Raw genomic sequence first — 72,089 nt, forward strand, 5'->3', positions numbered from 1 at the left:
CTTGTTTTCAAACTTGGTAACTGTGTCATTTATCACTGATGTACTGTTTGGGACCAGGGTAGATGTACGCTATTATTGTGCCACACTTCTCCCTCCCATTCTCCCATTTAAGGGAAACAACAAGCTAGATGTCATACAAAGTGTATCACAAAGATTGTAGAAATTAAATATTTTATTAATTCCCAATGCAAAGAAATTTAAATCAAGCTCCCATTTGTAGTAGATTGGCTAAACCATTATGAGTATGTTTGACCATTTTCTTCCATAAAGAGTATAAAAAAAGTACATAAGTTGAAGGGTGTCTACCCTCCCATTTCGTGACGAAACCACTTGTGATCACAGTAAAGACAGATCCGGGAAATGAACAATGTGCACACTGACTGGAAAGCCTGGCGAGAGCTTTTAGTCTTCATATAGTGGCATTCTATGGATTACACATTCTTGTATTTATACATTGCCTGTTAGAGTTTCTTTTTCCCCTATAAAATTTTAATATTTTATTTACTATAGGTATACAGCAGGCTTGAGTTCAAATAGTATTTTAAATCTTTCAATGCTTTAAGCGTTTGCTTTAGCATGTACGGAGTACCAAATGGATGGGGTTTGCAATTTTAGGAGCGTTCTATTGGTCCATTAAGCCAGACTTGCTCAATCAAGCACAGATAAAGTATTTGAAATTATTTCAAATGATTTTTGAACCCAGGTCTGGTATACAGTAAAGTAAACAGAATTGCCATGTGTCATTCCAACACAACACCTGAACGTTTAGAAATATGCTTAGTCGATGTTGTCATGGGTTATGCAATATGAAGACACTAGGTCGAGGACGATGCATTGTTTATGCATCGTGAAACATAGCTTGCTTGGAATATTTGGTGCCAGTTTGATCCCTGTCACAGACTATTGTAGAGCTCCTCTCCTCCAACCATTAGGGCGAGATTGATGCCAGGAAAGTGCTTCTTGGGAGTTGGTGGAAATTGATCTTGTCATATACAGTAGGAGGGACACGAAAAGCATGCAGATGAACGAGATAACAATCGTAAAGCATTCTCATATAGATGAGAACCAGTAAGCAGTGGGGTTTAGGCTATCTACAGCTACTGCCTGTGGCTTACTACTGACCTAAATGATAATGAAGGACGCTGTGCATTCACGTTGTAGCCCATTTCACTAAAATAATGTAACCCTACCTGATTTAGCTGACATAACTTCCTATAAAGTAGAGTGCCGTGTGTCAAATAGTGTGTCAGAAATGATTCCATTAATGAAAGGGATAATAACATGTTTCAGAAGTATTACTTTGTTGTGGATAATAACCTGTGTTTGAAGGGAGGACACACACACACACACGTGGTGAAATCAGGAGATTGGCCATACATTATACACACCTGTCCATTGCAGATTCATGCTTAGTTTAGTTTATTAGTATAGTAATTCACAGCTCATTATATTGAAAGAGGAAATTCCCCTGGGTTAAAGGGTAAAGTCCACTTCTGCTCACCGAGGTGTGCACAGTACTAACTTTAACATGCATACGTCCTCACAAGGTACAAATGCACCAGCAGCCTTCTTGGAACTGCTAAACACACAGATAGGGAGTGTAAGAACGAAAGTCTTGGCAGTGAAAGAAAGGAAAGATAAAAGGTTAAGAGTAAAGAGGTAATGAAGGACAAAATTGGAGATTGAGAGGTTGGGGGATTCAACCTGACAGAATGGTTCAAGCGGTACGACTAAGCCACCATTCTCTTTAACAGTGGTATTTGACTGGGTAGAGGTGAACTGGGTAGTTGACCTACAGATCGAACCAACCATCAAAAGAAATATTGAGGACAAGGTCAGAGTGTATATACATACAGCTTGATTCTGATTGGGCAAGAGATTGCGCCTCGGAAAGTATGTATGTCGGCATTACCTGTGGGACTTAGCTTAGGCCTATGTTTGGAGATATCTTTATTCACTATGCAAAGCACAGAACAATGGATATTGGTAAATACATTTAAAATGTAAGGTATATACCGGATAGGTGTAAAAACGAGAATAGAGAGAGAACCAAAAAAAACTGGTTTTTATGCAACCCTTGGATAATTTTTGCAATAGCAGATTTCTTCAGCATCGTCTCAATTTGTGTAAGAGGCACATTTCAAATACTTTTGCATCTCACAATTTCCTGTTAATAAACATCATATGAAAGGAAGGGAGGGGAAATGTTTGATCTACAATCCAGTAGAAGTTAACACCAACATTGGGAGTTATTTTACACCACTGAGTGTTCATTTCACTCTTAAATTCACTCTGACTCCTGAAATCAATCAACATTGGTCAATTTGCTGTGTACAAGCTTCATATTGATTGGTTCGACTGAGGTACACTCCTTTGAATTGTTCAGTACAAAATGCTATTACAACTGGAAAAACCCTCATTAACTTAATATGCTTCAATTCGAATACTTAAATCCATTCCAAAAACAAATTGCATTGGAATTGACTTAACCTGATCACTGCACCTGTACATAGCCCATCTGTAAACAGCCCATCTATCTACCTACCTCATCCCCATACTGTATTTATTTATTTATTCATCTTGCTCCTTTACACCCCAGTATCTCTACTTGCACATTCACCTTCTGCACATCTACCATTCCAGTGTTTAATTGCTATATTGTAATTACTTCGCCACCATGGCCTATTTATTGCCTTAACTTACCTCATTTGCACTCACTCAAAAAAACTTTTGTTTTTTTGTTCTACTGTATTATTGACTGTATGTTTTGTTTATTCCATGTGTAACGTTGTGTTGTTGTATGTGTCGAATTGCTATGCTTTATCTTGGCCAGGTCGCAGTTGCAAATAAGAATTTCTTTATTTTTTTATTATTCTCTGGTGGACAGATTCTCATGGACAGGTGAAACGAGAATCTGTCAAGACTCACATAAAATGATGTGATTACGAGCAGCAGTTTGGGGTTTGTCGTTGTTGATTATTTGGACAAATCAGGAGTAGGTGGTGCTATAACTGGTGAGGTGATTTTCAAGCCTGTGTGAGGATGATAAACGGTTTCCACTAGATTCCACAGCCACAATGTAAAATTGATATTGAGTAGTAGTGACACAAGACTGAATTTGGTGCTTGAGGTCGAGAGGTGAAGCTGTTAGGACATTTAGGGCCGATTTCCGGGACTAAGATTAAGTTAAATCCTGGCACTTTCAAGTTAACTTTAAAACTCTGCTTGGTATCATATCCTGTAAACTACACAGATGTCTGCTTTGGATTTCTGTTTCTTATGACGCATGACTCCAAGCACATCATATTGTTAGGCAAACCAAAAGGGTGTGCCCACAGTTTAAATATAGAGTTTCAAAGTCTACATTAGAGCAAACAACAACTGATAGCTTGAAGGAGAGACAATACATTGTGAGGGAGTCTGAAATATGAGTCTCACCACTGGGTTATGAGATTCAAACCACACTACTGAACAAGATGGACCCTACGCTCACAGGTAATGAAAATATCTTAACAGAAGTGATCAGTAAATAATCTTAAAAAGTAGTTGAAGGTCAGAGGTGGACACGTCACTGCTTCCAATTAATTGTATTTCTTTAAAAAAAAAAATCTCAAAACTACTTATCCACATCTCTTCCAGACAAATAGAGCTGGGATGGCGGGAGAAGCAGAAAAACTGGAGCTTTTCCTCTTTTCGATCCCAGCGTGAGCATCCCCGTCATCCCTTATTATTTGGGATTAACAAATGAATGAGGTCATTTATTTGGAATTGACTCAGAAGAAATCCATCGGTCTTGACCTAGTGCCATAGACACCAAAATTGTTATTCACCTAGCCAAATTGATACATATGGTCATTATTGCTGTCCATTTTTTTAACATTTTAATTAAACCTTCCTTCAGTTCACATACAATACATCACAGAAGTAAGGTGTAATCTTGATGCTTTATCTCAAGCAAAGGCAAACAGATGGTGAGGAGGCTGGATTTAGGCGGGGGGGGGGGGGGGGGGGGGGGTGCAGTCCTACTCTTCGGTGCGTGAGGCCTCAAGAAAGAGTGAGTGGCTCTCATCTAAACATCTACGATCTCTCTCTCTCACCGGTTAAAGGGTAAACAAACCAAACTATTCATCGCTCAACCTCATGGATGCAGCGATGCATCACTTTACAGTGCAGTCAGAAAGTATTCAGACCCCTTGACTTTCCACATTGTACCAGCCTTATTCTAAAATTGATAAAAGATTTGTTTTGTTTCTCATCTACACACAATACCCCATAATGACAAAGAGAAAACAGGTTTATAAAATGTGTGCAAAAAAAAAAGGGGTACGACAGTAGTCAATAGTATTCAGACCCTTCGCTCTGAGACTCGAAATTGAGCTCAGCTGTATCCTGTTTCCATTTATCCTCCTTGAGATGTTTCTACAACTTGATTGGAGTCCACCTGTGGTAAATTCCATTGATTGGACATGATTTGGAAAGGCACACACCTGTCTATATAAGGTCCCACAGTTGGCAGTGCATGTCGGAGCAAATACCAAGCCATGATGTCGAAGAAATTGTCCATAGAGCTCCAAGACAGGATTGTGTCGAGGCACCGCTCTGGGAAAGGGTACCAAACAATGTCTGCAGCGTTGAAGGCCCCCAAGAACACAGTTGCCTCTAGTGATGCAACAATGACATTTTTGGGCCGATACCCGATATTTTCCATTCCAAAAAAAACGATCCCGATACCCGGTATTTCAAATTTTGGCGGACTTAAGCATTTTAGTACAGTTAATTTGTTAACACACACACGGACGCAGCGGTCTAAGGCACTGCATCTCGGTGCAAGAGGCGTCACTACAGTCCCTGGTTCGAATCCATGCTGTTTCACATCCGGCCATGATCGGGAGTCCCATAGGGCGGCACACAATTGGCCCTGCGTCGTCCGAGTTTGACAGGGTAGGCCGTCATTGTAAATAAGAATTGGTTTTTAAATCTGACTTGCCTAGTTAAATAAAGGTTACACACACCACACTAACCAAAAAGTTATTTTGTTGGCATTTACGCATGTCCCCATTACCAGCAAAACAATCAAAACTTATTTCTTTCAATTACTTTGTGCTGTTTTGTTGTTCATTTGTTCAGTCGTTTTATTCTCAACCAGGATTTCTATGGAACGCTGTTTGGGTCTTTGTGTGTCAAAATACACGTGTCAAATAGTGTTATTTGATGTGTGTATTTTTTGACACGCAAAGACCCAAATAAGCTTGACCAATCAGGACCTAAATATGACTGCACAATAATTTTATGCACTGAAACATTTTTTACGTAGTTATTACACATTGATTACACTATCACTCATATGTCACAATGATTCATCGATACGTATGCTAGGATGCTGGTAAAGTTGTCTCGCGCACCTACAGTGCTGGTCATAAAAAAGATAGCTAGCTCATGGATGCAAACAATGTTCTTCTCCAAAAACATAGCAAAATGACATAATCTGTTTCAGTTAGCTAGCTAACTATATAACTAGGTGTCATCATATAAAATAACTGTAATTTATAAGACATATCTTATTTGATTAATGGTGGTCGGACCCATCTATGTGAAGCTAGCCACAATAAGGATTATCCACAGTAGTGGATAGTATGTAATTGACAGTGATGCAAATAGTAAAATTGTCATAATTTAATAGATCACGCTAAACGAGGTTGGAATGTTGTTACATAAAATCAACAAAGGACAATGATTTGTTAATTTGACAAAAATCTGTTGAAATCACACTGGATGTATTATACTTTAGAATTGCATTGGGGGCATACTTATTTCACTGTACAGCCTTACCTATGGATTGTGGATCAATGACACAGGGTATCAGTCTACTCAGTGACACCTAGAGAACATTAGCATCGTAGCTCTTAATGCGGGACTCTGAAACTGTGAATTGAACACTATTCCTGAGGAAAAAAAATACTGCGTGGATGTTTGAGGCTGATAACTGAGGAGAACGTTAGGAAAACATTTACATTTATGTCATTTAGCAGACGCTCTTATCCAGAGCGACTTACAAATTGGTGCATTCACCTTATGATATCCAGTGGAACAACCACTTTACAATAGTAAATCTATATATTTTTTGGGGGGGGGAGGGTGGGGGGGGGAGGTTAGAAGGATTACTTAATCCTATCCCAGGTATTCCTTAAAGAGGTGGGGTTTCAGGTGTCTCCGGAAGGTGGTGATTGACTCCGCTGTCCTGGCATCGTGAGGGAGCTTGTTCCACCATTGGGGTGCCAGAGCAGCGAACAGTTTTGACTGGGCTGAGCAGGAACGTGCTTCCGCAGAGGTAGGGAGGCGAGCAGGCCAGAGGTGGATGAACGCAGTGCCCTTGTTTGGGTGATCAGAGCCTGAAGGTACGGAGGTGCCGTTCCCCTCACAGCTCCGTAGGAAAGCACCATGGTCTTGTAGCAGATGCGAGCTTCAACTGGAAGCCAGTGGAGTGTGCGGAGGAGCGGGGTGACGTGAGAAAACTTGGGAAGGTTGAACACCAGACGGGCTGCGGCGTTCTGGATGAGTTGTAGGGGTTTGATGGCACAGGCAGGGAGCCCCGCCAACAGCAAGTTGCAGTAATCCAGACGGGAGATGACAAGTGCCTGGATTAGGACCTGCGCCGCTTCCTGTGTGAGGCAGGGTCATACCCTGCGAATGTTGTAGAGCATGAACCTACAGGATCGGGTCACCTCCTTGATGTTAGCGGAGAACGACAGGGTGTTGTCCAGGGTCACGCCAAGGCTCTTAGCACTCTGGGAGGAGGACACAATGGAGTTGTCAACCGTGATGGCGAGATCATGGAACGGGCAGTCCTTCCCCGGGAGGAAGAGCAGCTCCGTCTTGCCGAGGTTCAGCTTGAGGTGGTGATCCGTTATCCACACTGATATGTCTGCCAGACATGCAGAGATGCGATTCGCCACCTGGTTATCAGAAGGGGGAAAGGAGAAGATTAATTGTGTGTCGTCTGCGTAGCAATGATAGGAGAGACCATGTGAGGATATGACAGAGCCAAGTGACTTGGTGTATAGCGAGAATAGGAAAGGGCCTAGAACTGAGCCCTGGGGGACACCAGTGGTGAGAGCACGTGGTGCGGAGACGGATTCTCGCCATGCCACCTGGTAGGAGCGACCTGTCAGGTAGGACGCAATCCAAGAGTGAGCCGCGCCGGAGATGCCCAACTCGGAGAGGGTGGAGAGGAGGATCTGATGGTTCACAGTATCAAAGGCAGCAGATAGGTCTAGAAGGATGAGAGCAGAGGAGAGAGAGTTAGCTTTAGCAGTGCGGAGAGCCTCCGTGACACAGAGAAGAGCAGTCTGAGTTGAATGACCAGTCTTGAAACCTGACTGATTTGGATCAAGAACGTCATTCTGAGAGAGATAGCAAGAGAGCTGGCCAAGGACGGCACGCTCAAGAGTTTTGGAGAGGAAAGAAAGAAGGGATACTGGTCTGTAGTTGTTGACATTGGAGGGATCGAGTGTAAGTTTTTTGAGAAGGGGTGCAACTCTCGCTCTCTTGAAGACGGAAGGGACGTAGCCAGCGGTCAAGGATGAGTTGATGAGCGAGGTGAGGTAAGGGAGAAGGTCTCCGGAAATGGTCTGGTTTACAATCTGGTTTCCGAGCTGGTCATGGATGAACCTCAGCCATGCTCAAGGTCCTAAACAATATCATAACCGCCATCGATAAAAGACAGTACTGTGCAGCCGTATTCATCGAACTGGCCAAGGCTTTCGACTCTGTCAATCACCGCATTCTTATCGGCAGACTCAACAACCTTAGTTTCTCAAATGACTGCCTCGCCTGGTTCACCAACTACTTCTCAGACAGAGTTCAGTGTGTCTAATCAGATGGCCTGTTGTCCGGACCTCTGGCAGTCTCTATGGGGGTGCCACAGGGTTCAATTCTCAGGCCGACTCTTTTTTTCTGTATATCAATGATGTCGCTCTAGCTGCTGCTCTGATCTACTTCTACACAGACCACACCATTCTGTATACTTCTGGCCCTTCTTTGGATAAACCTCCAGACGAGCTTCAATGCCACACAACACTCCTTCCGTGGCTTCCAACTGCTCTTAAATGCTAGTAAAACTAAATGCATGCTTTTCAACCGATCGCTGCCCGCACCTGCCCGACTAGCATCACTACTCTGGACGGTTCTGACTTAGAATATGTGGACAACTATAAATACCTAGGTGTCTGGCTAGACTGTAAACTCTCCTTCCAGACTCACATTAAGCATCTCCAATCCAAAATTACATCTAGAATCGGCTTTTTATTTCACAACAAAGCCTCCTTCACCCATGCTGCTAAACATACCCTCGTAAAATTGACTATACTACCGATCCTTGACTTCAGCGACGTCATTTACAAAATCATCTCCAGAGATGTTAGATCAGGTTCAAGTCGGGTTCTGGCTGGACCACTCCAGGACATTCAGAGACTTGTCCGGAAGCCACTCCTGCCTTTTCTTGGTTCTGTGCTAAAGGTCGTTGTCCTGTTGGAAGGTGAACCTTCATCCCAGTCTGAGGTCCTGAGCACTCTGGAGCTGGTTTTCATCAAGGATCTCTCTGTACTTTGCTCTGTTCGTCTTTTTCCTTGATCCTGACTAGTCTCCCAGTCCCTGCCGCTGAAAAACATCCCCACAGGATGATGCTGCCACCACCATGCTTCAATGGTCAGAAAGGCAGAGCAAGATGGATATAGGTCTATAACAGTTTGGGTCTAGAGTGTCTGCCCCTTTGAAGAGGGGGATGACTGTGGCAGCTTTCCAATCTTCATGGATGTCAGACGATACGAAAGAGGTTGAACAGGCTAGTAATAGGGGTTGCAACAATTGCGGAGGATAATTTTAGAAAGAGAGGGTCCAGATTGTCTAGCCCAGCTGATTTGTAGGGGTCCAGATTTTGCAGCTCTTTCAGAACATCAGCTATCTGTATTTTAGTGAAGGAGAAGTGGGGGGGCTTGCGCAAGTTGCTGTGGGGGGTGCAGAGCTGTTGGCCAGGGAAGGGGTAGCCAGGTGGAAAGCAAGGCCAGCCATAGAAAAATGCTTATTGACATTCTCGATTATCGTGGATTTATCGGTGGTGACGGTGTTTCCTAGCTTCAGGCAATGGGCAGCTGGGAGGAGGTGCACTTACTCTCCATGGACTTTACAGTGTCCCAGAACTTTTTGGAGTTTGTGCTACAGGATGCACATTTCTGTTTGAAAAAGCTAGTCTTTGCTTTCCTAACTGCCTGTGTATATTGGTTCCTAACTTCCCTGAAAAGTTGCATATCATGGGAGCTATTCGATGCTAATGCAAAACGCCACAGGATGTTTTGTGCTGGTCAAGGGCAGTCAAGTGTGGAGTGAACCAAGGGCTATATATGTTCTACGTTCTACATTTTTTGAATGGGGCATGCTTATTTAAGATGGTGAGGAAATCACTTTTAAAGAGTAACCAGGCATCCTCTACTGACGGGATGAGGTCAATATCCTTCCAGGATACCTGGGCCAGGTCGATTAGAAAGGCCTGCTCGCTGAAGTGTTTTAGGGAGCGTTTGACAGTGATGAGGGGTAGTTGTTTCACAGCGGACCCATTATGGACGCAGGCAATGAGGCAGTGACCGCTGAAATCCTGGTTGAAGACAGCAGAGGTGTATTTAGAGGGTAGGTTGGTCAGGATAAAATCTATGAGGGTGCCCGTGTTTATGGATTTGGAGTTGTACCTGGCAGTTTCCTTGATAATTTGTGTGAGATTGAGGGCATCTAGCTTAGATTGTAGGACGGCTGGGGTGTTAAGCATATCCCAGTTTAGGTAACCTAACAGTACGAACTCTGAAGATAAATGGGGGGCATCAATTTGTGTATGGAGTCCAGGGCACAACTGGGGGCTGAGGGGGGTCTATAGCAAGCGGCAACAGTGAGAGACTTATTTCTGGAAAGGTGGATTTTTAGAAGTAGAACAAAGAGGGCGGGGTTGCCACCTTGGCAGAAAATGTTGTAGTTGGGGATGGAAATTTCAGAATTTTGTGGCCTTCCTAAGCCAGGATTCAGACACGGCTAGGACATCAGGGTTGGTGGAGTGTGTTAAAGCAGTGAATACAACAAACCTAGGGAGGAGGCTTCTGATGTTAACATGCATGAAACCAATGCTTTTACGGTTACAGAAGTCAACAAATGATAGCGCCTGGGGAATAGGTGTGGTACTGGGGTCTACAGGGCCTGGATTAACCTCTACATCACCAGAGGAACAGAGGAGTAGGATAAGGATATGGCTGGTGGTCGTCTCTGGTGGGACCAGTTAAGCAAGGTGAGGTCTCCGCATGTGTGGGGGGTGGGACAAAAGAGCTATCTAAGGCAAGGTGGGCAGGACTGAGGACTCTACAGGGAAATAAAACAATAAGGACTAGCCGAGACAGCAGTAGACAAGGCATATTGACATTAGAGTGAGGCATATTGACATCAGAGAGAGGCATAAAGCAGTCACAGGTGTTGTTGATCAGGAGAGCTAAGACGTCAACGGGTAAATGGCGATGAATGGGCAGAGCGGGTCAGTTAGGTACACACAGGACCTGAGTTTGAGGCTGGGGCCGACAGATAAACAAAATGAGGTACAGTGTTATTGAAACAGTCCAGGGGCCATTAGCTGTGTAGCCGAGTGATCATAGGGTCCAAAGAACAGCAATAGGTGAGTCAGGGAGCCGTTCAGTAGTCAGTACTATGCTAGGTGAGTGGGAGACACGGCGCTTAGAAAGCTAGCGGGCCAGGGCAAGAAGATGGGTCTTCGGCGTCATCGCAACGGAAAAGCCCGTTTTTTTTGCTGAGTTTATAACCCCACCGTCACCATGGGCCACTCTGTTCACAACATTGACAATAGCAAACCGCTCTCCAATACAACGCTTGGTCTGCAGTTGTGAGGCTGGTTGGATGTACTGCCAAATTCTCTAAAACGACGTTGGTCTCCAAGGGCAGAGAAAGGAACATTAAATTCTCTGCCAACAGCTCTGGTGGACATTCCTGCAGTCAGCATGCCAATTGCATGCTCCTCAACTTGAGACATGGCATTGTATTGTGTGACAAACTGCACATTTGAGTGGCCTTGTGTAATGCTCATGTTGTTTAAATCAGCTTCTTGACATGCCACACCTGTCAGGTGGATGGATAATATTGGCAAAGTGGAAATGCTCACCAACAGGGATGTTAACAAATTTGTGCACCGAATCTGAAATACAGTTTTTGTGCATATGGAATATTTCTGGGATCTTTATGTCGCGTTTATTTTGTCAGTACTGTAAAGGCTAATTAATAGTTATGAGCTGTCCTACATAACTGCACTGAAAACAAAAACGGATATCCAAGAAAAGTTTTAAAGACCGATTTATTAGGGATGAAATATGTTTGTCTGCTTACAATTTCCTTCAAAAACCTTCAGCATAATTACTTGAGTCCTGAATAATTTGCATTTCAGGTCATGTGCTTGATGATTAGTAGTTGATTACCTCATTGGGAGGAGCTTTAGTGTCACAGAAAGCATCTGTAAAAGCTTTATAAAAAGCATGTGCAAGACAAACAGCTTACATAATGAAATCCTGGAGAACATCACAATCTCGCCTATCCTATGGCAATTATATTTTATTGTCATCTTGACTCACCAGATGAAATTAGCTGTAATTCTAGTTATCAAATGAATAGTTATGCATTGGTAGCGTAATTGTATCAGATGAAGCACATCCACGTGAGAAACTGACAATTGATCGAACCATTGGCTCCGCGCACTGTACAGTTTGGTGCGTTCATCTCCAATTTCCAGAGAAACCAACCCGTGAACATTGAGCAACAGCATGCGTTACTTGTGCGACTAGTCTCCTTGTGCTACCAGGATGAATGGGGTTGATAAATAATAATTTGAGAAACGACAAGCAGTCCAGGGAGATAAGACGCTCAACCTTGATACCTGTGAGAGCTATGAGTGGAGAGGTGACGAGGACTCGAAAAAGACATGGATTAAAAAACTTCAAGCAAAGATGGAGTGAGTAGATTACATGAATGTATAGGCTAAGAAGTTTTAAACATGTCATACAGTCAATGCGAACAAGGTTTGTAAAAATGTAAGTACCTTTACTGAAAAAGTGGCTTCAATCAAGCCACTACTCGCGTTCCGACGGTGCCAACAGCAGGCAGGTTTCCATTGACCAGGTTAATTCGACAAAAGCAACGTCGCAAAAAAAAATATTTGCGCCTTGTGTAATGGAAACCGCAGATGAGACATTTTCTTAAGATCGACAACAATTGTATATCCGTTAGACGGGTCGATTTTCCTTGTCGAATTTGTCTTTGCGACGACAATGGAAACGGTTTATTTTATTGAACCTTTATTTAACTAATAATTTAAGGTACACGGGGATGGTGATGTCAAAACATAACTATGAAGCGCCACTCCACCCACATGTAGAACTATTTCGAAATGTCTGCCTGCTAAATGTATTTTTCAACTATAAAAATGATTATTTGCAGAATCCTTGTCCTGATATTTAACAATTGCGGAATTACTTTGGTTGTGTGATTGGTTGGAAGCAAGTTTCACCATCCAATTATTTAATGTCTACATGAGTGCAAGTTTCATAATGGCACAGACCGTGGCGGCATGTTGGCACATGGGAATTAGAATATGTCAAATGTTAGTAAATTCTTACATTTTATCCATGAAGGCTTTTGAGGGCTACCTAAGACATAGGTGGGAGGGCATGCAGGCCTGTCTTCAATGTATTAATGCGCAATTTACCTAAATGGGTAATGGAAACGCTTCAACCACATTTTTATTTTGACACTAGGTTCCTACAACCACGCAGTGTTGCCAACTAATTTTCAGGGTAAGTTGCTAGAGGCAGGTTGATTTGTTGCTAAAAGCTGCTAAATGACGTTGTGATGTCATTGCGTGATAACTTAACTGCGTGATAACGTAAAACTGCGTCATTACGTAGAATACACAATAACGTTACTCAAATTGACTGGACATCTCAGCGAAAAATAGGATTTGACATTTGTTCAGGTACAGACTCCCACTCTTTTCTGTTCTTCTGGCTGTACAATTTTGATTGAGACATGTTGATTGATGTTGTAAGTTCTGTTCAAGATCAAACATTCGTGACCAACTATATTCATTGGGTTTGGCTCGTTGAACCCGTACTGCTGCTGCAGTCAGCCAACAATGATTTGCAATTTTCTGAAATTGCTGGTGCCTGTTCACGAGCTGAGCGCCTTCTGCTGACGTCACTCACAATGCACTTTTGCAGCCAGGCATGTGTTGTGACAGACAAAATCGTTTTTGTGTAATTTAGAGGGAAAATGCATTCATTTTAGCATTTTAATCACTTTTTAAAAGTTCCAAATACATTTTTAAAAGTAGCTAAATTTGATGCTAGATGCTGTTTGAAAAGAAAGTTGCCAGGGTAGTCTGAAAAGTTGCTAAATCTAGCAACAAATTGCTAAATATGCATCACTGCAACCACGTTCCATCCACCGTTTTTTACATGAGTAAAGTCATACCAGGAAACGGGACGTTTCGCTACAATTTTACAAATGCAGACAATTTCTTCAACATGGTGGAGTCTTTGTTGGTTAAATTGCTAGAAATGGCAGTGAAAACGACTTTATGTGCAAATATTGATATAATAACTATCATATTGAAGTAAACGTGGAGTCACGCTGTTGGTCCTTTTGATGGTAGAAAGTGGAGATAAAATACGACCAAAAGTATGTAGACACCTGCTTGTTGAACATCATACACTGATGTTGGGCGATTAGGCCTGTCTCAGTCGGTGTTCCAATTCATCCCAAAGGGGTTCGATGGGGTTGAAGTCAGGGCTCTGTGCAGGCCAGTCAAGTTCTTTCACTCCGTTCGACAAACCATTTCAGTATGGACCTTGCTTTGTGCATGGGGGAAAGGGCCTTCCCCAAACCGTTGCCACAAAGTTGGAAGCACAGAATCGTCTAGAATGTAATTGTATGATGTAGCACTGGAACTAAGGGCCTAGCCCGAACCATGAAAACATCCCCAGACCATTATTCATCCTCCAAACTTTAGTTGGCACTATGCAGTCGGGCAGGTAGCGTTCTCCTAGCATCCACCAAACCCAGATTTGTCCATCGGACTGCCAGATTGTGAAGCGTGATTCATCATCTCGGGGGGGCTCCCGAGTGGCGCAGCGGTCTAAGGCACTGCATCTCAGTGCAAGAGGCGTCAATACAGTTTCACATCCGGCCATGATTGGAAGTCCCGTAGGGCGGCCAGTGTCATCCGGGTTTGGCTGGGGTAGGCCGTCATTGTAAATAAGAATTTGTTCTTAACCTTTTATTTAACGTGGCAAGTCAGTTAAATAAAATCATTCCAGAGAACGTGTTTCCACTGCTCCAGAGTGTAAGGCAGCAAGCTTTACACCACCCCAGCTGACGCTTGGTATTGCGTATGGTGATCATAAGCTTGTGTGCGGCTGTTCGGCCATGGAAACCCATTTCATGAAGCTCCCAACGAGCAGTTCTTATGCTGACGTTGCTTGAGTGTTGCAACTGAGGACAGACTATTTTTACTCGCTTCAGCACTCGGCGGTTCCGCTCTAACTGAAATGGCCGAATCCACTAATTTGAATCTGTTCATTTCCTTCAGTTCACCAGTCCATTTTGAATGTTAACTGTCGTCATTTGACAAGGAATTTTGCTCGTGTATCCCATCAGATAGATACAGAAGTAAATGCCTATAAAAGCGTATGTGTACTCAGCACACGTGTGTGGAGGGAGTGGTCAGAACGCAATTGAGTGAGACATGAAGGGGAAAGGAAATTTTGGGAGCAGAACTGATGCTTGGTTTCTTTTTTGTTGTGTCCCAACTGGAACAGTGGAGTCAAAGCACGTTAACGTTTTCTTCAGGACATCAATTACGAACAAATGGTTTTACAGTATTTGAACAAAATGTGATCTCTGGTTAAAGATAGATTTTTGACGACCTTCTCGATTACTCATGCCCATCCCTAGTGGGGGCGCATTCTTGACAAACATGGGATACTTGAGCATGAATCCCAGCAGCGTTGCAGTTCACACACTTACACCAGTGCACCAGGCACCTACTACTTTTCAAAGGCACTTAATTATTTGCCTTGCCCCTTCACCCTCAGAATGATCACATACAATGTCTCAATTGTCTCGAGGCTTAAAAAAAGTCTTTAACCTGTCTTTTCCTCTGAAAGTGATTTTACAGGTTACATCAATAAGGGATCATAGCATTCACCTGCTCAGTCTCATGGAAAGAGCAGGTGTTCCTATTTTGTACACTCGGTGTATGTATTTAAATGTATGCTGTGTGAATTTAGGCTTGTAAATAATGATAAGGATTTTGCATACTAGTGCATCAAACAAACGAACAACTGTCAAACAAATGAGCCCTTTAATTTGAGTTTATTGTGGCCAACTTATGTTCAAAGTTTTGGGCTTCAGAACATGTTCACTCTTGCTGTATTTGATCTACAAAGGCTGTAACAAGTTCCTGTTATAGTCTGTTACCATCAAATCATAGCAGTTATGGGCCTAGGACCTAACATGCAGTGCCTTCAGAAAGTATTCAAACCCCTTGACTTTTCACATTTTGTTTTTACATTTAGATTGCCTGCCCTACACACACAATACCCCATAATGTCAAAGTGGAATAGTTTTTTTGAAAATGTTACTAATTCATTATAAACCTGATGTTTTTTTTATCAATAAGTATTCAACCCCTTTTATGCCAGGCCTAAAAAATTCAGGAGTTAAGATTTGCTTATCACATGGACACTGTGTGCAATAGTGTTTTAACATGATTTTTGAACGACTACCTCCTCTCCGTACCCCACACATACAATTATCTGTAAGGTCCCTGAGTCAAGAAGTGAATTATCAACACAGATTTAACCACAAAGACCAGGGAGGTTTTCCAATGGCTTGGAAAGAAGGCTACCTATTGGTAGATGGGTAAAAAAAGCAGACCTTGTATATCCCTTTGCGTATGGTGAAGTTATTAATTGCACTTTGGATGGTGTATCAATGCAACCAGTGACTACAAAGAAACAGGCGTCCTTCCTAACTCAGTTGCCAGAGAGGAAGAAAACCACTGAGGATGGACCAACTTCAGAGTTACTCAACAATACTCACCTAATTGACAGTGAAATGAAGGAAGCCAGTAGAGAATATAAAATTCCAAAACATGCTTCCTGTTTGCAACAAGTCACTAAAGTAATACTGCAAAAAATGTGGTAAAGTAATTTGCTTTTTGTCCTGAATAAAGTGTTATGTTTGCGACAGATACAAGACATTACTGGGTACCACTCAGTATTTTCAAGCATAGTGGTGGCTGCATCATGTTATTGGTATGCTTGTCATTGTTAAGGGCTAGGTAGTTTCAGGATAAAAAATAAACATAGTAGTGCAAAGCACTGGCAAATTCACTGAATTCACTTTTCAACAGAGCCTAAAACACAAGGCCAAATCTACACTAGAGTTGCGTACCCATGTAGCTCAGTTGGTAGAGCATGGTGTTTGCAACGCCAGGGTTGTGGAGTCAATTCCCACGGGGGACCAGTACGGAGAAAAATTGTATGAAATGTATGCATTCACTACTGTAAGTCGCTCTGGATAAGAGCGTCTGCTAAATGACTAAAATGTAAATGTAAGAGGACAGTGAATGTTCCTGAGTGACCGAGTTAGTTATGACTTATCTATTTGAAAATCTATGGCAAGACCTGAATAGTTGTCTAGCAATGATCAACCAATTTGACAGAGCGTGAAGAATTTTGAAAAGAATGTGTAAATGTTGGTGGAAGCTCTTAGACTTAAGGCGTCTGCATTAGAGGTTGACCGATTATGATTTTTCAACGCCAATACTGATTTTATTTATTTGTAATAATGACAATTACAACAATACTGAATGAACACTTAACTTAATATAATAGATCAATAAAATCAATTTCGCCTCAAATAAATAATGCAACATGTTCAATTTGGTTTAAGTAACGCAAAAACAAAGTGTTGGAGAAGAAAGTAAAAGTGCAGTATGTGCCATGTAAGAAAGCTAACAATTAAGTGCCTTGCTCAGAACATGGGAACATATGAAAGCTGGTGGTTCGTTTTAACATGAGTCTTCAATATTCCCAGGTAAGATGTTTTGGGTTATAGTAATTATAGGACTATTTCTCTCTATACGATATGTATTTCATATACCTTTGACTATTGGATATTCTTATAGACACTTTAGTATTGCCAGTGTAACAGTATAGCTTCCGTCCCTCTCCTCGCTCCTACCTGGGCTCGTACCAGGAACACATCGACAACAGCCACCCTCGAAGCAGCGTTACCCATGCAGAGCAAGGGGAACAACTACTCCAAGTCTCAGAGCGAGTGACGTTTGAAACGCTATTAGCGCACACCCACTAACTAGCTAGCCATTTCACATCGGTTACACCAGCCTAATCTTGGGAGTTGATAGGCTTGAAGTCATAAACAGCGTAATGAAGAGCTGCTGGCAAAACGCAGTAAAGTGCTGTTTGAATGAATGCTTATGAGCTTGCTGGTGCCTACCGCCGCTCAGTCAGACTGCTCTATCAAATCATAGACTTAATTATAATAAACACACAGAAATACGAGCCTTAGGTCATTAATATGGTCGACTCCGGAAGCTATCATCTCAAATCACTTTTTTTCTTTCAGTGAAATACGGAACCGTTCCGTATTTTATCTAATGGGTGGCATCCCTAAGTCTAAATATTCCTGTTACATTGCACAACCTTCAATGTTATGTCATAACTACGTAGAATTCTGGCAAATTAGTTCGCAACGAGCCAGGAGGCCAAAACTGTTTCATATACCCTGACTCTGCGTGCAATGAACGCTAGAGATGTGACAGAATTTCATGTTAGCAGGCAATATTAACTCAATATGCAGGTTTAAAAATATACTTGTGTATTGATTTTAAAGAAAGGCATTGATGTTTATGGTTAGGTACATTGGTGCAACGACAGTGCTTTTTTTCACAAATGCGCTTGTTAAATCAACACCTGTTTGTCGAAGTAGGCTGTGATTCGATGAGAAATGAACAGGCACCGCATCGTTTATATGCAACGCAGGACACGTTAGATAACTACATATGGTTGATATTACTAGTTTAACTAGTGATTATGTTAAGATTGATCGTTTTTTATAAGATAAGTTTAATGCTAGCTAGCAACTTGCCTTGGCTTCTTGCTGCCCTCGTGTAACAGGTAGTCAGCCATGCAGGCTCCTCGTGGAGTGCAATGTAAGGCAGGTGGTTAGAGCGTTGGACTAGTAACCGGAAGGTTGCAAAAACGAATCCCCCCTGAACAAGGCAGTTAACCCCCGTTCCTAGGCCGTCATTGAAAATAAGATTGTGTTCTTAATCTGACTTGCCTAGTTAAATAAAGGTGTAAAAAAAAAATAATAATTGGCAAATCGGTGGCCAAAAATACCGACGACCGATTGTTATGAAAACTTAATCGGCCATTCTGATTAATCGGTCGACCTCTAGTCTGCATGCTTCAGTTTGGCCACCAAAAATTCTGAAATGTCCATCCCAACTACAACATTTTCCGCCAAGATAGAACTGCCAAAGGGGGTGGAGTTTCAATCTACTGCAGACACGGCCTGCAGAGTTCTGTCGTGCTATCCAGGTCTGTGCCCAAACAGTTCGAGCTTCTACTTCTAAAAATCCACCTTTCCAGAAATACGTCTTTCACTGTTGCCGCTTGTTATAGACACCCCTCAGGCTCCCGCTGTGCTCTGGACACCATATGTGAATTCATTGCCTCCCATTTTATCTTCAGAGTTCGTACTGTTAGGTGACCTAAACTGGGATATGCTTAACACCCCGGCCGTCCTACAATCTAAGCTTGATGCCCTCAATCTCACAAATTGTCATGGAACCTACCAGGTGCAACCCAAATCTGTAAACATGGGCACCCTCATAGATATCATCCTGACCAACCTGCCCTCTAAATGCACCTCTGCTGTCTTCAACCAGGATCTCAGCAATCACTGCCCCATTGCCTGAGTCTAATGGGCCCGCGGTCAAACAACCACCCCTCATCACTTTCAAACGCTCCCTAAAACACTTCAGCGAGCAAGCCTTTCTAATCGACCTGGCCTAGGTAACCTGGAAGAATATTGACCTCATCCCATCAGTAGAGGATACCTGGTTATTTTTTTAAGTGTTTCTCACCATCTTAAATAAGCATGCCCCATTCAAAAAATGTAGAACTAAGAACAGATGTAGCCCTTGGTTCACTCCACACTTGACTGCCCTTGACCAGCACAAAAACATCCTGTGGTGTATTGCATTAGCATCGAATCACCCCGCGATATGCAACATTTCAGGGAAGTCGGGAACCAATATACACAGGCAGGTAGGAAAGCAAAGGCTAGTTTTTTCAAACAGAAATTTGCATCCTGTAGCACAAACTCCAAAAAGTTCTGGGACACTGTAAAGTCCATGGAGAATAAGAGCACCTCCCACTGCACTGAAGCTAGGAAACACTGTCACCACCGATAAATCCACGAATAATCAATAATTTCAATAAGCATTTTTCTACAGCTGGCCATGCTTTCCACCTGGCTACCCCTACCCTGGTCAACAGCTCTGCACCCCCCCCCCCCCCCCCCCCCCACAGCAACTTGCCCAAGCCTCCCCTATTTCATCTTCACCCAAATCCAGATAGCTGATGTTCTGAAAGAGCTGCAAAATTCAAACCACCCACCGTACCTTCTCCGCTATGCAATCTGGTTTCCGAGCTGGTCATGGGTGCACCTCAGCCACACTCAAGGTCCTAAAGAATGTCATAACCGCCATCGATAAAAGACAGTACTGTGCAGCCGTATTCGTCGACCTGGCCAAGGCTTTCGACTCTGTCAATCACCGCATTCTTATCGGCAGACTCCAGCCTTGGTTTCTCAAATGACTGCCTCACCTGGTTCACCAACTACTACTCAGAGAGAGTTCAGTGTGTCAAATCGGAGGGCCTGTTGTCTGGACCTCTGGCAGTCTCTATGGGGGTGCCACAGGGTTCAATTCTCCGGCTGACTCTTTTCTCTGTATATCAATGATGTCGCTGTTGCTGCAAGTGATTCTCTGATCCACCTCTACGCAGATGACACCATTCTGTATACCTCTGGCCCTTCTTTGGACACTTAACAAGCTTCAAATCCATACAACACTCCTTCCGTGGCCTCCAACTGCTCTTAAATGCAAGTAAAACAAAATGCATGCTCTTCAACCAATTGCTGCCTGCACGTCTGTCTAGCATCACTACTCCTCTGGATGGTTCTGACTTAGAATATGTGGACAACTACAAACACCTTGGTGTCTGGTTAGACTCTAAACTCTCCTTCCAGACTGACATGAACTTCTAAGGGCTAGGTGCGACGGTAGTGTCAATAAAACCCAAAACACAGCGAAATGAAGCACTAACCTTTGACGATCTTCATCAGATGACACTCCTAGGACATTATGTTGCACAATACATGTATGTTTTGTTCGATAAAGTTGATATTTATATCCAAAAACAGCATTTTACATTGGCGCGTGACATTCAGAAAATATTTTGCCTCCAATACTGTCGGTGAATCAGCACAACAATTTACAAAAATACTCATCATAAACGTTGATAAAATATTAAACTGTTATTCAAAGAATTATAGATGAACATCTCCTTTATGCAACCGCTGTGACAGATTTCAAAAAAGCTTCACAGGGAAAACACACTTTGCAATAATCTGAGTACTGCGCTCAGAGAAATACACCAGGCAATACAGATACCCACCATTTTGGAATCATCTAAAATCATAAATAGCATTAGAAATATTCACTCACCTTTGATCTTCATCAGAAGGCACTTCCAGGAATCCCAGGTCTACAATAAATGTTGTTTTGTTCGATAAAGTCCATAATTTATGTCCAAATAACTCCTTGTTTGCGCGTTCATTAAGCTACTCCAAATGTAAGAAGTGCGCTGAAAATTTCACGACAAAAAGTTATATTTATGTTCGTTGAAACATGTCAAATGTTGTAAAACATCAATCTTTAGGGCCTTTAACTTAGAACTTCAATAATATTCCAACCGGACGATTCCAGTGTCTTGAAAAACGTTTTGGAACACAGCTACCTCACGTGAATGTGCGTAATTGTGACCTGTCATTCGCTCGGTCATCAGACTCCAGGAGGTCTTGTTCGCTCTCTGTTGACTGCAAAAGCCTGAAACACGTTCTAAAGACTTGACATCTAGTGAAAGTCTTAGGAAGTGCAAATTGAACCCTAAGCCACTGTACTGAATAGGCCCAGTCTTGAAAAACTACAATCCACTTCCTGGTTGGATTTTTTTTCTCAGGTTTTTGCCTGCCATATGAGTTGTTATACTCAGACACCATTCAAACAGTTTTAGAAACTTGAGTGTTTTCTATCCAAATCTACTAATAATATGCATATTCTAGTTTCTGAGCCAGAGTAGTAACCTGTTTAAATTGGGTACGTTTTTCATCCGGCCGTGAAAATACTGCCCCCTAGCCCAGACAGGTTAAGCATCTCCAATCCCAAATTAAATCTAGAACTGGCTTCCTATTTCGCAACAAAGCATCCTTCACTCATGCTGCCAAACATACCCTCGTAAAACTGACTATCCTACCGATCCTTGACTTCGGCGACGTCATTTACAAAATAGCCTCCAACACTCCTCTCAGCGAATTGGATGTAGTCTATCACAGTGCCATCCGTTTTGTCACCAAAGCCCCATATACTACCCGCCACTGCGACCTGTATGCTCTCGTTGGCTGGCCTTCGCTTCATATTCGTCGCCAAAGCTACTGGCTCCATGTGGTCTAAGTCTTTGCTAGGTAAAGCCCCGCCTTATCTTATCTCACTCGTCACTATAGCAGCACCCACCCGTAGCACGCACTCCAGCAGGTATGTTTCACCGGTCACCCCCAAAGCCAATTCCTCCTTTGGCTGCCTTTCCTTCCAGTTCTCTGCTACCAATGACTGGAACAAATTGCAAAAGCCTAAGACTTTTATATCTCCCTCACTAACTTTAAGCATCAGCTGTCAGAGCAGTTTACCGATCATTGCACCTGTACGTAGCCCATCTGTAAATAGCCCACCCAACTACCTCATCCCCATATTGTTATTGTTTTGCTCCTTTGCACCCCAGTATCTCTACTTGTGCAGAATATGAATGTGCATCCATCTTACCTACTACGTTTAATTATTACGCAATTAAATTAATCATGTAACAATGAACTCAGTTTAACGAGTTACTATCTCCTGACTTAAACTAAAGATATCTAAATATCTCTTACATCAATAAGTCAATTACCGCAGTCTCATTTTGAACGTCGCATAATTCTTGGATATTTGCACGAACCCTGACCTAAGTGATGAATCAGCGATACACAAATTGACTTAGTAAATAAATAATTAACTAAATTGTCACAGAATATGTAACACACAACAGGTTATTGATTACATACATAATGCAATGAAAACCGGTCTATAGTGGACTAACAAAAGCATGACCATTTGGTTACACAATGGAAGGAGAGGGGTATGTAAGCAGAGGATAGACAGTCAATTTATCGTACATACATTTGAAAGTTACGCTCACCATAACCAGAATTCTTAGCACCCTAACAACCACTCATTCGGATTAGAAACGCAATATATTTATGCGTAGATGTCTTTCTCTGAAACCACTCGATCCCGTCTATGGGAAGTGGTTTGACACAAGTCTCTGGTTGTCCACCAGAGGTCACAATGTCCTTAGTTGTAGGCTTCTGTCTGGGAGTGTTCGTTAGAATTGATACTTCAGGTGTACCACAGTGGTGAGGGATCTGTTCTTCCTTCTCGTCTTTGGTCACATGTCCTAGACTAATTTACATACACAGCTGCAGACTGAATGTTTGCAGTCTTTACCTTCACTCGTTGAGAGTTTGAGGGTCCTACCATTCTCAGCTTTGTAGTCACTGCTCCACGCTGTCTGGTCTTGTAGTTTTTAACCATTTCAACGTGTAGGCCACCGCCTCACGTTCTCTGGTCTGTATTTAAATTCTCAGTGAGTCCTTTTAAGCACTCTGGCCTGAAAGGTGGTCCATCATGTTGACACGAACTCTGACCTCATTAGGGGGATGGCTTAGTGTGCAACAGACCATTCTCATTAGAAGACTAAAATCACATTTTATCTTTTCACATTTAATCATTCAAGTTTTACACCATTTAGATGTAAATCTGATATACTGTGTGAAAGCTCTTAAGTTAATGTTTCCATTATAACATCTTTCAGAATTTTTTTTTAATGACATCACAAAATATACATGAATTTCTCATTACCAACATTCGGAGGATGAAATATGTTGTCCATTGTTTGATGTTGACGTTCCCGGGCAGTAAACTCTTCATAAGACACATTCCAATCACCCAAACTAGGCCACAAAGGGTATCGTCTGCTGCCTATGGTTTACGATGAGTGAACTGTCATAAAACCCCCACATCCATCCCTCTCCCCAGTGCGCTGATCCACTAACCTGATCCTTTGGATCCTCACAGGATAGTCATGACTAGGGATGCACGATATATCGGTGAACATATCGGAATCGGCCGATATTAGCTAAAAATGGCAACATCGGTATCTGCCCAATGTCTAGTTTAACACCGATGTCAAAGCTACCGTGCATACCTATATAGCGTAGGCACATGACGTAATAATGGCACGTAAAATTTTGCACTACACGTGCAACACAGCATTCCTAATCTAGCCCACACATTGTGTGCTGTGTGGATTGAGCAGTCATTTTGAAAGGGTAAGACATTTTCAGTGAGAGAACTTAGACAAAATCCATTAAAGCCAAGTTAATGGAATCCATTGCCCTTGACAATCAACCGTTCTGTTGTGGGTGATGTTGGCTTTTGCCAACTGGTCGAGCACTGGTACACACTACCAAGTGCACTATTTTTCAGATGTTGCCCTACCGGAGTTACACAGTAATAGCGTCACTGCTATTAGCTTCACGACATGCATACTATGGAATGCCGTTTGGGTCTTCGTGTGTGAAAAAATAACCAGTAGCACTGTCAAATCTGCACTAAAAAAGTCTGCAAACACTGGCCACGAACGATGTGTTTACAATACCGTGTTGGTAATAAAGCATTATTTTGTTCGACCACAACTTCTGGGGTAGCTACCTTTAGCTTGGTACCTAGCTAGCACCAATACAACCAGCCTGAAAACAATGACCAGCAGAAACTGCAGTCATTTTCATTATTCCTAACAATTATTTAGGGATCCTTGTAAGTATTGTTGGTCGCCTGTTGAAATTGAACTTCAGTTCATGAAAATAAATAGCTAGCCAGCTACTTAGCTTTTGGCAACAGGGTTAACGTTATAAGCAGCCAGCTAGCTTCATCTGGCTAGTGAGGCTCGACCGGACCGGGTTATGTGTTGTAAAGCTAGCCACAATAAGGATTAGTCACAGTTGTGGAATTTGCAGTTTGCCTTCAAAATAAGTGTCTGATGCAAATTATAAAATAAGATGCCATACTTTTATTTTGAAGGCTAACCACAGTTCACTTGTGGCTAATCCTTATTGTTGCTAACTTCACATAGATGGATCCGACCACAATTAATCAAACAAGAACTGTCTTATAAATTAAGGTTATTTTAGATGACACCTAGCTATATAGTTAGCTAGCTTCATCTGGCTAGCTAACTAACTATATAGCTACTGAAACAACAGATTGTCATGTTACACGTCAAATAGACCCAAACGACTTTCTATAGAAATCCTGGTTGAGAATGAAACGAATGAACAACAAAACAGCACAGAGTAAGTTGAAATAGGTTTGGATTATGTTTTACTGGTAATGGGGACATGCGTAAATGCCAACTAAATAACTTTTTGGGTAGTGTGGTGTGTGACCTTTATATTAACTAGGCAAGTCAATTAAGAACAAATTCTTATTTCCAATGACGGCCCGGACGACGCTGGGCCAATTGTACGCCGCCCTATGGGACTCCCAATCACGGCCGGATGTGATACAGCCTGGATTCAAACCAGGGACTGTAGTGACGCCTCTTGCACTGAGATGCAGTGCCTTAGACCGCTGAGTGTGTGTAACTATTTAACTGTACTAGAATGCTTAAAAGACCGCAAAAATGTAAAATATCGGTGTAGTTTGTTTTCGCAAGGAAAATATTGGATATCGGTATCGGCCAAAAATGTCATCGGTTCATCACTAGTCATGACAGTACATTTCTGAAACCGCAGAACCTAAACCATGAAGCACTGACTTTAGCGTTCTATCATGGTCATATTTCAAGTGCAATAATACTTTAGTACATTACATACAGGTAAAGGTTTAGGGAGGCAGTGAGTGGAAGAGAGAGCAAGCGAGTGAGCGAGAGCCTTGCCAGAATAAGCTACCAATCCCTTATTGGATTGAGTTGAGGCTTGCTGGCTGTCGAAGATTTAACATGTTATGTAACCTGAAGGGCAGGCAGCACACCCTGTGATGGAGAATGACTTCTTTACACCTACGCAGTATGTAAGCCTTGCTGTTCTCATGTTCTTCTAGCGGCCCTGCTAGGCTACAGCCAGCGGGCATCTGGCATTGGCATCTGGCATTTATCAGCCATTAAATGAATGCTTCCTTTGAAATTAAAGCTGCTATACTGCCCTTGTTGTCACATCCAATGGCAGCATCCAAGCGCCCCTGTGACAACAATTTTGGACCCCCTTGTGGCCCCCCTAAATGTGGAGTATGAAATCATTTTTACATAACACATTTTTGCTATCGTTCTTTTTTTTACATCCGTTATTAGACAGTGGCAACGATGATGATTATGAACATGGTCTAATGCCTGCAATGCAGTGAAGAAAACGATATGACAACAATAACGTCTAATATAACTGGCCCCTCTAACAGTACAACTGGCCCCAGCTTGGCCCCCCCCCCAGGTGAAATGGTCTAGAACCGCCACTGAGTCCAAGTTTAGTTCTTGTGAATTAGTGGGAAATAAATATGTAGAAAAAGGAAGCATATCCAGTTGCTGGACAAAAAAGATAATAATAAGTCATGTCCCAACTGTTGTTTCTCAGTGGTTTTACGTAAACCTACAGATATCCAACAATGTGTCTTTGTCAGGCCCAAATGATGTGTCCAGTAAATGTCTGCAGTGCAGCTAGTCAAGGGAGTCTATTTGGACAACTGAGAAGAGGCGTAAATTGGCGAGAAACAGTCAGTGTTCTGGTGAGAATAAGTTGAGTAGGTATGTGGTAATAATTAGGTGACATTTAATCTCTTTACCTGTGTTCAAACATTTTTGTTTTTGTGAACTCTGTTTTACACACAGACAACACAATATAAACCAGGGATTGGCAACTATGATGGGAATGGGGGTCACAAAAAAAACAAATCATCATGAGGGGCCGCAGTGGCTTGCAGGTCATACCCACATCCATACCCTTCATTTTAGTGCCCCCCCTCTTGACAGGGAGAGAAAAAAAAGTTAAGTATAATTTACTGCAGTTCTACATTTTAAACAGGACGCGGAGAAAATATTGCAGGTTTGCTGCAATTCTATACATTTTGCCATAGGGAGGGGATAATTGTTTGCAGTTTGAGACCAGAGTGAGAGTAACTAACAAAATCAATGGGGCCCCCTCAGTTGGTAATTCATGATTACTACAAGTTTAGATAGCTGAAACTGAATAAAGAGTCCAGGTATTCATTTGGTGGTTTTGTTGGAAAAGTAGCCTGAGTCGCTGACTAGAGCACGCATAACTGGAGCTCTTTAGTTAGTTATATAGCTGAAATTAGGTATGGCATAACTCAGATCTTGATTATTTTCAAACTTTTGGGCGATTTGAAAAGTATATTGACACCCCTTCAAATTAGTGGATTCGGTTATTTCAGCCACACCCATTGCTGACAGATGTATGAAGTTGAACACACAGCCATGCAATCGCCATATACAAACTTGGGCAGTATAATGGCCTTACTGATGAGCTCAGTGACTTTCAACGTGGCACTGTCATAGGACGCCACCTTTCCAACAAGTCAGTTCGTCAAATTTCTGTCTTGCTAGAGGTGCCCTAGTCAACAGTAAGTGCTGTTATTGTGAAGTGGAAATGTTTTGGAGCAACAACAGCTCAGCTGCGAAGTTGTAGACCCCACAAGCTCACAGAACGGGACTGCGAAGTGCTGAAGTGCATAGCGCCTAAATCGTCTGTTCTCAGTTGCAACACCCATTACTGAGTTCCAAACTGCCTCTGGAAGCAACGTCAGCGCAAGAACTGTTCGTCGGGAGCTTCATGAAATGGGTTCCCAAGGCCGAGCAGCCGCACTCAGGCCTAAGACCACTATGCGCAATGCCAAGCGTCAGCTGGAGAGGTGTAAAGCTCGCCACCTTTGGACTCGGGAGGGATAGCAGGGATTATAGAAAATGAACACAGGTCTCATAAACAGGTCTCATAAACAATCTCTCAAGCACCATCCCACGTGCTAGTGAGTAGCCAGCTAATATTTTTATTTCAAGCTTAGCCAACTTGGATCTTATTTGCTAGCTAACAGAGCACAACAGTTGAATTGTTATGAACACCATTCATTCCGTCTCCTACTGTTTGAACAGCATGCTAGCCTGTCCACTTTGTTCAGATGTTGAAATCAAGGGCCCTACATTATTTCTCAGAATGAGAACGAGTTGAGAATTCTTTATAGAATTGTTTTATGCTTTTGAACGTTTTTAAAATACTAAACAGCTAGCATAACAATCTTTATTTGACAAAAATGCAGCTAGTGATACGTGCGAGCCACAAACTGGACAGCACTTTTCCTGAATGAATGTTCATTGATTCATCAGGTTTTTTTTTTAGTGGTGTCTGCTCTGCTAGAAATTTGAACAGTTGGATTATTAACAGGGCATGGTACAAAGGGTTAACTTCTCTGAGACATGATTTTACTGTAATAATGTTTCGGTGTCCATATGACCTATTTTTTTTATTTTTTTTTAAATTTTTATTCTGTTGGACCAAATTGCAAGTTGAAACCGCTTGTCAGAGACTACAAAGTGATCTCATCTTTTTTTGTTGTGAAAGGGAGGGGCTTGGTGTGTGTGTGTGTAACAGTGTAGGTAGGTTCCGTCCCTCTTCTCTTCGCCCCAACCTGGGCTCGAACCAGGGACCCTTGCACACATCAACAACTGACACCCACGAAGCATCGTTACCCATCGCGCCACAAAAGCCGCGGCCCTTGCAAAGCAAGGGGAACAGCCACTTCAGGTCTCAGAGCGAGTGACGTCACTGATTGAAACGCTATTAGCGCGCACCACCGCTAACTAACTAGCCATTTCACATCGGTTACATATGTAACCGTAGAGAAAGAGGCAATGCAAGAGGTTTCACTCTCGCCAAAATCTGTCCAAAGTAAACCAATATGTTTCTATGCGCTTATTTTGAACCTAAGCTTGCCGCCTGCCTTCCCGTCTTTGGGACAATGACTCCTATCATTACACCACACCCAAACCGGATGGGTGCGCCATCGTGCGCAAATTGATTTTGTCCCCCCCATACCAAACGCGACCACGACACTCAGGTTGAAATGTCAAAAACATATCTGAATATATGAACCAATTATATTAATTTGGGGACATGTCGAAAAGTATTAAACATTTATGGCAATTTAGCTAGCAGTTGCTAGCTAATTTGTCCTATTTAGCTAGCTTGCTGTTGCTTGCTAATTTGTCCTGGGATATAAATGTTGAGTTGTTATTTTACCTGAAATGCACCAAGTCCTCTACTCTGTCAATTAATCCACACATAAAATGGTCAACCGAATTGTTCCTAGTCATCTCCTTCATGGCTTTTTTTTAATTATTTTTTTTACTTCATATGGTGATTGGCATCTAACTTTAATAAGGTGTATTACCACGACCGACCGACCTCAGTTCATCTTTCAATCACCCACGTGGGTATAACCAATGAGGAAATGGCACGTGGGTATCTGCTTCTATAAACCAATGAGGAGATGGGAGAGGCAGGACTTGCACCGCGTTCAGCGTTACAAATAGAACTGACTTATATTTTAGCGCTTGGCAACACAGACGCTTGTTGGCGCGCGTGAGCAGTGTGGGTGCAATGATTGAATAACATGCATGTGTAAATTTATTTTGGGCACGCAAGCGTTGCATGAGCATCTCGTCATTATATACTGATCTCTGGTGTAACTGGGAAGGTGCACAGCCCATAAAGAGATGAAAAAGACAAATACAAAATAAACTTGATTCTGCGTTACAGGCATTTGGAATATAGTGCAAAAACATATATTCAAATGAATCAAATTCGATATATTCCCCAGCCCTAGCTGAACTGTGCATGTTTTGTCCTTTTGTTTCCACAGTGCTGGTCTGTAAACCATAATGGTGAGCATGGAAATTAAATTGGACACATGTTCAGTCATTTTGGTGGACTGCAACACTGTAGTGTCCGTTAATGGTTTAACTGTTACACACACACAACACTAGGTAATGTCATTGGTGGACAATTTATCAACTGGCAAACCATGTGGTCATTTTGGCCATAAGCCAACCTATGTATTGCTCTGGACAGTTTTGTTGGTTCAGTATGTTTCAATAAGGTGGAACCTCTGACGTTGTGGGAACTTTATGACAACCCAGTTTCACAGAATGACTTTCTCCTGAACAGGTGAGCAACCTCAAGGCGCTGCCAATGGGAAAGAGAGAAACACCCCATCATGTGACCTCAGTGAGTAGTTACAGTAGGCCTTATTGGGCACAGTACACGTTTTTCACTTTGACTCTACCTATAGCTCTAGCAGTGTGTTCCATGGCTTTGTTTGGTCCAGGAGGCTTGTAACCATAAAAGCATACTGTTAACCAAATAAAGGTATCAAAAGTTTAGAGGGAAAATACACACATTAGAGATAATGTAATGATAACACTGGAGGCACCTGTGGAGAGTTTTCTTTGAGCGTAGATTAGTTTGCTGATGACTAACCTATGAGCGAGGTCAGAGCACAGAATTGCAATATTCTACTTAGGCTGTTTCCATTGTACATTTTATGATTTCACATTGTTTGAAGTGGCCCATATATAAGCACATCAGTCACAGGGTCCTTGTTTTACTCTGGTCAATCTCAAGGCAGTTGAATGTAAGGTTTAGGTGCCAAAGCTCCTGTAACAGGGTAACGCATTGGTAATGTTCATTAGGGCACTCCAAATAATCTATTTTTTTTTACACGTTTTGCAACAGAAAAATAAGTGTTTCTTATTAGACAAGTCCAGCTAGTCCCTCCCGGTTTCAGTTCATTTTGTTCCATTTGGTAACATGACCCTTGTGTAGGAGTTACTAATCATCTGTTGGTCTGGTGGTCCCTTCTAGGCACTGTCCAGCCTAGTGAGGATGAGGAGGTTGAGAGAGGTGCCCTCAAGAGGCTCAGCACAATGTGGTCTTCATTCCGGTGCAAACTCAACAGAGATTGTGAGTATAAGGCCTTAAAACCGTCCATGGAAACGCCTCGTTACATTGAAAAACGTATTGTTTTCTATGAAGTACTTCCTATTTCACACACAATACTTTTTTTCTGAGCAGTTAAAACCACGATTTGGTCATTATCCTAATGATTCCTGTAATGCAAGTGTCTGCCTAGGCCTATTGCGGTGGGGCCTGCAGCTGTGATGAGTGAGCCGCTCTCTATCCCTCTCCCCTGATGTGCACTCCAAAACCAAAAAGGCTTCTGACAGTATAACGTTTCAAAATCCAATTGCGGCTAAAACACAGCTTTGGAAGCAACTGTTGTTGAAACTTTCTGTGGGTATCATTCGTTTTCCTAAACTCTTAATATTAAGTTCAATAGCAATTATCTTACAACATAAATATTTGATATGGCTTTGACATACAGAGCGCGCGACATGGGCATCAGCCATTGTGAGTGTATAGGGTAGTAGGCTACTACAACTGGTTTTTTTTTTCAGGACATTCAATTTCCTGTTAGATTAATACATTACTTTTTCAGTTGATGGAACCAGCACATGATTTGGTTGCGCAAATTTTTTGCCGCTGTACAGCAATAATGACCTGACCTGTGTCCCATAATGTACCTGTATTCCAAACAGAACCAGGCTAATAATTACTAGCCATCTTTTAAATTAGCATGCCCTTGCAGGGCTTGACATTCAGGTAAATTTGCCAGTGGCACACCAGGCCAGTGCCAACAGAAAGCTACTGGCCCGAATGAAAAGAATACTGGCCCGGGAAAACAGGTAAATTATGTCTTTAATTTGTGAGCTGAGCAAGTAGACTATAATATAGCTTATAGCCTACCATACACAAGTAATTACATTTTAAGTTGACAATATCATATTTACATTGATTGAACGACTAGTTATAGAAAAACTACAAAAAATGCTAAAACCACATTAAAGGAGATCCAGTTTGAGGTCTGGGAACAACAACAAGAAACTAAAGGGTGTAGTTGCCCTTTACTTCAATTGCACGCTTAGCAAGAGATTGTTGTTTGGCTAGCAGTGTTTTTCTACTGTGCAATGTACAGTAGGCTACATGTGATGGCAGAGCTTGCTAAATAAATGCCTTGCGATTGATGCAAATCATGATATCATTACTACTTGGCAGTCAATATATAATTGGGAAGATTTTTTGGGGAAGGCCTTCAGAAATGTTCATTCAAACAGTGCATGATGAATGAATTGTGCATTGCAAAGATTCAACCAAGACTTTGGGCCAAACTTTTTGAATAAATAGTTTGCATTCCCATTGTTGCATACCCATGGCTGTTTGAATAAATCTTGATAATCATTTTTTTTAAATGGCAGAAACGAATATGAAGAGTTTTTATTTATTTTCACTGGCACCCTAGCGACCAATTAAAATGGGTGTTGCACTGCCAAGTCAAAGGGTCATACATACATCCGGATGCATGATCATGTTCTCCGTAGCCGACGTGAGGAAGACCTTTAAACAGGTCAACATTCAAGGCCAGACGGATTACCAGGATATGTGCTCCGGGCATGTGCTGACCAACTGGCAGGTGTCTTCACTGACATCATGTCCCTGATTTGAGTCTGTAATGCCAACATGGTTCAAGCAGACCACCATAGTCCCTGTGCCCAAGAACACTAAGGTAACCTGCCTAAATGACTACCGACCCGTAGCACTCACATCTGTAGCCATGAAGTGCTTTGAAAGGCTGGTCATGGGTCACATCACCATTATCCCAGAAACACTAGACTCACTCCAATTTGCATACCACCCCAACAGATCCACAGATGATGCAATCTCTATTGCACTCCACACTGCCCTTTTCCACCTGGACTAAAGGGACACCTACGTGAGAATGCTATTCATTGACTGCAGCTCAGCGTTCAACACCATAGTGCCTTCGAAGCTCATCAATAAGCTAAGGACCCTGGGACTAAACACCTCCCTCTGCAACTGGATCCTGGACTTCCTGACGTCCCCCGCCAGTTGGTAAGGGTAGGTAACAACACATCCGCCACGCTGATCCTCAAAACGGGGGCCCCTCAAGAGTGCGTGCTCCGTCCCCTCCTGTACTCCCTGTTCACCCATGAATGCATGGCCAGGCACGACTCCAACACCATCATTAAGTTTGCCGATGACACAACAGTGGTAGGCCTGATCACCGACAACGATGAGACAGCCTATAGGGAGGAGGTCAGAGACCTGACCGTGTGGTGCAAGGACAACCTCTCCCTCAACGTGATCAAGACAAAGGAGTTGATTGTGGACTACAGGAAAAAGAGGACAGAGCATGCCCCCGTTCTCATCGACGGGGCTGCAGTGGAGCAAGTTGAGAGCTTCAAGTTCCTTGGTGTCCACATCACCAACAAACATGGTTCAAGCACACCAACACAGTAGTGAAGAGGGCACGACATACCTATTCCCCCTCAGGAGACTGAAAAGATTTGGCATGAGTCCTCAGCTCCTCAAAAGGTTTTCCAGCTGCACCGTTGAGAGCATCATGACGGGTTGCATCACTGCCTGGTATGGCAGCTGCTCGGTCTCTGACCGCAAGGCACTACAGAGGGTTGTGCGACTGGCCCAGTACATCATTGGGACCAAGCTTCCTGCCATCCAGGACCTCTACACCAGGTGGTATCAGAGGAAAGCCCTAAAAATTGTCAGACTCCAGCCACCGTAGTCATAGACTGTTCTCTCTGCTACCGCACGGCAAGCGGTACAGGAGTGCCAAGTTTAGGTTCAAGAGGCTTCTAAACAACTTCTACCCCCAAGCCATAAGACTCCTGAACACCTAATCAAATGGCTACCTAGACTATTTGTATTGCCCCCCCTCCCCTTTTTACACCGCTGCTACTGTTATCTATGCGTAGTCACTTTAATAACTCTACCTACATGTACATATTACCTCAACTAACCGGTGCCCCCGCACATTAACGCTGTACCGGTACCCCCCTGTATATAGTCTCGCAATTGTTTTTTTACTGCTGCTCTTTAATTACTTTTATTTCTTCTTATCCATATTTTCTTTTAACTGCATTGTTGGTTAGGGGCTCGTAAGGAAGCATTTCACTGTAAGGTGTACACCTGTTGTAGACCTTGCAGCACATGTGACTAATAACATTTTATTTTTATAATGCGTCATTTCATTTAGTTTCATGTGTACTATGGCAGCTAAAAGCTGAATTACAGTAACGCGTACAAGAAACACATTTCAATAAAATAGTGGCAACAAAATCAAAACAAAAGGGAATGAGGCAAGGATGGAGGTAGAACGGAGGTTGGAGAGTGCATCTTGGTCAGAGACAGGTCTGCAACCATCAGCACACCTCGCTGTCCCTGACGTCCTCAGCCTCTCCAAAGAACACAGATTAAGATTTTTTTTTTAAATCTGTGGCCTCTCCTTATGGATGCAGTAGGTAATGTAGCTAGTACTTTGCACTACTGTGTAGCACCCACTTGGGAGATGCCACGGCAGCCGCTGGCGCCAGAAAGCCTACCACACAACGGTAGTCATCAAAGTAGTCCTGATCTCTATGGGACTCTGCTATCGCCACAATCCTCTCACTGCACTTCTCCACTGCCGTTGAAGCCGATGTCCGCATTCTAACCAAAACAGCTCCCAGTTCCAGCAAGCTAGCATACACTTTTCAACATCGCAGTGTTATAAAAGCTGGACAAATCAGAGTATTAATCAATTCTTATTTAACTATCAAAAACAAAGTGGATAAAAAGACATAAAACAACTAAATGTTAATAAGTTAAGCTGCCATTACGTCACCAGGGTACCATTTTACGATATGTTACCATATAGTAAGCTTCTGCTTACACATGACAATGTTGTCGCTGCAGGGGTGAAGGAGCCATGTCAGGAGTCTCTGGATTCAGCTCCAGCGGACACCACAGCCAGGGAGCAGCGCTACATGAGCGGGCAATACTTCTTTGAGTACCTGGTGGTGGTCAGCCTCAAGAAGTCCAAAGAGGGGGCCTACGAGCCACAGATCACCTACCAGTTCCCCAAGGTGAGTCCGCTAGTTGGACACACTGCATGTCTCCGGAAAGGTATATGAAGGAAAAATGTGAAGAAATTTAAAGTGCAATGCAAGTCCTTGAAGATTAAAAGGGCGGTAGGAGAGAATAGTTCAGGTAGGCCTTCAGCAAGAAAAGTAGGAGGGTTGCTAAACATCAAAGACGGGCATCCAGTAGTGGACTAAGTTGTGATAAAACGCAGAGCACTCACAATAACACAGACAGAGATCTAGTTGATCTTTGAACGCTCAGAGTGCATTCGGAAAGTATTCAGACCCCTTGACTATTTCTACATTTTGTTACGTCACAGCCTTATTCTAAAATTGTTAAAATATTTTTCCCCCCTCATCAATCTATACACAATATCCCCTAATGACAAAGCAAAAACAGGTTTTGAGATTTGTTTTATTTGCAAATGGATTAAATAGGTAAATGTGAAATATTTATATAAGTATTCAGACCCTTTACTCAGTCCTTTGTTGAAACACCTTTGGCAGCAATTACAGCCTTGAGTCTTCTTGGGTATGACGCTACAAGCTTGGCATGTGTATTTGGGGAGTTTCTCCCATTCTTCACTGCAGAATCTCTCAAGCTCTGTCTGGTTTGATGGGGAGTGTCACTGCACAGCTATTTTCAGATATCTCCACAGGTGTTAGATCGGGTTCAAGTCTGGGCTCTGGCTGGGCCACTCAAGGACATAGAGACTTGTCCAGAAGCCACTCCTGCCTTCTCCTACTCCTGCCTTGGCTGTGTGTGTAGGGTCGTTGTCCTGTTGGAAGGTGAGCCTTTGCCCCAGTCTGAGGTCATAAGCAGTCTGGAACAGGTTTTCATCAAGGGGTTTCGCTGTACTTTGCTCAGTCCATCTTTCCCTCGATCCTGACGTGTCTCCCTGCCGCTGAAAACTATCCCCACAGGATGATGCTGCCACCACCATGCTTCACCATAGGAATGGTGCCAGGTTTCCTCCAGATGTGACACTTGGCATTCAGGCCAAAGAGTTCAATCTTGGTTTCATCAGACCAGAGAATATTGTTGTCCTTTAGGTGCCTTTCCATCTGGCCACTCAAACATAAAGGCCTGATTTGGTGGAGTGCTGCAGAGATTGTTGTCCTTCTGGTAGGTTCTCCCATCTCCAGAGGAATTCTGGAGCTCTGTCAGAGTGACCATCGGGTTCTTGGGCACCTCCCTGACAAAGGCCCTTCTACCCCGATTGCTCAGTTTGGCCTTGGTGGTTCCAAACTTCTTCCATTTAAGAATGATGGTCACTGTGTTCTTGGACCTTCAATGCTGCAGAATTTTTTTTTTGGTACCCTTCCCCAGATCTGTGGGACCTTAAATAGATCGGTGTGTGCCTTTCCAAAAAAAGTCCAATGAATTGAATTTACCACAGGTGGACTCCAATCAAGTTGTAGAAACATCTCAAGGATGATCAATGGCAACAGGATGCACCTGAGCTCAATTTCTAGTCATAGTAAATGGTCTGAAAAATTCAAAACTTGTTTTCGCTTTTTCATTATGGTGTGTTGTGTGTAGATTGAGGAAAAGGCTGTAACGTGACAAAGTGGAAAAAGGGAAGGGGTCTGAATACTTTCCAACTCTCGGTTGCTCTCGCTCTGTTTCTCGCTCTCTCTCTCTCTCACAGAGGGATGGGATGGTGAGATTCCAAAGAGAGGAGGAGGAAAAGACCCTGAAGGCCATCACGCTCTTCTGTTTCCCTGAGGGGATCAGCTGGGCCCCCCTAACAGAGTACCACAGGTAACGCTGCACCTGATATGAATGTCCATAATTTTTCCTAGTGGGAAAGCTGGGTGTGTTTGATAATCAAATATAAATACTCTTTCACACATTTCTCTAGTGAGACATTCTCCTTTGTCTTGACTGAGATCGATGGCAGCAGAAGGAATGGATACTGCAGAAGGCTACTAGTAAGTTTCACTTTGGTTAGATGCTCTACTTCAAGATTTATTATAGTGTGACAAATGTCTCCTTATTCCTCTCTCCCTCTGTCTTTCTCCATTGTTCTCGTCTAGCCCCACGGCAACGGAGCGCGCCCCCCCGAAGCCTTCTGCATCATTAGCAGGCTGGCTTGTTTCGGACTCTTCTCCAAGGTAACCCGCTCAAAGTTTATTGGCTTTCGGCTGTCAATGAGTGTTTGCACAGAGACGGCAGCATGGATGAGTTGAACTGGGCAGATCCCTGGGTGTAACGATGCTTACTCAGATTTCACCATTAAGGTGATATAGGCCACTTTTTTGTGTTTTTGAACTGATACAATCAATTTCCATACACTGCTACATGCTCCAAAAATGCTAGCCAGGAGATTCTGGCCATTGCTAAATAAGCAGCGAACAAACTTAAAAGCAGTTTGAACGAGACGACAACACTAGGTAAGTCGGTAAAATAATTTAAGACTTTTTAAAAAGTTAACTATCCCTTTAAAGCTACTAAGACCAAGGTAGTTCTCACCTTATCACAGTTTTGTGGAATTCCCTTGGAAATGTCAACAGCACATAACCTCCCCTATCGGAAAAAATAAAAAGATACTCTTCCACTTAAGTGGAACTGGATGTGATGGGCACCTCTCGCAATTCTGACAACTGTTCATACCTTTATTCAGTCGTGTGTGAAATTGGACTGCGTTGCTGTGTTTAAGTAACGATGTGTTATGGTACGAGAGAATTACTTTGATGTATGAGCCTATTAGACTGGTATGGGGGGTTTGAAATGTCCTAGTTGGTACGGTTCATATGTTCTCCCTCTTTGTGGCACTTTATCATTAGCCCCTGTCTGTGGTCAAAGTTGAAGCTGATTTAAAAAAAAATCATAATTCACTGCTTTTCAGTGGTGCCCCAAGTCTTTTGACGTGAATATTGACACACACCACCACTACACTACCTCTTAGGCTAGTGGGAATACTAAGCCCCACAGTTTACTTCCTCATATACTTATTACTGCTGCACCATTCATTGTGGTTTCTGTTGGTTTTGTGAAGGGCTTGAAAAGGTCACCCACTGAAATGTGCACTGAGGAAATGTATATGTGTGTGTAGGGTAATTGTTATTACTCCAGTGGTGCACAATCCAATGACGATATCTGAGTTGGAATATTCCTGTCGGTCTTCTGGTGCAGATCTTTGACGAGGTGGAGAAGCGACACCAGATCTCCATGGCGATGATTTACCCGTTCATGCAGAGCCTTAGGGAGGCAGCATTCCCCGCCCCAGGCAACACTGTCAAGATCAAGAGCTTCATTCCCGACAAGGGCACCGAGGTTAGCACCCTGACTTAGGCACATTACTAAGTTAGTAAAGCACGACGATTTCGACACCTACCATCTCAGATTGTGTTTAAATAATTTCATTAGTTAGAAACAGGTAATTAGCATTCCTGAAACATTACTTTGTTTAAATATAATTTCATCTCTAGCATCCAATTTGGACCATAATTATTTCTAACAATGAGTAAGACATGAGGAATCCAATGAATTGCTCAAAAGCCACCGACGGAGCACCTACACGCCAATCCCACCCCAACAACCAGTATGCAGTATCATTTCTCTGTCTGAACATTAGTATGGAGCTGCGGCTTGAACTATTGCTTCTTTATCCTATGTAATGTATTCCCTGTGAATGTGATGATTTTTCACCTGATGGAAGTCTCTTTCATTATTTCCAATAAATAAGTGTGAAAGTACCAGATTTTGCCCGCTACATGTCGCTCTTCCTGCTACTGCCAAGGCCATTTATCAATTATTCTGGTCTCTTGTTTATTCATTTTAATCGCAACATTTTCTTTGCAACCTTAGGTAGAAAACCAATAGCTTTTGCTGATGAAAATAAATTGTGTGGTCATTCTCACAATTGAAGCCAGTCCTCTATGAAAGCAATTCAGTTTGTCCTTAGGCTTAATCTGTGTCAAGGAAACGGACACTCTGTGGTTTATTCTCTTCAAAAAGGGTCTGGATTAGTTAGACAATTCCTGGTGAACAAGCAAACCATTAGGCTACAGCAGTTCTAATGGTTTCAATGTTATGGTCTTCAATGGTAAAAGTCCCGAACACACTTTCTGGTGTTGGGTTTAATGGTAAATATGACTAATCACATTACATATAAAGATGTTTTCTAGTAATTGTAATGAAAAACATATGACTGCCATGCAATGGTTTATAATTGTATTTTATTAGCTGTCTCAACATTTTAGTCATAGCCCATTTCGCCATAAAAGTTTTGGGCATGTAGGAAAAGTCTTCATATGAGAATTGCACCATAGGGATCGCCCTCAGAGCTGCCATTTGTTGGACTATTCAAGTAGAGTTGGGTTGAAGCATTAGGTTTCTAAGAGGAGGACTTGCTTTCAGGAAAATGTATAAAAGGGTGTGGCAGGAACAGCAGCATCTAGTGGGCAAAACCTGGGGGCGTATTCCTTACGCTGATTCTGTTGCAAAAGGTTTCTTAAACGGAACAGGGAGGGACCTACCTGAATTTGTCCAATATAAACTCTTGTTTTACTCTGTTTACTTCCGTTTGGTTCTCAAACGGTGAACGGTTTCCATAATGGAAACACCCCTGGTACTTTCACACTAATTTATGGTATATAATGCAAACGACTTCCATGGCTAATTTCTCTGAACAGGGGGGAAAAAACATAAATCACAGGGAATACACTGAATGGGTGAGTAAGCAAAACTCCAAGCCGCAGCTCCATACTACTTCTCAGATATAGAGAACTGATACTGTATACTGGTTGTTGGGGTGGAATTGGCGTGGGGGTTTAGGAGGTCCATGTGTGACTGCTGACTATTTTATTGGATTCATCATGTCTACCCAATGGTAGGATGATGTTAGGTCCAAATTGTATGTTGGGTACTATATTTGTTGAATATTGTGAGTCCTATAAAAGGGCCAAATTGGGTGCAATCAATTAGTTTCACATTTTCATTTCAACTAAATGTTTTATGGCTTGCTGAAATGACATGGAATAACTCCATGGTCTTCCTTGAGACCTGGGTGGTATTCATTAGGGCACATCATAACAAAACATTAGGATGATGGGAATAATTGGTTGTAATTATTGTAATGAACTAGAATACACAGTTCCAGAAGTTGAGAAATGTCTACATTGATTGGTGACAATATGGTGGAAACCTACTCGGGGGGGCCCAGTCACCAATCTGATCATCCAGGCCAGGAGAAAAGGGATTCTGGATGAGGGGTACTCCTCTTCCACGCTACAGGAAGTAAAAATAAAGCACACCGCTAGAGATCTAGGAGACGCAACGCTAACAAGATGCACAAAGCCAGTTGGATGGACACGCACACAACTAGTGAAAAAGGAGACCATGCCAGCAGGTGGCGATGCATTGACTGAAAAGGAAATCCATTTAGCCTGGAATAATGCTGGTAAGAAAAGATGCACTAGGGCAGAGGTGACACACACAGCCAACATGAAAATAGGAACATGAATGCCTGCAAGAATGGTGGACATTTGTGTACACACATTCCACAGTGTATGTTTAGTCATTTGCATTCATTTTGGATAACCCCAAGTTACTGCTCTGGCACCATTGGGGAAAGTGTGGTATGGCAGGAGCCAACAGCACTGACGTGTGTGTGTGTGTGTGTGTGGTGCTGTGTCTGAACCTGCCCTCTTACTCAATGTTCCCCCAGGGCTAAAATTCCACTAACACCAATCCCATCCTGCAACATTCCATCTTTCAGGTCCTTTTTTTCACAATTAACCTCCACACACTCTAGTTGTTGCTGTATTGTATCTGTAAGTTTAGGTGTGCTTACTTTATTAAACTGCTATATATTTCAGCAAGTACACTCATTATGAAAAATTCAGGCTGAACTATGCCCATGAAAAATCAACTGTGCCACAGATGTGGCTGGGACATGCTTTCAATGGTACTATTGTAGTTAATTAGGAGGGTACCCCGACTAGAACTCAAACCCTGTGACTGCCGTTCCAAAATCTTTGCCATTATACCAAGAGTTAAGCCATGCTTATCAAGAGGCTGAACTATCTTGAGGTAAAGTTGTTCCCCGCTTGCTTGCATTACAAGAAAATAAAGAAATCCATTAAACAATAAATCAACTTATTGTATATAACATGTTGGTCACAGTATTAACGTGTAAATAAGAATTGACTGTCTCCAGATCATCAGTCTGACGCGGCCGTTGGACTCGTGGCTGGAGCACGTGGACTTCCGCACGCTCTTCCGTTGCTTGACCAATGAGGAGGTGGTGCTGGTGTTCGCTGCCGCCGTTATGGAGCGACGCATTGTCTTCATAGCCGTGGAGCTCAGGTACTGCGCACACACACTTATTTTAGTCGTCTCAGACAAGCATGCGTCAACTTCGTCAATTGAGAGCTTAACTACTTCACACTGTGACCCACACACACTGAATAAGTCTGACCCCTCCCCAGCACCCTGTCCCAGGTGATCCACGCTGTGGCTGCCCTCCTCTATCCATTCACCTGGCAACACACCTTCATCTCCATAGTCCCTGAGATCCTCATCGACGTTGTTATGGCCCCTACCCCTTACCTGCTGGGAGTGCAGAAGCGGCTAATGGAACAGGTCACGGACCAGACCGACGTGAGTTCCCCCACCCCCATTAGCCTCGGACACCCAGATCATGTACGTTCCGAAAGCCATGGGAACCTGTCGGCAGGAAGACTCTGAACAGGGGTAAAGTACGGTAGAGACTTTGAATAATAGAAGGATGTCCCCCTGAGACTACAGCAATGTTAGCACCAGAGAAACGTTAAACATTAGAGCTGCTAATGTGGGCCTTTCAGAAACAACCTATTACCCCTAGGCACTTGGATAGGTATAAGCAATATGGCAAAGTCTGCTAGCCTCTCTGTTAAAGCACAGGAACTTCCAAGGAGGTAGGGGCTAAGGGGTTGTTCCTGGATCAGAGCCACGGTCTATCTCAATTAATCTTTCCTTGCCGCCTCAAAGTATTGGAGGAGGTCAAAGGTCCCTCTCCTCAGACCTTCTCCTCCAATGCATTTTGATGAGGTGAAGATGCGAAGAATCAAGGATAGATGATTTGAGAGGGCCCCTGAATGACTGGATGGAAAGTTTGGGAGTCTAGTTTTAATAGTGATGGATTGGTGTTGAAATACTCATTCTAGGCTCTGTTTTCCCTAACACAGCTGCTTGTGGTGGACTTGTCAGAGGATAGGAAGGACACTTTCCTAGTTCAAGTAAGTGTCTGAAATATCTGTCCTGTGTTGTCTAAAGAGTGGAACGAATGGCCTACGTTTAGACACAATTAAGTATCGCATTTACTTAAACGCATGCTATGAATTGAAATTCTTTTTTTCACTGTTTTGCACTTACATATAGACTAGGCAATCGCTCCACCATTTCCTGGTTGCTAAAATTCTAATCGTTTGCCTAATTTCAGTTTGACAAGACAAGCAAGTATAGTGTAGAGCAGGAATGGGCAACTGGCGGGGCCCCTCTTTTGAAGGTCCTCAGATATACAGTACCAGTCAAAGGTTTGACACCTATTCATTCAAGGGTTTTTCTTTATACACTGCTCAAAAAAATAAAGGGAACACTTAAACAACACAATGTAACTCCAAGTCAATCACACTTCTGTGAAATCAAACTGTCCACTTAGGAAGCAACACTGATTGACAATAAATTTCACATGCTGTTGTGCAAATGGAATAGACAACAGGTGGAAATTATAGGCAATTAGCAAGACACCCCCAATAAAGGAGTGGTTCTGCAGGTGGGGACCACAGACCACTTCTCAGTTCCTATGCTTCCTGGCTGATGTTTTGGTCACTTTTGAATGCCGGCGGTGCTTTCACTCTAGTGGTAGCATGAGACGGAGTCTACAACCCACACAAGTGGCTCAGGTAGTGCAGCTCATCCAGGATGGCACATCAATGCGAGCTGTGGCAAGAAGGTTTGCTGTGTCTGTCAGCGTAGTGTCCAGAGCATGGAGGCGCTACCAGGAGACAGACCAGTACATCAGGAGACGTGGAGGAGGCCGTAGGAGGGCAACAACCCAGCAGCAGGACCGCTACCTCCACCTTTGTGCAAGGAGGAGCAGGAGAAGCACTGCCAGAGCCCTGCAAAAGGACCTCCAGCAGGCCACAAATGTGCATGTGTCTGCTCAAACGGTCAGAAACAGACTCCATGAGGGTGGTATGAGGGCCCGACATCCACAGGTGGGGGTTGTGCTTACAGCCCAACACCGTGCAGGACGTTTGGCATTTGCCAGAGAACACCAAGATTGGCAAATTCGCCACTGGCGCCCTGTGCTCTTCACAGATCAAAGCAGGTTCACACTGAGCACATGTGACAGACATGACAGAGTCTGGAGACGCTGTGGAGAACGTTCTGCTGCCTGCAACATCCTCCAGCATGACCGGTTTGGCGGTGGGTCAGTCATGGTGTGGGGTGGCATTTCTTTGGGGGGCCGCACAGCCCTCCATGTTCTCGCCAGAGGTAGCCTGACTGCCATTAGGTACCGAGATGAGATCCTCAGACCCCTTGTGAGACCATATGCTGGTGCGGTTGGCCCTGGGTTCCTCCTAATGCAAGACAATGCTAGACCTCATGTGACTGGAGTGTGTCAGCAGTTCCTGCAAGAGGAAGGCATTGATGCTATGGACTGGCCTGCCCGTTCCCCAGACCTGAATCCAATTGAGCACATCTGGGACATCATGTCTCGCTCCATCCACCAACGCCACGTTGCACCACAGACTGTCCAGAAGTTGGCGGATGCTTTAGTCCAGGTCTGGGAGGAGATCCCTCAGGAGACCATCCACCACCTCATCAGGAGCATGCCCAGGCATTGTAGGGAGGTCATACAGGCACGTGGAGGCCACACACACTACTGAGCCTCATTTTGACTTGTTTTAAGGGCATTACATCAAAGTTGGATCAGCCTGTAGTGTGGTTTTCCACTTTAATTTTGAGTGTGACTCCAAATCCAGACCTCCATGGGTTGATAAATTGGATTTCCATTGATTATTTTTGTGTGATTTTGTTGTCAGCACATTCAACTATGTAAAGAAAAAAGTATTTAATAAGATTATTTCTTTCATTCAGATCTAGAATGTGTTGTTTAAGTGTTCCCTTTATTTTTTTGAGCAGTATATTTAAATGGTTCTACATTGTAGAATAATAGTGAAAAGACAAACTATGAAATAACACATATGGAATCATGTAGTAACCAAAAATGTGTTAAACAAATCAAAATATATTTGAGGTTCTTCAAAGTAGCCACCGTTTGCCTTGATGACAACTTTGCACACTCTTGGCATTCTCTCAACCAGCTTCATGAGGTAGTCGCCTAGAATTTGTGTAATTTCTTTCCTCAATGCGTTTGAGTCAGTTGTTGTGTTGTGACAAGGTGTTAGCCCCATTTGGTAAAAGATCAAATTGCAAGAACAGCTCAAATAATCAGAAATGACAGTCCATTACTTTTTACATGAAGGTCAGTCAATCTGGAAAATTAAGAACTTTGAATGTTTCAAGTGCAGTTGCAAAAACCAAGTGCTATGATGAAACTAGCTCTCATGAGGACTGCCACGGGAAAGGAAGACAGAGGATAAGTTCATTAGAGTTACCATCCTCAGAATGGATGGAAAGTTCAAGTAACAGACATCTTAACATCAACTGTTCAGAGGAGACTGCATGAATCAGGCCTTCATGGTCGAATTGCAGCAAAGAAACCACTACTAAAGGACACCAATAAGAAGAAGCTACTTGCTTGGGCCAAGAAACTCGAGCAATGGACCTTAGACCGGTGGAAATCTGTCCTTTGGTCGAGTCTAATTATGAGATTTTTGGTTCCAACCGCTGTGTCTTTGTGAGACGCAGATCTCTGCATGTGTGGTTCCCACCGTGAAGCATGGAGGGGGAGGTGTGATGGGGTGCTTTGCTGGTAACACTGTCAATGATTTATTTACAATTCAAGGCACACTTAACCAGCATTGCTACCACAGCATTCTGCATCTGGTTTGCACTTAGTCCCATCATTTAATTTTCAACAGGAAAATGACCCAAAACACGCCTCCAGGCTGTGTAAGGGCTATTTGACGAAGTAGGAGAGTGATGGGTTGCTGCATCGGATGACCTGGCCTCCACAATCACCCAAATAAGATGGTTTGGGATGAGTCAGACCTCAGAGTGAAGGAAAAGCAGCCAACGAGTGCTCAGCATATGTGGGAACTAGGGTTGCTACTTTGAAGAATCTCAAATATAAAATATATTTTGATTTAACACATTTTTGGTTACTACATGATTCCATGTGTTATTTCATAGTTTTGATGTCTTCACTATTTTACAATGTAGAAAATAGTGAAAGAAGAACCTACTCATTCAAGGGTTTGAGTCAACTTTTTACTGGTACTATATATATTTTTTTTTAATAACTTGGTGGGGTCTTCACTGACTGTTGCTAGGTAGAATACACAAGGTGCAATTTTGGAACTTGGTTGTGCATCAGCAGTTTTTCTCTTATGTCAGTCAGTCACTGAAAGTCACTCAATTAGCCCATGTCAGCTAACATAGTCTAGAGGCCAATTAAAACAAACTTAACAATTATCTAAACTTAGTAATTGTAGTTGAATTACCGGTCGGGGGGCCCCCGTTGTTTTTGTTAGTCTTACTTAGATGTCATATTCAAAACTGCAAACATTTCTCTCCACCCTTGGCAAAATGTGTTCAATGGTAGGAAATTGGCTGTAAAACAGCTAATTTTCTTCTCCGCCCCATGGCAAAATGTATAGAATTGCTGCAAACGTGCTTAGAAAGTAACATTTTCTTTATGCCCCATGGCAAGATGTGTAGAACTGCATGATATTAACTCTAAAACAAAAATAAATTATCCGCATTCGAATATATTTTCAATGACAAAAATATTGAATTTTCAGCTGTGTTGAAGCTGGTGTACAAAACCGAAAAGTAAAAGACACAAACAAAACTTAAGAACGGGAAGCATAGAAATAACACGCACACAGAACCGATTTACCGCTTCCTAGACTTGCTTTCATTGAGCGACAGATCTGTAACTCACATTTCTATGTGAATTTGGTCAGGTCACCCAAAAGTTACATATTGCAGCTTTAAAACTATGGGGGGAAATGTATTTTTTGCTTTGTCATACCATTGAATACGGTTCCTCTGTTTCATAGATCGGGGATGAGAACTCTCTTCTGCCCCCTAAGCTTCAAGATGAAATACTGCAGGCACTAAGAAACAGGAAAGAAAAAGCCAGTGAGTATTTTCATATATTAAAAAAAGCTGTTTATCCAAAATGCAAATGAGGTGTTGCATGGGGTATTCTTTCACGAAGTGTCCAGAGATTATCGCACTTTTGCACCTGCAGTACCACCTCAGGTGTTCAGACAGACATACTTTGATTACACAATTAAAATGTGATATGAATACATGCTTTTTTATTAACTGTAACCTTTGTAAATACAGGTAACTGCCAAAATAAAGAACTTGAGTAAATGAGGGATACAAAGTATATTGAAAATAGGTGCTTCCACACAGGTGTGGTTCCTGAGTTATTTAAGCAATTAAAACGTTCCATCATGCTTAGGGGTCATGTATAAAAATGTCCAGTTGCCCATTATTTTGGCTACCATGGCTAGAAGAGATCTGACTTTTTGAGAGGTCTCAAAGGAGCATAGGGGGGTTTAAAGTTTGTTTCAGTCACCAGATCTCAACCCAATTGAACACTTATGGGAGATTCTAGAGTAGCGCCTGAGATGGCGTTTCCACCAACAAAACACTAAATTATGGAATTTCTCATGGACGAATGGAGTTCCATAAACGTGCAGAATCTATGCCAAGGTGCATTGAAGCTTTTCTGGTGGCTCGTGGTGGCCCAACATCCGATTTTAAGACACTTTGTCTTTACGTTGGTATATCCTTTATTTTGGCAGTTGCCTGTAGATTGCTTTATGCTTTCTTTGATCTTTTTGAAGTAATGAGCGGTTAAGGAAAATTAGCATGTGTCATCATAGTAACACAAACTGGTGGAAGGTCAACGTGATGCCTTACTGTTGTACTGGAGATCCAGAGTGTTATGGCTCATGAGCACTGCCAAATTGATACCCCTCTGAGGAGCCACCTGGACCGTGTGTGTGTGTGTGTACCCTTTCCCCCTCAGCCGTGGAGGAGCTGAACAGGGTGGTCTCGGAAGCCTTCCTGCCCTTCTTCGTGAAGACTGTTGGCCATTTTGCTTTGTACGTGACGCGGAACAGCAGTGGCCAGCCGGGGGTGTTCCAGAGCAGAGCCTTCTACAAGGCCATCAAGTCCAAGACCACGCGGCACTTTGTCAAGAAATTCCTCCAGACCCAGATGTTTGACCTGTTTATCCAGGAGGTGGAGCAGCAGCCAGCAAGCCCCCAGCAAGGTGCTTGTGCGAGCAAGAGTTTTTTTTATTTTTTATTTTTTATTATACATACTTACATAGCAGTATTTGAAAGATACTGCTTATGTGTTAAACATTTCTGAAGTTGTTTACCATGGTAATGAAGCCAGCTTGTTCCTGGGGTATATGTTTGCTTATCATAAAGGAGTAAATTAATCATCTACTCCTTTTTTTTCAGGAATTTTCCACAAAAAGATTGTTGAATACCAGGAACAGAAGAGAAAAGAGAAGGCAAAGAGACACTAAGTAGGAATACACTGTAAACGAGGCCATGATATTACATTTGTCATTTAGCAGACACTCTTATCCAGAGCGACTTAGTTTGTGCATTCATCCTTAAGATATATGTGGTTGTCCCACCTAGCTATCTCTGTCATAGTAAGTGCATTATAGTAGCCATCAGCAAAGGCAGTGGTAGTATGGGGCTGAGAAGGAGGTGGTAGGAAGGAGTACTTGGGTTGGGGTATAGGGTTTGAGCATAGCCTAATGGTAGGGAGGGGCAGTTCCTCTTGCTGCTCCATAGGCAAGTACCATGGTCTTGTAGTGGAGGTAAACTTCAATTGGAAGCCAGTGGCGTGTGCAGGGTGACATGGGTGAACTTGGGAAGGTTGTACATCATGCAGCGTTCGGGATAGGTTGCAGGTGTTTGATGGCACAAGCTGGGAACACAGCCAACAGTGCGTTGCAGTAGTCCAGACAGGAGATGACAAGTACCTGGATTAGCACCTGCCCCCTTTCCTGCACGAGATAGGGTCGTGCTCTACAGATGTTGTAGAGCATGAACCTACAGGAGCGAGACACTGCTTAGATGTTTGCAGAGAACGACAGGGTGTTGTCCAGGGTCACGCCAAGGTTCTTTGCACTCCGGGTGGGGGACACTGTGGAGTTGTCAACCATGAAAGGAGAGGTCTTGGAGCGGGAAGGCCTTCCCTAGTAGGAAGAGCAGCTCCGTCTTGTTGAGCTCGAGGTCATGGTGTGTTTATACAGTGAGGGGCGAAAAGTATTTGATCCCCTGCTGATTTTTTTTTTTTCGTTTGCCCACTGACAAAGAAATGATCAGTCTAATTTTAATGGTAAGTTTATTTGAACAGTTAGAGACAGAATAACAACAACAAAATCCAGAAAAATGCATGTCAAAAATGTTATAAATTTATTTGTATTTTAATGAGGGAAATAAGTATTTGACCCCTCTGCAAAACATGACTTAGTACTTGGTGACAAAACCCTTGTTGGCAATCAGAGGTCAGACGTTTCTTGTAGTTGGCCACCAGGTTTGCACACATCTCAGGAGGGATTTTGTCCCACTCCTCTTTGCAGATCTTCTCCAAGTCATTAAGGTTTCGAGGCTGATGTTTGGCAACTCGAACCTTCAGCTCCCTCCACAGATTTTTATGGGATTAAGGTCTGGAGACTGTCTAGGCCACTCCAGGACCTTAATGTGCTTCTTCTTGAGCCACTCCTTTGTTGCCTTGGCCGTGTGTTTTGGGTCATTGTCATGCTGGAATACCCATCCACGACCCATTTTCAATGCCCTGGCTGAGGGAAGGAGGTTCTCACCCAAGATTTGACAGTACATGGCCCTGTCCATCGTCCCTTTGATGCGGTGAAGTTGTCCTGTCCCCTTAGCAGAAAAACACCCCCAAAGCATAATGTTTCCACCTCCATGTTTGATGGTGGGGATGGTGTTCTTGGGGTCATAGGCAGCATTCCTCCTCCTCCAAACACGGCGAGTTGAGTTGATGTCAAAGAGCTCCATTTTGGTCTCATCTGACCACAACATTTTCACCCAGATGTCCTCTGCCAATGAACTTCTGAATGATTCAAACTTCAGACGGGCATGTATATGTGCTTTCTTGAGCAGGGGGACCTTGCGGGCGCTGCAGGATTTCAGTCTTTCACGGCGTAGTGTGTTACCAATTGTTTTCTTGGTGACCATGGTCCCAGCTGCCTTGAGATCATTGACAAGATCCTCCCGTGTTGTTCTGGGCTGATTCCTCACCGTTCTCATGATCATTGCAACTCCACGAGGTGAGATCTTGCATGGAGCCCCAGGCCGAGGGAGATTGACAATTCTTTTGTGTTTCTTCCATTTGCGAATAATCGCACCAACTGTTGTCACCTTCTCACCAAGCTGCTTGGCGATGGTCTTGTAGCCCATTCCAGCCTTGTGTAGGTCTACAATCTTGTCCCTGACATCCTTGGAGAGCTCTTTGGTCTTGGCCATGGTGGAGAGTTTGGAATCTGATTGATTACTTCTGTGGACAGGGGTCTTTTATACAGGTTACAAACTGAGATTACAAGCACTCCCTTTAAAAGACACCTGGGAGCCAGAAATCTTTCTGATTGAGAGGGGGTCAAATACTTATTTCCCTCATTAAAATGCTAATCAATTTATAACATTTTTGACATGCGTTTTTCTGGATTTTTTTTTTTTATTCTGTCTCTCACTGTTCAAATAAACCAACCATTAAAATTATAGACTGATAATTTCTTTGTCAGTGGGCAAATGTACAAAATCAGCAAGGGATCAAATACTTTTTTCCCTCACTGTGTAAGGGATTTACTGTAGATGTGTGATATCTAGATTTTTACAGATGTAGATGTAAATATTGGAAGTGAATAGTGTAGTTTATTGTATATAAAAAAAAATACATGTTTTACTATTGTATTTTATTTTTGCCTATTTTTGTCACAAATTTCAATATTGTCTCATCGATGCAACTCCACCTGGCTTGGGAGAGGCAAAGGTGGAGTCATGCGTCCTCTGAAACATGACCCGCCTAACCGCGCTCCTTAACACCGCCAGCTTAACCCGGAAGCCAGCCGCACCAATGTGTCGGAGGAAACAACGCCTAACTGGCGACCGGGATCAGTCTGCTGGGACCCGGCCCGCCACAAGAAGTCACTAGAACGCGATGAGCCAGGTAAAGACCCCCCCCCCCCCCCCCCGCCAAACCCTCCCCTAAACCTGACAACGCTGGGCCAATTGTGAGCCGTCCTATGGGACTCCCGGCCACGGCCGGTTGTGGCACAGCCCCTCGGGAGGCCCAGTTTATTTATCTGTATGTGTGAGAGGGGTTGGGGTAACAGTGGGTATTTTATTTGCTGCTACTGTATAAAATGATACTGAACGAAATATAAACGCAGCATGTAAAGTGTTGGTCCCATGTTTCATGAGCTGAAATAAAAGATCCCAGGAATGTTCCATACACACAAAGCTTATTTCTGTCAAATTTTGTGAGCAAATGTGTTTACATCCCTATTAGTGAGCGTTTCTCCTTTGCCAAGATAATGCATCCACCTGACAGGTGTGGCATTTCAAGATGCTGTTTAAATATTTCCTTTTATATGAACTGTAACTCAGTAAAATCTTTGAAATTGTTTTATTTTTGTTCAATATAGATGGTTGACAAGACTAGATTTTGTCAGAATTAGTGTTGGCTTCAGTCTGTGTTATCATCTGAATCTGCTATGATCAAATTAATAGTTTTTTTTGTGACCCTTTACTACTGCTTTCCAGTTTTTTTTCAGTCGTTCAAAAAATTTGTTGCCAAGTAAAATATCAACAGGTCAACGCCGTGTGTGTACAAAAAAAATCCCTCTGATTTTATTTGTGGAAAAGTACAATACAATTGGTAGCATCAAAACTTTACATTACAGATATAGAAAAGGCAAACTGGACTTATTTATTTATTTGCCACCAAATGGAAGAATACTGACTGAAGCAGAGACAGATTACCTGGACTGGTCCAATAAGGGAAAAACAAATTTTCCAATGCAGAGGGACATCTGGGAATGCTGTCTTTTTATTTTTACAGAAACGTGGCTGAAGGACAATGCACTCGACTGTGCTATTGAACCGTTCAATCCATTTTCCATTATGAATCGAACGGCGGCTTATGGTGAGAGTAAGGTGGAAGTGTATGCTTCCAGATCAACATTTCCTGGTGTACCGAAGTTGAAAACATCTCTAGCTCCTGTTAACATGACCTGGAGTTTCTGATGCTAAAATGCCAGAGCTAATATAATGGAATCAAACCGATGGAAACCATATGTTTGATCTATTTGATACTATTCTACTTCTGCTCCAGCCATTACCATGAGCCCGCCCTCCCCAATTAAGGTGCCACCAACCTCCTGTGGAACGGAGATATCCATACCATGCTGAGAGCCCGTACTGCAGCATTCAATGTGAGCGGAACGAACTCTGACTTGGAGGAGTGCGACGCATACAATGCAAGCAGGTACAAGCTCCGCAAATTCCTAAGGGATGCAAAAAGACAATACAGACTCAAACTTGAATAGATTTTTGACAATTCAGACTCTAGACTCATGTGGCAAGGACTACAGACTATCACGAACTGCAAAGGCAAATCCAGCTGTGTGGTGCCCACTGAAGTCTCCCTCAGATGAGCTTAACACGTTCTATGCTCGCTTCGAGGCAGACAATACCAAGCCATTCAGGAAGGCTCTCGCTGCTACGGTCGACCAGTGCTTACGCTATCCGAGGCTGATGTGAGAAACCAAGGTGAGATGCCCTAATGACTATCCTGCCGTCGCACTCACCCCGGTCATGAAGTGCTTTGAGAGACTTTTCATGGCCAGCATGCCAGGCACACTGGAACCACTCGAATTTGCCTACCACTCCAAAAGATCCATGGAAGATGCCATTTCCATCGCTATTCACACTGCCCTAACTAGGGCTATTGCGGTGACCGCATTACCGACACACCGGCAGTCATGAGTCATGACCCGTTGAGCCACGGTAATCTCCTTTTATGCACGCTGGACATGTGTTAGTAATACCCAACTCGCTAACGATCATCAGGTCGCTAATGGCCTGGTACTCAGGGCTCTATTGTTCCTCTAACCACTCTGACATCAATGTAAATGCAATTGAAAACCACATCAAAAACTTGTCATCAAAACAGTATGTGCTTTTAAAACTCACCTCACTGTGATGATCAATTTGAAGGAGTTCAACAACAGGTTGAAACTGAGTGGTTAACATTGGATGTTGTTTCAAAGCTTAACACAAAGAAATGGACAGCGCCTTCTGAAGTGATGATTAATTCAAAACACCCTTATGCATGTTAGAGCTTATGCCTACACATAGGCCTATGTATGACCCCCCCCCAAAAAAACGGAATTAAAATGATTGTGGTTTTATACAATACATAGCCTACTGGCATATTACCAAAGGCAGAAAAACTGAAAAAATTAAAAGGATTTAATTGAGTTAGCCTACAGTACACTATAGTGAATTTGTATTTTGAACAGCCTAGTAATAAGGCATTTTCTATTTTCATAATTAATAGACTGCCACATTAACTTTAGCTACAGAATATCTCACCACTGTGCGTACCTATCTCCTCCCCTCTTGCCTTCATTCCTTTCTACAGCCTGTTGAGAGGGGCTGTCAACAGTTTAATGAAAGATGTTTCGTTGTGAAAACATGTTACTATTGATGTTCCCGAACAGATTTCACTTTTTCCCAAATTAAGCACTGGGTAACTGCAGGAACAGGGCTGGAGAGCCCATGGCATACAGTTTGGGCGGAATATCACTTGTGCATGGCGAAATAACCGGGGTAGATTAGCCTACCCCACATGGGATATACCGGTGGGAACGTGGCCTCCATTCCTATTGAGTGCCTATGGATGACATGTCTTTTTCCTCTTGCCCCTGTTCCTGCCCATTTGATAATGGGCCATTCTAAATCTAAACAAAGTTTACATATTAGTAAAGACAAGATTAAATTGAGAATATTCTGTGTGAAATAATGATAGCTGGAGAGAACAGCATGTCAAGGAACAGAGCACAAGCTTATATTGCGACTTTCTCAAATCATTAATAGCTTATAGTTGCATCATGCAGCCCATAAGTCTTTTGATTTCTAAGGCATATTCTAAGGTTTGTATCATTAACAACTAAAGTTGCCAAATTACAAAAAAATGCATATAGGACTTGTTTCAAATGCTAACTTTTACACTCAACATAGCCACTTCATATGCACACCAATGGCGTTTTGAGCCCCACCTGTTTAGCTAAAAAAGAAATATACAGTTGAAGTCGGAAGTTTACATACACCTTACAGGCTGACTGCTCGCGTCACAAAATAAATGTAGAAATCCATGTTTTTCAATTATTGCACCCACACTGCTCGCGCGCGCCAACGAGCGTCTTCGTTGCCAAGGGCTGAATAGAAGTAATTCCTATTTGACGCACATCTCGCTGCAAGTCCTGCCTCTCCCATCTCATTGGTTTATAGAAGCAGGTACCCACGTGGGAAAGACAAACTGTTTTGCCGGTCGTCATGGTAATACTATGAAAGTTTAGATGCCAATCACCATGTAAGTTCAAAGATGAAAAAGCCTGGGAGGAGAGATGACTAGAAACAATTCGGTTGACCGTTTTGTGGATTGTCGGAGTAGAGGACCTTGTGCATTTCAGGTAAAATAACAACTCAATGTTTATATCCCAGGACAAATTAGCTAGCAACAGCAAGCTAGTGTAGTAGAGTGATGTTGTTCCCCTAGATTATGCACCAAGTTGCACGCAAGGACAGTTCAAGTAGGCCAGGGCAAGAGGGGATGTTAATAAGTTAATAACAATAATAATAATTCAATGTGTTTTCTTTATTTAATTACAGCAGCATAGTTAATGTTATTTTTCAGTGTACAAACATTTTTTGATATCTATATTGTAAATACACCTAATTGTAAAAGTTTGTATATTTTGGTTTGGTCCATCGCGGGTTATCCGTACTTGCGGACCCTGTTATCGTTCTCTTTTGCCGGACCTTCAGCTAGCAAGGTGCCCGAGAGCTGTGACTGCACCGAGGGCTAACCTATTGTGTGTTGTCTCTTCGTGTGCAGGACCAATAAACATGATTCAACCATCATAATTCCAGTTGTGGCAGTGTCCTGATTAAAAGTACACAACGCAGAACGAACCACGCTACAAACTGGTGCCGTGACCTGCCGACTGGTCAGCTCGAGCCGACCCCCAGGAGCTGTGCATGTGGCTGAGGCGCACGACCTGCGCATGCGCATTTGTTGATGGTTTGCTGTAAGCTAAGATATACTGTAAACAGTGAATGTGAATGTAGCATATTCATTTGATACAGGTATTCGTGCTTATTTGTATGTTTTTGATGAATTTGTATATTGCATTTTTTTTTGTATTTGATTGCAGTAAATTACCTTGTATTTTAGTGCCCTGTTGAGCCATGGTAGATTCTCAAGTCCATAGATTGAGTTATGCTGGGGATTTTAGTGTGGGTAGAGGGAGGGGTGTACTTGCATTTACACCAAGTGTACAGTCAGCTCCTGGGAGTAGAGCGTTTGCTAGTCCTGAGTTTGCAAGCGCTGGGAGGGGTAGGCTGTTTGTTCCACCTGACCAGGGTATCCCACCTCTGTCTTTTGATGTACCATCATCCACAGTCCTCAGTGATAATGGGACGCCTCCGAGTCAGCTTAGTGACATTATTAAGCAGATTGGTTCAGAGATAGGTGAATCCATCAGAGCGAGTTTACTGCAGTCTGGGGTTTCAAGTCTTTCTCCTGCCTGTCCCCCTCACCAACCCCAGCAGGTTCCCCTGCCTGAGCAGTGTGGGTCAACCTTTATTGATGCGTCCAAGCTGAATCTGGTTGTGAAGTCCGATGTTAGTCCTCCACCTTTCTTTAGGGGTGATGGCTCAGATAAGTACTCTGTCCTGGAGTGGGAGGAGTTAATGGGAGTCTACTTAGAGAAGAGGGGTTACACTGGGTCTGAGAATGTTGGGGAGGTGATGTCTAGGCTCATGGGGAGGGCACGGGATGTGACCAAAGTCTGGATGCGTAACAACCCTGTTGTCACAGATGTTAAGGCGGTGTTCAGTGTTCTCAAGCAACACTTTGGGGATACTGTCTGCTCAGGTATGCCATTAGCTGATTTCTATTCAATCAAACCATATGCTAATGAGGGTCCAATAGATTTCTGGATTAGGCTTAACAAAGCTGCAGAGGCAGCCAAACAGTACCTTGTGAGTGAGGGCAGGACCCTACCCAATGAGTGCTCAGAGTTGGCAGTCATGTTTGTACGCAACTGTCCTGATAGAGAGTTGGCCCAAGTGTTCAAGAGCAAACCCATTCGTGACTGGACAGCCAGTGAGGTACAGGATCAGTTGGATGAACTGTTAAGGGAACGTAAAGCATGTAGAACATAACTTTCACAGCAGGTGGCTGCCGTCTTTGACTCCCCACAGGAGGGAGTGGGTCCTGTGAACAGACCTAAGGTGTCATCCTTTTCTCAATGTGGCCGTGAACCAGACCAGGCACCATCTATATCTGAGGGTGAGACATTAGAGAAGGTTTTGACTTTGTTAGAGAAGGCTCTGGTCAGCAATACTCAGTCTGTGAACAGAGGGCCCCGTAAACAGTTCCACAAACGTCAGCGTGAGTGCGCCGTCTGTGGAAGCACTAATCACTGGACCAAAGCTCACTGTCAGATGCACCAGCTGTGCTTCAAGTGCTTCTCTCCGGGCCACATTAGCTTTGACTGTAGTGAGGCTGGGCAGCGACAGAACCCTGGATGTGGACAGACTGGCAGGTCTCAGGAAAACTAGAATGCCTCCATTCTGAGGAGGGCAATGTGGGGCAGTCTTATTTTTCCTCCACTGATGATGATGATATCCAATCTGTTTGTTCTTACTTTTGTGAGTCAGTACCCAAGAACAACACAGTCATTTTTCAGAACACAATGAGAATTACGCAGAATGACAGTTTGTTTTACACCTCCGTGCTAGTACAGGATAAAGTTGAGCTGAAGGGGATGTTAGATAGTGGGTCCATGGCTACTACTCTGCGCGCAGATATTGTACCTCGGTTGAGGGAGGCAGGAGTGGTAGAGGGGAACTTTCTAGCTCCTTCAGATATTATCCTGGTGGGTTGTGGTGGGAAGCAAACTAGCCCAGTGGGCATGTGTGATTTAAAAATTCAGCTTTATGGTTTCAGCTATGTAGTCCCAGTGCTTATTGTAGATGGGCAGGTTGATGAACTCATTGTGGGCACTAATGTGTTGAAGTCTTTGATTAGACAGTTCAAATCAAATGACAGCTACTGGCGGGTGGTGGGTACACCAGGTTCCTCTAGCCAGTGCGATGACAGCCACTTCCTGCGTCTCCTGTCAAATCTGGAGAGATGGAGAGGAGACTCTATCCCAGATAAAGTAGGCACCATTAAGTTGAAGAGAGCAGTAACACTCCAACCCATGAGTGAGCATCTGGTGTGGGGCCGCCTACCCCCAAAGACAAAACTCTCTGTGGGCAGTACTGTTGTTGTCGAGCCCAGCACGTCTCGTTGTGTGAATCGACACATACTAGTGGGGAGAGTAGTTACGCCTCTGTGGGGGGATGGATGGCTACCTGTGAAGATAGTGAATCCAACAACATCACCAGTTACCCTGAGACGTAATGCTAAAGTGGCGGATGTGTATCCTTGCATTGCATTAGAGGATTTTGATGATGTCAAGCAGCAAGCAGCTTACCAGAACGTGGCTAAAGTTCAATGTGACAGCTCACACGGCAGTCTGACAGCTAAGAGTTCAGTTGGTGGCAGTGTAGTTCATGGCAACAGTACACTGAGCAATCTTGGACTTCAAGGCCTGTCTGTTGAGGAGTGTCCAGTTTCACAGTTCTGGAAGGATAAACTTGTCAATTTAATTGGGAAGTATGACACAGTGTTCTCTAGACATAGCCTAGATTGTGGTGAGGCAAAGGGGTTCTGCCATCGCATACGGCTGACTGATGACCGCCCATTTCGATTACCTTATCGTAGGCTTTCTCCAGCTCATTACCAAAAACTCAGGGAAACACTGGATGATATGGAGGAAAAGGAAATTGTCAGAAAATCAAGCAGTGAGTATGCCTCACCATTGGTGCTGGTATGGAAAAAGAATGGGGACTTGCGCCTATGTACTGACTTTAGGTGGTTAAATGCCCGCACTGTAAAGGACGCTCATCCCCTGCCTCATCAGGCTGATGTACTGGCCGCGCTGGGAGGTAATGCCTTCTTCAGCACAATGGACTTGACGTCAGGGTATTATAACGTGCCACTGCATGAAGAGGACAGGAAATACACGGCCTTTTCCTCTCCTTTAGGCCTGCACGAGTACAATCGGTTGCCTCAGGGCCTCTGCAACAGCCCGGCTACATTTATGAGAATGATGCTGACCATTTTTGGTGACCAAAACTTTCTAAGTCTCCTTTGTTATTTGGATGATCTGATGGTTTTTGCTAAGACTGAGGAAGAGAGTCTGCAGAGACTTGAGATGGTTTTTCAGCGGTTGCAGGAGCACAATCTTAAACTGTCTCCGTCTAAGTGCAAGTTTTTGAGGAGGTCTGTTAAGTTTTTGGGTCACATCATTTCTCAGGAGGGTGTAGCCACTGACCCTGCTAAAGTTCAAACTATTTTGAACGTGACTGAGAGCGAGATGATGGAAGCTGATGGTGTCACTCCGTCTCCTAGCAAAATCCGTTCTTTTCTTGGTATGGTAGTATACTATCAGCACTACATTGAGAATTGTTCCATGGTTGCTAGGCCATTGTTTCAGCTAACTACAGGTCAGAAGAAGCCTAGGAGAGGCAAGGGTGGGAGGAGGCCTGGTCCCTCTCGCAGGCTCACTGCTGCAGACTGGACTGCCGAATGTCAACTCGCTTTTGAAGCTTTGAAATCAGCACTAGTTGACCAGGCACTGCTGGCTCATCCAGATTTTTCTCAGCCATTTTTACTTTCTGTGGATGCATCTACTAGTGGTTTGGGAGCTGTACTATCCCAAGTGCAAGATGGAACGGCAATAGCCAGGCCAATAGCTTTTGCTAGTAAATCTCTTAATCATGCACAATCCAAGTATCCTGCTCACCGGCTGGAATTTCTAGCCATGAAATGGGCCATTCATGATAAATTCAGCCATTGGCTGCGAGGGCATAAGTTTACTGTGTGGACCGACAACAATCCACTCAAATATATTCTTACAAAGCCGAGACTTGATGCATGCGAGCAGAGATGGGTTGCAAAGCTGGCACCCTTTGACTTTGATATCCAGTACATACCAGGTCCCAAGAATGTCGTTGCTGATGCTTTGAGCAGAGAGCCATTTGTCCGCTCCACAGTTCTGCACCGACTGACAAGAATTCCATATGATGTCCTGCTGGAGGAAGCCAGAGGTCTTCGAGTGGATGATGTTCAAGACATGTTCCGCCTCTCCTGTGAACAGCCCGAGGCTGGCTGTGGAACGTCTATGGCTCCTGGGAGTGAGTTAAGTAGAGCTGGAGACGATGTCAGTGGGTTGGTTTCCTGTGAAGAGGTGTCTGCTGTCCTCCATGCTCACCGCCGATGGGATGATGGTGCCACGGTGAGGGCCATTTCACATGCGCAGCACCTTGAGAAGTTGATGTCCATGGGTCAGAGCCCTTTACCTGTCTTTACACACAAGGAGCTGTATGATAACCAGTCACTGGATCCTGTCATCAGCAGAGTCATGTTCTTTGTAGATAGAGGCCGGCGCCCATCTAGGAGAGAGCGAGTCCTTGAAGCTAATGAAACAGTTTATACTCTAAGACAGTGGGGAAAACTCACCACGCGGTTAGGGATTCTGTATCGTGTCTCAAAACACCCAGTGAGTAAGAAGAAAATATTCCAGTATGTTGTACCTGTGTCTTTGAGGGGCCTTGTGTTGAAGGGAGTTCATGATGATGCTGGTCATCAGGGTCAGCAGCGCACATTGTGGCTTACGAGACAGCGGTTTTACTGGAACTCTATGGAAAAGGATGTCAAGGAATACGTGGCCCACTGTAAGAGATGCGTGTTGAGTAAAGCACCTGAGCCTGAAGCAAGAGCTCCACTTGTCTCCATTGTGACAACGGCACCTTTGGAACTTGTGTGTATTGATTTCTGGACTGCAGAAGATTCAAACAACAAGTCTATTGATGTGTTAGTAGTGACTGATCACTTTACTAAGCTGGCATGTGCGTATCCGTGTCCAAACCAGTCTGCTAAGACTGTGGCTCGTGTTCTCTGGAATAATTTCTTCTGCGTTTATGGGTTCGCTGATTGTATCCATTCTGACAGGGGTGCTAACTTTGAAAGTTCACTTATTGCAGAATTACTTCAGTTATCTGGTGTTGGAAAGTCCCACACCACACCTTATCATCCCATGGGGAACGGTCAAGCAGAACGGCTAAATCGCACGCTGGGTGGGATGATTAGAGCTCTGCCAGCTAGGTCCAAGGCTAAATGGCCTCAGATGTTGAACACATTGACATTCTCCTATAACTGCACTGTTCACGAGACTACTGGGTTTCCACCCTTCTTCTTGATGTTTGGACGCACCCCTAGGTTGCCAGTAGATGTTATGTTTGAAAGTGTACTGTTGGATGGGGACACGGTCGATGTGGATAAGTATGTCCAGTCTTTGGGTGAGGATCTGAGAGAAGCCATGACATTGGCTCAGCAGCATGCAAGTAAGCAACAAAAGAGACAAGCCGAGGTCTACAACAGACGGTCGAAGGGTCATTCGGTAGAGAAGGGAGACAGAGTTCTACTTGCTAACAAGGGAGAGAGGGGCAAGAAGAAACTGGCTGATCGCTGGGACAGTGCGGTGTACATAGTTGTTGCGAAGAACAGCTCACTGAACACATATCGTATACAGCACCCTACCACTGGGCGCATCAAGACGGTGCATAGGAACCTGATTATGCCAGTCAACTTTCTGCCTTTGCCTTCATGGGAGGAACCTGAGAGTCACGGATATCTATCGAGTGGTGACGTGTTCTCTGAGATGTCTGCAGCGTCCAGCAAAATGGATGGGAGTGACGCAAGGACTGTCCACTGGGTAGCAAGCCTTCCTGAGTCTTCTGGGAGGATATTCCAAGAAGATGGTGTAGTCCCAGTTGATGGAAGTGAAGTGGAACGGCCATATGACGTCCCCTTGAGTGAGGTGTACTCAGTAGAAGTGGACCAGAGAGAGATTCCCAAAGCCTACAAGAGTTCTGATGGCGAAACTCCATTCAGTGGGGATGGTGCTGTGACAGATGTTAACTTGGTTGAAGATGCTTTGTCAGTGTGGTCTGTGGCAATCTACCAGGATTCTGATCAGTCGTCTGACGCTACTAGTGTTGAGTCTGTAACTGAAAGTGTGCTGGCTCCGGATAGGCCGAGTTGTAGTATTCCCCAACCTGAGGTTAGACCTCTGAGCACGGTTAGTGCTGTCCGTGACATTCCTGCTAGGTTTTTGGGTGAGGGTGTTCGGACTAGACTAGGTAGATTTATTAAGCCAGTGAATAGGTTAATCCAAACTATGTTTACACAGGAAATGAAACCGTTCTTGGTTTCTCAGTGACGGTAGGATATTGTCTACCTTTTCATTTTTTTGTGTGTATATGGTAACCTAACTGGGTCTTAGAGTGATTGGTGGGTTGGTCTAATATTTTTGACAATTCATGTAACTTTGTGTGTAGTTCATCAGCATAAAATGTATTTGGCATTTTTTTGTATACGGTTGAATAAGGGATTAGCTACCTCTTATTTTTCCTAATCCTTCGCGGGATAGCTTTCCAGCTGATCGACCATTTGTGGGTCTAGACTTAAGGGACTACACTGGGTTACTCCGTCGCTCTGTGGGTCTGAATTTTTTTTTCTTTCTTTGCTTTGTTACCTTCGAGGTAATGTGTTTTGTGCCTATAATCTAGTGTAAAACAGTGGGGGTGAATGTAGTTGAGTGATGTTGTTCCCCTAGATTATGCACCAAGTTGCACGCAAGGACAGTTCAAGTAGGCCAGGGCAAGAGGGGATGTTAATAAGTTAATAACAATAATAATAATTCAATGTGTTTTCTTTATTTAATTACAGCAGCATAGTTAATGTTATTTTTCAGTGTACAAACATTTTTTGATATCTATATTGTAAATACACCTAATTGTAAAAGTTTGTATATTTTGGTTTGGTCCATCGCGGGTTATCCGTACTTGCGGACCCTGTTATCGTTCTCTTTTGCCGGACCTTCAGCTAGCAAGGTGCCCGAGAGCTGTGACTGCACCGAGGGCTAACCTATTGTGTGTTGTCTCTTCGTGTGCAGGACCAATAAACATGATTCAACCATCATAATTCCAGTTGTGGCAGTGTCCTGATTAAAAGTACACAACGCAGAACGAACCACGCTACACTAGCTAAATAGGACAAATTAGCTAGCAAGTGCAAGCTAAATTTCCATAAATATTTAATGCTTTTCAACCTGTCCCCAAATGAATGTAATTGGTTCAGAGTTTGTATTGATATTTTAACCTGTGTCGTGATCGCGTTTGGTGTAGGGGGACAAAATATATTTATGCACGATGGCGCACGCGTGCAGCCGATTTGGGTTCTGTGTTAGCCAACTACATTTAAACTCCAGTTTTTCACAATTCCTGACATTTAATCTTAGTAAAATTCCCTGTCTTAGGTCAGATCAAATTATATTTATTTATATTGCCCTTCTTACATCAGCTGATATCTCAAAGTGCTGTACAGTAACCCAGCCTAAAACCCCAAACAGCAAGCAATGCAGGTGTAGAAGCACAGTTGAAACTGGAGCAGCAGCACGGCCAGGTGGACTGGGGACAGCAAGGAGTCATCATGCCAGGTAGTCCTGAGGCATGGTCCTAGGGCTCAGGTCCCCCTAGAAAGAATTAGAGAGCGCATACTTAAATTCACACAGGACTGGAGAAATACTCCAGATATAACAGGCTGACCCTAGCCCCCCGACACAAACTACTGCAGCATAAATACTGGAGGCTGAGACGGGAGGGATCAGGAGACACTGTGGCCCCATCTGATGATACCCCCAGACAGTGCCTAACAGGCAGGATATAACCCCACCCACTTTGCCAAAGCACAGCCCCCACACCACTGTATATAGCCTTGCTACTCTTATTTTCAAATGTCTTTTTACTGTTTTATTTCTTTACTTACCTACACACACACACACACACACACACACACACACACCTTTCGCACTATTGGTTAGAGCCTGTAAGTAAGCATTTCACTGTAAGGTCTACACCTGTTGTATTCGGCAGATGTGACAAACATTGATTTGACTAGAGGGATATCTTCAACCACCAACTTACCATCCTGAGACGAGACAGAGTATAGCCTTCAAAGATCTCCGCCACGGCACAACCCAAGGGGGGCGCCAACCCAGACAGGAAGACCACGTCAGTGACTCAACCCACTCAAGTGACGCACCCCTCCTAGGGACGGCATGGAAGAGCACTAGTAAGCCAGTGACTCGGCCCCTGTAATAGGGTTAGAGGCAGAGAATCCCAGTAGAGAGAGGGGAACTGGCTAGGCAGAGACAGCAAGGGCGGTTCGTTGCTCCAGTGCCTTTCTGTTCACCTTCACACTCCTGGGCCAGACTACACTCAATCATAGGACCTACTGAAGAGATGAGTCTTCAAGACAAAGGTTGAGACCGAGTCTGTCTCTCTCACATATGTAGGCAAACCATTCCATAAAAATTGAGCTCTATAGGAGAATAATATTAGATAATTATTTCAGCTTTTTCTTTCATCATATTCCCAGTGGGTCAGGAGTTTACATACACTCAATTAGTATTTGGTAGCATTGCCTTTAATTGTTCAACTTGGGTCAAACTTTTCAGGTAGCCTTCCACAAGCTTCCCACAATAAGTTGGGTGAATTTTGGCCCATTCCTCCTTTGTGATGGCCACTCCAATACCTTGACTTTGTTGTCCTTAAGCCATTTTGCCACAACTTTGGAAGTATGCTTGCGGTCGTCCATTTGGAAGACCCATTTGCGACCAAGCTTTAACTTCTTGACTGATGTCTTGATCTTGCTTCAATATATCCACATGATTTTCCTACCTCATGATGTCATCTATTTTGTGAAGTGCACCAGTCCCTCCTGCAGCAAAGCACCCCCACAACATGATGCTGCCACCCCCGTGCTTCATGGTTTGGATGGTGTTCTTCGGGCTTGCAAGCCTCCCCCTTTTTCCTCCAAACAAAACGATGGTCATTATGGCCAAACAGTTCTATTTTTGTTTCATCAGAGGACATTTCTCCAAAAAGTACGATCTTTGTCCCCATGTGCATTGCAAACCGTAGTCTGGCTTTTTTATGGCGGTCTTGGAGCAGTGACTTCTTCCTTGCTGAGTGGCCTTTCCGGTTATGTCGATATAGGACTCGATTTACTGTGGATATAGATACTTGTGTACCTGTTTCCTCCAGCATCTTCACAAGGTGCTTTTGCTGTTGTTCTGGGATTGATTTTCACTTTTCACACAAGTACGTTCATCTCTAGGAGACAGATTGCGTCTCCTTCCTGAGCGGTATGCTGGCTGCGTGGTCCCATGGTGTTTATACTTGTGTACTATTGTTTGTACAGATGAACGTGGTACCTTCAGGCATTTGGAAATTGCTCCCAAGGATGAACCAGACTTGTGGAGATCAACACATTTCTTTGAGATCTTGGCTGATTTCTTTTGATTTTGCCATGATGTCAAGCAAAGAGTTACTGAGTTTGAAGGTAGGCCTTGAAATGCATCCACAAGTGCACCTCCAATTGACTCAAATGATGTCAATTAGCCTATCAGACGCTTCTAAAGCCATGATGTCATTTTCTGGATTTTTCCAAGCTGTAGGCACAGTCGACTTAGTGTATGTAAACTTCTGACCCACTGGAATTGTGATACAGTGAATTATAAGTGAAATAATCTGTCTGTAAACAATTTATGGAAAAATGACTTGTGTCATGAACAAAGTAGATGTCATAACCGACTTACAAAAACTATAGTTATTTAACAAGAAATTTGTGGAGTGGTTGAAAAACAAGTTTTAATGACTCCAACCTAAGTGTATGTAAACGTCCGACTTCGTGTGTGTGTATACACACACACACACACACACACACCATTTGTTGTTGTTGCCTGTTTTGCCTATTATTTTGGCAATAATATGTGTCACATATCAGTTTGCAAACAACAACAAAAATATTGAGTTAAAACCTCTTACATCTACACGTTCCGCTAGCGGAACGTCTGCTCCAATATCCAATGATGGGCGGGGCGCGAAATACAAACTCCTCTAAAATCCGAAAACTTCCATTTTTCAAACGTATGACTATTTTACAGCTATTTAAAGACAAGACTCTCCTTTATCTAACCACACTGTCCGATTTCAAAAAGGCTTTACAGCGAAAGCAAAACATTAGATTGTCAGCAGAGTACCCAGCCAGAAATAATCAGACACCCATTTTTCAAGCTAGCATATCATGTCACATAAACCCAAACCACAGCTAAATGCAGCACTAACCTTTTTATGATCTTCATCAGATGACACACCTAGGACATTATGTTATACAATACATGCATGTCTGTTCAATCAAGTTCATATTTATATCAAAAAACAGCTTTTTACATTAGCATGTGACGTTCAGAACTAGCATTCCCACCGAACACTTCCGGTGATTTTACTAAATTACTCACGATAAACGTTCACAAAAAGCATAACAATTATTTTAAGAATTATAGATACAGAACTCCTCTATGCACTCGATATGTCCGATTTTAAAATAGCTTTTCGGATGAAGCACATTTTGCAATAATCTAAGTACATAGCCCAGCCATCACAGGCTAGCTATTTAGACACCCAACCAGTTTAGCCTTCACCAAAATCACATTTCCTATAAGAAAAATGTTCTTACCTTGCTTGTTCTTCGTCAGAATGCAGTCCCAGGACTTCTACTTCAATAACAAATGTAGGTTTGGTCCCAAATAATCCATCGTTATGTTCCATCAAGACGTTTTGTTTGTGCGTTCTAGACACTATCCCAACGCTAAATCTCGGCCATGAGCATGGCGCAGAATGTGACAAAAAAATTCTAAATATTCCATTACCGTACTTCGAAGCATGTCAACCGCTGTTTAAAACCAATTTTTATGCAATTTATCTCGTAGAAAAGCGATAATATTCCGACCGGGAATCTGCCTGTCTGTATACTGAGGGAAAAACCGAAAGCCAGGGGCGGGGCGGGTCACGAGCGTAAGGCTTAGTCCACTGAGTGACCACTTAGCTTTTGCTCTCCTTTGTTTCAGCCAGGGCTTTGAATTACGTCATTCCTGTTTTTCCCGGGCTCTGAGACTCCATTGGAGATGTGAGAAGTGTCACGTAACAGCAGAGATCCTTAGTTTTTGGAAGAGATGTCAAAGAAAGAAAATAAAAGGTCTGACAGGGTACTTCCTGAACAGAAGCATCTCAGGTTTTTGCCTGCCATAGGAGTTCTGTTATACTCAGACACCATTCAAACAGTTTCAGAAACTGTGGAGTGTTTTCTCTCCAAAGCTAATAATTATATGCATATTCTAGTTTCTGGGCAGGACTAATAATCAGATTAAATCGGGTACGTTTTTTTATCCAGCCGTGAAAATACTGCCCCCTAGCCATAAGAGGTTAATAAAGCCACATACAAACATGGTCTCTCTTTGCTTTCTTGAGTAAAGCAGCTCTAGTGCTTTCTGTGGTGGTGGGGCAGCCAGCAGAATATACAGAGCGTAGGGGTTGGTAATGTTCTCGTTGCGCTGTGATTGGCTCAGTGTTCTGTCACTCATGGGGACACCAGTCACGGCAAAATCTACAGGGAGAGCTCGAATATTCAAGCGCCTTGGGTGCTGCCATAGATTTACATTAGAAGTGCCCATATAAGAAGGCTCAAGGTCATTGGCCACAGATAAAATAACTTCAAATCACGTTATATCTACCTTAGTTTTGGACTGATCATGTCAACATCATACTTTCAATCTTAGCTTGCAAGCTATTATAGATAAAACGTATCAGTGCTCATCGGCCATTGGACATAAACATAACACAAAGTTGGAAATCGCAAATTCAACAATGAGTGGTTTCGAAGGAGAATGTGTGTTCATTGACTACAGCTCAGCGTTCAACACCATAGTGCCCACAAATCTCATCACGAAGCTAAGGACCCTGGGACTAAACACCTCCCTCTGCAATTGGATCCTGGACTTCCTGATGGGCCGCTCACAGGTGGTAAGGGTAGGCAACAAAACATCTGCCACGCTGATCCTCAACATTGGGGCCACTCAGGGGTGCGTGCTTAGTCCCCTCCTGTACTCCCTGTTCACCCACAAATGTGTGGCCAAGCATGACTCCAACACCATCATTAAGTTTGCTGATGACACAACCGTGGTAGGCCTGATCACCGACAACGATGAGACAGCCTATAGGGAGGAGGTCAGAGACCTGGCAGTGTGGTTCCAGGACAACGACGTCTCACAATGTGAGCAAGACAAAGGAGCTGATCATGGACTATAGGAAAAGAAGGGCCGAACAGGCCACCATTAACATCTGAAGTGAAGTAGGCACAAGACTGAAAAGATTTGGCATAGGTCCCGAGAGCCTCAAGTTCTACAGCTGCACCATCGAGAGAATCCTCACCAGTTGTATCACCACCTGGCATGGCAACTGCTCGGCATCTGACCGTAAGGCGCTAGAGAGGGTAGTGCGTACGGCCTAATACGTCGCTGGGCCTAGCTTTTTCCTGTCATCATGACATCTAGGACATATGTACTAGGTGGTGTTAGAGGAAGGCCCCAAAAATTGTCAAAGACTCCAGTCACCCAAGTCATAGACTGTTCTCTCTGCTATCGCACGTCAAGCGGTATCGGAGCGCCAAGACTTCGTCTCGGGCTGCCAAACTGTGCCAATATATCCTCAACACCAGCTGCAAGGGCGTTATCAGTTTTATACTCCAGGTTACCAACATATTTAAATAGTGATTGACATATTTTCATAACGTTATTTTGATAAATGTATTCATACTATTTCATCCTTCCACAAGATACAGTCCTGAAACAAATCTAGGGTTGCTACCCAAGCCGGCTGGTTGTTCGTTCTATTGGTTCGGTTGTCAGAGATGCGACCCAGTAATTCAATCTTTTTGTTCTGTTTCTATGGACGCGACCCAGTCGTTCTAAATGTTCCATTGCCATACTGGCTGGCAACGTTCTCATCCCTTGTTGCTAGCTAGCCAACTACAGCTAACTTAGTCATGTCAAACAGTGCAGACAGAATAACAACAGTAGCTGCATTTGTTTATGCTGTTTTTCTAGTGACATTTATTTCGATACATCCATAACAATGAGCTAATGAGGCATAGAAAATGTGCTCTCTCATTAGGAGACTGCTGTTCAGAGGAGCTAGCCAACAACACAGCTAACACAATCACTTCAAACTGAAGCTGGAAAGACTGCAAACTAGCTGCACTTCATTTCGTTTTACCTTTTCAATTGGCATTTCTATGTATATATCAATAAAAAATTTTCCAGCTGATTCATGATTTCGACTGGCTGAGAAACGCCTCTCTCTCACCCCGACACGTTCATCACTGTGACAGCTGGAGATCGAATTTGAATATTGAAACAATGTTACATATGTCAGAAAGACAGCAAGGTTTATACAAATCTCCGCTGTTGAAAACGAAATGTTAGTCAAAAAAAAATTGAGAATGTCCAAATGATTTTTATAGTGGAGATCAAGTTTATAACTTCTCTGCCTGGGCTGATAAGACAGTGGATTGCGCAGTAAATAGGCATTTTAACGTCATAGATTTATCCGGTGGTAACTTTAACCAATCAGCATTTAGGATTAGACCCACCCATTGTATAAAGCCATTTATAAACTGGGTGGTTTGAGTCCTGAATGCTGATTGGCTGACAGCGATGGTATATCAGACCGTATACCACGGGTATGACAAAACATTTAACTGCTCTAATTACGTTGTTAACCAGTTTATAATAGCAATAAGGCACCTCGGGTTTGTGATACAACTTCCTGGGCCTTATTGCTTAGTAACATACAGTAGTCTGACTCATATTATATTCTTCTGAACTACATTTTCTTCATATCATGTTTCTTTAGACCTGCCTAAAATAAATGGACTTTTTGTGACGGTGTATATTCAATTGATTTATTAGACTTTTTTTAAATGCATTGGTGTAAAGTACTTAAGTAAATAAAGTAACCAAAAGTACTCGTTTAGATTTTGAATGCTTAGTAGAACAACAAAAAATTGTCCAATTCTCACACTTATCAAGAGAACATGCCTGGTCATCCCAACTGCCTCTGATCTGGCGGATTCAGTAAACACATTCTTAGCTTATAAATTATGTGTGAGTTTTGATGTGTACCCCTGGCTATCTATAAATACAATTGTGCCGTTGTTTAATATTAGGACTTTTAAATTATCTATACACTATACAGTGCATTCGGAAAGTTCAGACCCCTTAATTTTTTCCACATTTTATTACGTTACAGCTTTATTGTAAAATGGATTAAACCAAAAAATCCTTATCAGTCTACACACAATACCCCATAATGACGACGTGAAAGCAGGTTTTCAGCAAATGTATTTTTAAAAAAGTACCTTATTTACATAAGTATTCAGACCCTTTGCCATGAGACTTGAAATTGAGCTCGGGTGCATCCTGTTTCCATTGATCATCCTGTAGATGTTTCTACAACTTGATTACATTTTAGTCATTTAGCAGACGCTCTTATCCAGAGCGACTTACAGTAGTGAATGCATACATTTCATACTTTTTTTTTCTTTTTTTTTTTTCTCGTAAATACGGTGAAGCACGGTGGTGGCAGCATGATGCTGTGATTGGAGTCCACCTGTGGGAAATTCAATTGATTGGACATGATTTGGAAAGGCACACACGTTTATATAAGGTCCCACATTTGACAGTGCATGTCAGAGAAAAAAACCAAGCCGCGAGGTTGAAAGAATTGTCCATAGAGCTCCAAGACAGGATTGTGTCGAGGCACAGATCTGGGTAAGGGTACCAAAAAATGTATTCAGCATTGAAGGTCCCAAGAACACAGTGGCCTCCATCATTCTTAAATTAAAGAAGTTTGGAACCACCGAGACTCTTCCTAGAGCTGGCCACCCGGCCAAATTGAGCAATCAGGGGAGAAGGGACTTGGTCAGGGAGGTGACCAAGAACTCAATGGTCACTCTGACAGAGCTCCAAAGTTCCTCTGCGGAGATGGGAGAACCTTCCAGAAGGACAACCATTTCTGCAGCACTCCACCAATCAGGCCTTTATGGTAGAGTGGCCAGACGGAAGCCACTCCTCAGTAAAAGGAACATTCTCTGGTCTGATGAAACCAAGATTAATCTCTGGCATGAATGCTAAGCATCACATCTGGGGCAAACCTGGCAACATGCCTACGGTGAAGCATGGTGGTGGCAGCATGATGCTGTGGGGATGTTTTTAAAGGGGTAGGGACTGGGAGACTAGTCAGGATCGAGGGAAAGATGAACGGAGCAAAGTACAGAGATCCTTGATTAAAACCTGCTCCAGAGCACTCAGGACCTCAGTCTGGGGCAAAGGTTCACCTTCCAACAGGACAACGACCCTAACCACACAGCCAAGACAACGTAGGAGTGGCTTTGGGACAAGTCTCTGAATGTCCTTGAGTGGCCCATCCAGAGCCCGGACTTGAACCCAATCAAACATCTCTGGAGTGACCTGAAAATAGTTGTGCAGCAATGCTCCCCATTCAACCTGACAGAGCTTGAGAGGATCTGCAGAGAAGAATAGGAGAAACTCCCCAAAAAAGGTTGTAATTGCTGCCAAAGGTGCTTCAACAAAGTACTGAGTAAAGGGTCTGAATACTTATGTAAATGCAGTGGTGGGAAAAGTCCCCAATTGTCATACTTGGGTAAAAGTAAAGATAACTTTAATAAAAGATGACTCAAGTAAAAGTCACCCAGTAAAATACTACTTGAGTAAAAGTCAAAGTATTTGGTTGCAATTCTACTTAAGTATCAAAAGTAAATGTAAAAGTATGAATCATTTAACATTTCTTATATTAAGCCAACCAGATGGCGCCATTTTCATTAATTTACAGAAAGCCAGGGGCTATCTCCAACACTCAGGCATCATTTACAAATGAAGCTTGTGTGTTTAGTAAGTCTGCCAGATCAGAGGCAGTATGGATGACCAGGAATGCTATTTTGATTGAGTGAGTGTGTGAATTGGATCCTTTTCCTGTCCTGCTAAGCATTCAAAATGTAACGAGTACTTTTCAGTGTCAGAGAAATGTATGGTGTAAAAAGTTCACTGTTCTTTAGGAATGTAGTGAAGTAAAAGTTATCAAAAATATAAATAGTAAATTAAGGTACAGATACCCAAAAAATCGACTTAAGTATTTTTACCTAAGTACTTTACACCACGGTATAAATGTATAAAAAAAACTACTGAAATATCACATTTGCAAATATTTCTAAAAACCTGTTTTTGCTTTGTCATTAGGGGATATTGTGTATAGATTGATGAGGGGGGGAAAACGATTTAATCCATTTTAGAATAAGGCTGTGACGTAACAAAATGTAGAAATAGTCAAGGGGTCTGAATACTTTCCGAATGCACTCTAATGAGCGTTCTAAGATCAACTAGATCTCTGCCTGTTATTGTGAGTGCTCTGCGTTTTATCACAACTTAGTCCACTACTGGATGCTTTTATTATCTGGATGCCTGTCTTTGATGTTTAGCAGATTTAAAGTAGATTTAAAACCAAATACTTTTACTCAAGTATTTTACTGGGTGACTTTCACTTTTACTTGAGTCATTTTTTGTTAAGGTACTGTATCTTTACTTTTATGACAATTGGGTACTTTTGCCACCACTGTTTAAATGTATATGTTCCAAAGGCGCACATCAGTAGCTTGTATGTGTGGAGACTTGGAGATTCTAAACGTGTTCATGTTAATTAACGTCAATTACCGGGAGACCTGTAGTCTTTCGCATGACAATAACCAGCTAACAAAATGTCATGACCCGCCACAGCCTTTGCCCTAACACATCTGGACAAGAGGAACTCCTATGTGAGAAGGCTGTTCATTGACTACAGTTCAGCATTCAACACTATTGTTCCCTCCGAGCTCGATGCCAAGTTTAGAGCCCTGGGTCTGGATACCACCCTCTGCAACTGGATCCTGGACTTCCTGACTGGCCAGGTGTAATTTAATTTGAGCCTGAGAAAATGTCCCTACAGGCAAGGAAAGTAAAATGTCTTTACATGCCTTTCCATGGTCGTTTAACAGATCCATTCAGTTCCCACTGTTGTCCCCTTCTAATGTGTCAATGTCTACAGCTTCCATGTGTGTTTGTGAGCCCGCGCCCACAGGATGTCCTGGCCGTGGTATGACACCCCAATTTCAACCAGGATGTAGAGCGCCCTGCAGGTGTACTGTCATGATGGTGGTTTTCTGTATAAGAGCAGAAATGACAACACATGCATTCCATACCTGACCCAAGCCGTCACACATTCCAGATGGGTGAAATGCCGTGGTATTTGACTCGAGGTGAGAAAAAAGAATGGGGAGCTGCAGCACCCTCAGCAACCCTACTTCGTGTGTGTTTTCAAGTGACTCTTTCATGTCATATGACTAACAATTACCCACTAACTTAACTGTAGAGAAACAATGAAGCCACATAGATCATCAAACTAATTGCTCCACAATCCCTGCTAGGTCTAACAGGCCCAAACACATCCTACTGGGCACACACATCAATTCAACTTCTATTCCACGTTAGTTCAACATATTTTCATTGAAATGACGTGGAAACAACGTTGATTCAACCAGTGTGCCCAGCGGGATACTTTTTATACATAACATGACACTAGATTTGTACTTAGCAGAGTAATTTCCTTGGCTGACTTTCAAAGCCACACTCTCCACCATGACTGAATTCCCTGGAAGTTTTCAACCGGGAATAGAATCAAGTCCGTGTTCAAGCAGTGTGTTGAACTAGGTCACAGAGGAAACAAACTATCAGTCCTGCAAACTGTCACCCACTTTAACAACATTTTCAGTCACTAAATTCTAGTAGTCTGCTTGGAAGTATAGACCGCTACATACTTTTAGTAAGACCACTCAACTATTATAACTGATATGGAGTGTTTTTGTGTGTGACT

The 72,089-nt window shown here is 43.1% G+C and overlaps 1 protein-coding gene across 2 annotated transcripts; it reads left to right on the plus strand.

The window, feature by feature from the left end:
* Window positions 1-3,419: 3,419 nt before the first annotated feature.
* LOC115168956 (DENN domain-containing protein 2D) lies at window positions 3,420-48,092 on the plus strand. 2 transcript variants are annotated; one of them, XM_029724520.1, is made up of 14 exons: window positions 3,420-3,495; window positions 29,785-29,844; window positions 30,481-30,579; window positions 34,447-34,616; window positions 36,266-36,378; window positions 36,479-36,548; window positions 36,654-36,731; window positions 37,753-37,893; window positions 40,781-40,929; window positions 41,052-41,223; window positions 41,790-41,840; window positions 45,798-45,879; window positions 46,784-47,029; window positions 47,226-48,092. In XM_029724520.1, exons 1-14 carry the CDS (start codon window positions 3,477-3,479, stop codon window positions 47,291-47,293), a joined length of 1,518 nt encoding a protein of 505 aa, XP_029580380.1. In that variant the 5' UTR covers window positions 3,420-3,476; the 3' UTR covers window positions 47,294-48,092. The 2 variants fall into 2 exon arrangements, with proteins under 2 accessions (XP_029580380.1, XP_029580379.1); XM_029724519.1 differs by lacking the exon at window positions 3,420-3,495 and adding an exon at window positions 11,583-12,040.
* The last annotated feature ends 23,997 nt before the right edge of the window (window positions 48,093-72,089 follow it).

The sequence above is a fragment of the Salmo trutta genome, chromosome 30 (assembly GCF_901001165.1).
Source record: "Salmo trutta chromosome 30, fSalTru1.1, whole genome shotgun sequence".
Classification (NCBI taxonomy): domain Eukaryota; kingdom Metazoa; phylum Chordata; class Actinopteri; order Salmoniformes; family Salmonidae; genus Salmo; species Salmo trutta.

What these genes read in the sequence shown, in the direction of transcription:
- LOC115168956 (XM_029724519.1), top strand. Translation starts at nt 11,896, where the DNA reads ATGGGGTTGATAAATAATAATTTGAGAAACGACAAGCAGTCCAGGGAG. An exon ending in TCACCTACCAGTTCCCCAAG is followed by an intron (nt 34,617 to 36,265) that starts GTGAGTCCGCTA and finishes TCTCTCTCACAG; the next exon opens with AGGGATGGGATGGTGAGATT. An exon ending in AGGTCACGGACCAGACCGAC is followed by an intron (nt 41,224 to 41,789) that starts GTGAGTTCCCCC and finishes TCCCTAACACAG; the next exon opens with CTGCTTGTGGTGGACTTGTC.